We start from the raw sequence: 72089 nt of genomic DNA, 5'->3' as shown, positions 1-72089 counted from the left end.
TTCAGCATGTTAATATTTTTCATATTGTTTTTCACCATAAAGTACATTATTATAAATAGAAAATAGTATATATTTTTTTTGCAATAAAAAGTCAAGGGGATTTTGGAAATAAAAAATCAACCCCCGCCCTTCAAAAAAAAAAAGAAAAAAAAGTCGTAAATTTAAGAAAAGTCTTTATTGCAGGATAAAAAGCTGGGATTTTTTTCTTGTAAGTTATTTTTATTTTTATCAAGATAAGTGATAACTAAGGTGAAATTTTGAATACTATGGGGAAAAAAGCCTTACGTTTCTGGGGAAAAAAAGCCATCTTGCAAGAATAATAATAATAATTATTTTTTTACATAATGTTCAAGAATACTTTTTTTCCAGATGGTTTTGGAATAAAGGGTCAGACTCTTTTATGATAGAGAATAATGACCAAAAAGTTACTTGTTTTCTTTATTTTTTTTTTATGTACAACAGTAGACTTCCTTTTACATGTTACCGTTGTGTTTTTTAGATATGGAAAAGGATCGTTTGTCTTCTCTACGCTCATCAGTGGGGTCACCGCACGGTTCTCCACAGAGTTTGAGCTGCAGGAGGTACACTGAAAAGCAGAGGTGGCAAAAGTCACTCACACTCTGCACTTAAGTAGAAGTGCATATACTTCTGCATATACATACACACAAAAAGACTGCTAAAAGTAGTACAGTGAACTTCGCTATTTGCAGGGGCTAGGAACCGAGCTCTGCTGTGAATAACAATAATCTGTGAGCAATTGACGCCACCCAAACAAGGTTTATAATTTCCTATACATGCCACAAGAGGGCGGCAAAGCAATATTTTCATCAATAGGAAATTCCTCAACTCACACCAGCAGTTCACTGGCGTTAATGATCCCCTTTTGAGAAAGGAGGGAATAGAAATTACAGATACAGCAATGTCACCATGACCTATGAGTTTAGTTTGTTCCTTGATCCAGATTGTAACTCAATTTACTCGTATATCAAATGAATATTGAGCGTAGAAGACGGATTTAATGGTGGGCTCGTTGAAGCACGGAAAGCTTTGGGGGCGTCTGTCGGCTGCATCAGAGTGGTGGCCATAACCCTCACTTCAGAGGCAGCGTATCTGAAGCAAACTCGTAACTCAAATTTCAACTTGCACCAAAACCAAGAATCGACCAAGCGATGGCTCCTAATGAAAAAAAACTTGCAAGTCGGGGTGCTTGTAAGCCAAGGTACTACTATACGTTTTCAAATGTGGGAAGAAAAGTAAAAAGACATGAGAAAAATAAATACTCAAGTCAAAAAAAATCTATTTCAAGTATAGCAACAAAGTACTGAATTTGTACTTGGTTACTTACTTCCCACCGTTGTTAAAAACACAATAACCCAATTTTCCATTACTGAGCCTGCCAGGAAATGCAGGCTACTGACTTTTTCTTATTGTCCCTTCTTCTTCAACATAGCTGCGGCGATTCAAGGAAGACAACCTGGCGGTGGGCTTTGGCTCGGCTACCCTGGCGTTGGAGCAAGCCATGGAGAGGACCTCTGCCCAGATCAAATGGGTGACGGAGAACAAAGGCCGACTTCTGGACTGGTTCTCTGGGTATTCCATGTGAAAGGGGGTGGGGGGGAGGCAGGAATGATTCTTCTCACCTTTTTGGGCTATAATCATTGGAATGCCTAAGTGGACATCTGCAATCACCACGCCATGTTGTTATCCACCTTTTGTCTCAGCTGATGGTGCAGAATAAATACATAGGATAATGCCTTTGATGCAAAAAGTGTTATCAAAGAGCCTCATAACACTATTGTGCATCCTTAAAATGCTCTTTTTCCCCCCCCCTTCATGGGCTCATATTCGGATCGTGTGCTGCATTCAAGAAAAGTGGAGAAGCAGGAAAGTCATCACGAGGTAGTACGGTAGTACTTAAAAAAAAAAAAACATTCAAATACATTTCTGTACAATGATGATATAGTGATTCTATAGTATATATATTGTAGCACAAGTTGTGATCAATGGCAGTATAACCTATAAATACAGCTCAAGAATTTTACACTAACACATTTATTACATTTGTTAAATAAGTGCCTGCAAAAATAGAGAAAATATATAGAGAAACTGAACTATTAAGCCCATTATTTTGAGGTCTGGAATTTCCCAACTGTCACAATCACACCATTGCTTTTCATGGACCTTATTGATGTATGATTTATAGCAGGCGTGGTCAATTAAAAGTCCAGGTATATGTCTTTGAAGTCCTCGGGAACATCGTTATGTACATGATGCATTATAATTCACTCCCAGATAGAAAAAAAAAATTCAATAAAAAAATAAAAAAGATTATATAGTCGTTGCCAGCATGGTGGGTGACTGGTTAGCACATCTGTCTCACAGTTCTGGGGACCTGGGTTCAAATCCCGGCCCCGCCTGTGTGGAGTTTGCATGTTCTCCCCGTTCCCGGGTGGGTTTTCTCCTGGCAGTCCGGTTTCCTCCCACATCCCAAAAACATGTGTGGTGGGTTGATTGGAGACTCTAAAGTGGCCGTAGGTGTGAATTTGAGTGCGAATGCTTGTTTGTTTCTGTGTGCCCTGCGATTGGCTGACGACCGGTTCGGGGTGTACCCTGCCTCCTGCCTGAAGATAGCTAGTGAGGATAAGCGGTAAAGAAAATGGATGGATATATCGTAGTTCCACAATATTTCGTTGATTTTCACACTAATAAAACATTTCAAGCTTTAAAAGCTGATTCGTCGTTAATGATTGAAGGGTTTATATAAGGTCAACGAGATGTTATCTCCCAAACTGTGTTTTTTAAGATTTTTGATGCCTATTTTAACATAATTTTACATCAGAAACAAATGTAATGAGATGATGTGTGACAAAAATATACTGTCTGTACATGTTATATCAGGTTTTACATTTAAAATTCATTAAAATCAAATAAAAAAATCTGACAACTTGAACATTGCATACCAATGAATAAGGTTATAAGACTAGCGTGTCGGGTCCACTTTTTCAACATTTCTTTGGTGAAAATGAAAATTCTAGGTTTTTCAAAGACGTTAAATTGTCTTTGATGTTGACAAAAAAACATACATTAGGTGAGTTGAAGACTGAATTGTTGTTGATGTTTGCGAAAACACAAATGTTCGGTTCATTGAAAACTAAATTGAAGTCTACAAAGTACAGATTTGTTGAAGACTCGAAACTCTCTTTGAATTTTCTGAAAATGCAAACTAGGCTTGTTGAAGACTTTCTACATGTCTACAAAAACATGTTAGTTTCCATATGAACTTTAGAAAACAGTTTGCTATTTGCTAAAACTTGATAATTTAACGAAAGACTGAACCGTTTTTAGTGAAAATGAAAACATGCAAGCTTAGTCAAAGATGCCAAACTAGCCTTGACATGAACAAAAAGCCACGTTCGTGTCACTGAAGACTCAAAATAGTTTGTTCCCACAAACATGTTAGTTGAAGACCATAATAAAAGATAATGATATTCAGATATTTAGGAGAAGACATTCATTCACTTAATTGAAGATTAAATCGTTTAAGATGTTTTAAAAATTGCGTATATTAGCTTCATCAAAGACTTTAAATTGGCTCAGCTGTGTGCAAAAGTGTTTATTTTGGCATCAGTGAAGACTAAAAATTTGTTTTCAATGTTTACAAAAACTGGGCGGGGCGGCACGGTGAACGACTGGTGAGAGCATCTGCCTCACAGTTCTGAGGACCGGGGTTCAATCCCCGGCCCCGCCTGTGTGGTGTTTGCATGTTCTCCCCGTGCCTGCGTGGGTTTTCTCCGGGCACTCCGGTTTCCTCCCACATCCCAAAAACATGCATGAATTGGAGACTCTAAATTGCCCGTAGGTGTGACTGTGAGTGTGACTGGTTGTTTGTTATGTGTGCCCTGCGATTGGCTGGCAACCGGTTCAGGGTGTACCCCGCCTCCTGCCCGATGATAGCTGGGATAGGTTCCAGCACTCCCGCGACCCGTGAGGATAAGCGGTTAAGAAAATGGATGGATGGATGTATGGTTTACAAAAACCATCACTGATTGTGTCGTGGTGGATTCACCTGACTCTGGTGTGGGCAGCGTGGGTGCAGTTCCCACTCAGTGATGGTGTGAATGTGAATGCAAATGGTTGTCTGTGTCCATATGTGCCCTGTGACTGACTTGCGACCAGTTCAGGGTGTAGTCCGGATTTAACCCAGGTGGGATAGGCTTCAGCGCCCCGTGACCCTGAACAGGATAAGCGGTATTGCGAATGGGTAGATGGATGGATGTTCACAAAAACATGTTAGGTTCATGAAATACTTGAAATTGTCTTTGTTTACAAAAACACAGACATTAGGTTAGTTTGATATTTATGAACATGCGTAAAACCTCTAAATGGTCTTTCTTTTACTAGAACAGGTATGGTTCATGGAAAACCAAATTGTCTTTGTTTACAAAAATGTATGTTAGCTTCGAGACTCGTAATTGTCTTTGGTGATAATGAATACACATACAAAAGGAAAAATCCAAATAGTCTTTGATGTGTCCAAACGCACCCGCATTAGGTCAGTTAAGACGTCATTTTTCTGATGTTCGTAGAAAATTGGTAAGTTAGCTTCGTTAGCTCGTGGGTTTTCTCCGGATGCTCAGGTTTCCTCCCACATCCCATAAACATGCAGGGTAGGTTAATTGAAGACTGGAAATTGTCCCTAGTTGTGAATGTGAGTGTGAATGATTGCTTGTCTATATGTGCCCTGCCATTGGCTGGCGACCAGTTAAGGGTGTACCCTGCCTCTCGCCCAAAGATAGCTGGGATAGGCGCCAACACGCCTGCGACCCAAGTGAGGATAAGTGGTTCAGAAAATGAATGGATGGACATTCGTTTCATTGAAGGCTTTAAATTGTCTAAAGACGTTTATTATGAAAACACGTTAGGTTAGCTGAAGGCTTAAAATTGTTTCTGACATTTCCGAAAACACGGATTCGCTTCATCAAAGACTAAATTGACTTTGATGTTAACCAAAACACTTTTTATCTTATTCAAAGACACCAAATTGTCTCTTGCTGTGCAAAATCATATACATTCAGGTCAGTTGAAGACTAAATTTTTCATTAGTATCATTGAAGCCTCAAATTATCTTTGATGTTAACAAAACTGAAGAAGACTTTGAAGACTAAATTATTTACGATATTTACAAAAACAAGTTTGCTTCATCAAGGCTCTAAATTGGCGTCTTCAAAAACAATAATTTGTTATTGTAATTTGTTACATTCATAGAAAACTAAATTGTCAGATGCTTTATTGGAGTCCCTAATTCATCTCAAATTTGTACAAAAATACACTTTTGGTCAAGACTATGTAGTTTCTTATATTTACGAAAACTCCAATATTAGCTTCATTGATAACTCCATCAGGTCCATGCATTTTCCTTAGCGCTTATCCTCACTAGGGTCGCGGGCGTGTTGGAGCCTATCCCAGCTATCTTCGGGCGAGAGGCGGGGTACACCCTGAACCGGTTGCCAGCCGATCGCCCGTGCCTGCGTGGGTTTTCTCCAGGCACTCCGGTTTCCTCCCACATCCCAAAAACATGCACGGTAGGTTGATTGAAGACTCTAAAATTGCCCGTAAGTGTGAATGTGGGTGTGAATGGTTGTTTGTTTTTGTGTGCCCTGCGATTGGCTGGCAACCAGTTCAGGGTGTACCCCGCCTCCTGCCCGATGACAGCTGGGATAGGCTCCAGCACGCCCGCGACCCTAGTGAGGAGAAGCGTCTCAGAAAACGGATGGATGGATGGATAGTTTTGAAATCAGAAGACAAGGATAATAGTTTGTTCAAGTATTGTTGAAGTTACTGTAGAAGAAGGGTTTGGTAACAGAAAAATGCAATATCTCAACATTATTGTTTATTATTATGACAATTTGGAATTTGGGTACAGATTTGATCCAAAATCACAGTAGTTTATAACCGCGTTTATAACTCAGACGTTTAGTACAACTTTAGTACGACTTCAAAGGTCCCAATGTACAGTTCTGCTGCATGGAGCCAGTATTTGTTTGAGGAGAGGATTACAGTATGTTTGGGTTAGAAAAGTCAAACGAGTCAAGGCCTGGTGGACACACGGTAGGTTTTAGCCAGTCTGAGGTTTGCTGTAGTGGGCGGCACACTGCAGTCACTGTGGAGACTGTGGAACATACTATTGTACATACTAATTATTGGATACAGTACTAATTACAGTCGAAACAGGGGTGGATGTTAGGGGGCGGGATTCTCCTGCAGAGCTGCTGACGTCCTCAGTGCTCCGTGTGCGCAGTGCTGCTAACTGCTGGAAATGAATGGAATTCTCTTTTTTTGCATTGCAGATCAGGATCTGGGCACGTAAGAAGGCCCTCGAGGAGGGCCAGGGGGACTATGCCCTTGAGAAGACTGGACCCATTCTGGCTTTCTTTGAAGGCTACTACAACTCCTCCTGACCACTTAGCAAGTCTGATATACTGTATTGATTTGACTTTGATTGTAGTTAGTTGGGTTCAGTCCCCACTACTCAGTGACAGTGTGAATATGCAAGTGAATAGTTGTCGATCTCTACAGTATATGTGCCCTGCTGACTGACTGGCCAGGGCCCGTTTCTGGTATGGGCAGCCGCCCAGGGCGGCACTCCTCACCTCCCGCCCCGAACCGACGATTGCACAATTTCGGTGTGTTTCGGTGCAATCTACAGGAACCTGTGCAATGCCTCAAAATTGGGACCGGACCGGCACTGGGACTGGCGACCAGCTCGGGGTGTAATCTGGCTTTCACCGAAGTCACCTGAGATAGGATCCAGGTCCCTGAGACCCTAATCAGAAAAAGCAGTATCGAAAATGGATGGATAGTTAGTTAGTTAGTTAGTTTGTTTGTTTTGGTTTATTTTCTTTACTTTTATAAATATACAGTTGCCTTTCACATTTGTTTTTCCTTTCTTTATTTAAGTTTGTTTTATTCATGTTTGGTTTATTAAATTTGTTTTGTTTGTTTAAATAGTCACCCTTTTATTTTGTTTCTGTTTTGTTTATCAAATTTGCTTTTACTTTTGTAGTTAGTTCATATACTTGCATTCATATTTTATTTCTTTTTATTTCATTTTAGTTTGTTTCATTAAATTTTGTGAAATACATTTGCTTATGTGTCTAGAAATACAGTCTATCTTTTATTTTGTCATAATCTTTATTTGTTTTGTTTCATTTATTTGATTAGTTTTTACTTTTACATAAATACAGTTGCTCCTTATATTTTCTTTTTGTTTGTGTTATTTAAATTTGTTTTATTTGACTATAGTTTATGAAATTTGTTTTACATTTGTAGAGCTACAGTCACACTCTTATTAGTCTTTAGTATTTTAAAGTTTAGTATCTTAAATTTATTTTACACTAGAAATACAGTCGCGTTTGTATTTTTTTGTTTGTTTTATTTTGTTTTGTTTATTACTCTTGTATGAATACAGTTGCCCTTTATTTTTGAGTTTATATTTTTTATTTTCCTTTATTTCACTTGTATTTTTTTATGTCCTATTGTCTTTTTTTTAAAATGTATTGTAGTTCAGTTTAACACATTGAATTGAAATTTTTGCTCATTTTATTGAATTTTAGTTCAGTTTCTTTATTTGACCGGTGAGCAGACAAAAGTTGATTTTCGATGGATTTAACTGTCTATGCGGACAACCACATACAGTAGCTTTATCCAGAGCTTGCATTTATCTTCCCAATACAAGACGGCCTACATCACAGTTCACTACATAGTGTACTACTGCATGTCTTGATGACATATGGTTCTTATTAACTTTCCTGTTTTTCGACCAGATCACTCTACCCGGAGGAGCCATAGAGGACTGGGGTCTGATCACGTACGTACTCTTGTATAACCCTCCTGTGTCGTCTAATGGGGACAAGGAGCGGGTGGCCACCGTCATCTCTCAGGCCCTACATGCTATACGCACACACTGAATGTATCAAATAAGTCATCACAATCACCATCTCGAAAACAATATGGGTTTGCATGTCAAAACATTGGTGTTTGTCGTCAGTGGTTCGGCAATTTAGTGAGCGCACGCTGGTGCAATGACTTGTGGCTCAACGAAGGATTTGCCACCTATGTCTCCTACCTTGGAGCCAACAACGCAGAACCACTGTGGAAAAATGGTGAGTTTTCTCACCATTTCCTCTCGGTCGGGTACATTTATTTCATTTCATTCTTCTAGACTGTACAGCCCAAGAAATCACATGTGGTAACCTCACGTTTACTAGAAATGGTACGGTAGCATTTATTGTCAGTCCTCAATATATGTGAAACATACAGAGGGCAGAAATTAAATCCATCCATCCATCCATTTTCTGAGCCGCTTCTCCTCACTCGGGTCGCGGGCGTGTTGTTTGTTTGTATGCGTAGTAATTATAGAATATAGCAATAGTAAAATCAAAACTCAAATATAATAAATGATGAAATTAGAAATATGTAAAACAAGAAAAATACAAATAAAAATAAGAAATGTGTAAAAGAATTAGTTATGAGTGAATTTATCGTTTTTAATGTTAACAACTTATTTTATTCACTTGTATGACCATTAAAATGTCCCGTAAAACATTATTTATACACATTATAACCACCATGATGATAGTCTGACCCGAGACGAAATCATTTCCACGATTTCAGTGATTGTGTTGGGGCTTGGGCCTCTCCAGGAAACAACCCGGACATGGCTCCGGGTCCCAACGAGTGGCTGGTGGTCAACATCCACATGACGGGCTTCTTCTCTAAAATTGGGAGTGTCTCCTGGCCAAGCTCTGCTCCCAGCACCGGGCAGCAAGAACATTCCCGTCGCAGAACTCCATTCAGGGACTAAGAATTTTAATATAGAGTGGCTGAACTGGATGCGAGCAGATTTCACTGCATGTGCCACCTTTTCCTCTTATGGTGGTAAGTGTCTCCTCCTCTGCCTGTGTGTGGACGCATATACATTTTTAGTATACTGCCAAAAGATGCAGTAGTGTGTGGTTTGTATTTATATCAAAATATTTTCCTGGGTGGAATTCCCAGGATGGCGTTGTCAGGCAACTTCCTTGTCGAGTTAACGTGCTACCCGACACTTGTTTGCCACAGTAGCAGTCTGTCTTCACACAGCACGCCTTCTTGTCAAACGGCGCAAACGGACAGTTCAGTAACCAAGCCAGTTTTTCTTAGCCATATGAAATTTAGTAGGCATGAGTAGAAAAGTCTCAAAACCCCATGCCCAATAAGATACAGAAAGTCTGACATTTTGGTTTGAAGCAGCCAATTTAGGCTGATTTCTAGCAATTTCCATGGGTCCTTCAAAAGCAAACTTGTCCAAGAAATTTGGTCAGACTGCTTCCAAATTTGAACCACAAACTGTATACTAAACATAATGGACAACACTAAATTACCAATGATTTGTTTTTGTCATTAGGTGTGGATGGAGCATGGCGGCGTAGTTTGTCTCGCCATAATACATGAAAAAAATCATCAGCCCTTGAAACTAGTTTTATTTTGCAACATGAAATTTGCTAGACGTGTCCATCATCAGTAGACACACAAGAAAATCTCAAAACCCATGCCTGAAAAGGCAGGAAGTCAGCCATTTTGGTTTGAGGTGTCCATTTTAGCGTCCTGTTGGCCATTTCCAAGCAAACCTCCAAAGACTAACTCTTACATTTTTTTTTCAAATACAGCCCGCAGAACCCGTTTCACTTGGTAACGGTGAAAATTGTCTGGCATGTCTATCATGAGCGAAGCCACCAAAAAAGTCTCAAGAAGCCGAGCCTCAAAACGAATATAATTCGGCATTTTTAATTGAAAGGCCCACGTTAGACTCATGTTTGCCATTTCCAGGTGTCCTTTAAAGATTAACTTCTCAAGTTTTTCAAAACTCGTCCCCCAAAGTCAGTACCACCTCGCAACATGAAAATAAATGTATTCTTTATTTTAATTTTAGAATTTAGAATTTTTTATTTCAGAATCTGTTCAAGCTTAGGTTAGCGACCACTATCCCCAACTGTCTTCTATGGGTTTCAAGTTTTGCAGATCAGTGACAGTTGGTGATGCAGCGGCCATGTTGACTCAGTGGCTAGTGGAGGTGTCGTCCTCAGCTGTCACTTGCCCTCCAGCCCCCTCAGCGGGGGTCTTTCCTAAGGACTTTAGCACCACCGTGCTCCCTCTTTTGCAACCGTGTCCTCTGTTTGTTTTAGGAAGTCTGTAGAGTGGCAACATCTCATAAAACACGATGACAACAACAAACTTGGCGAAACTCTAGAATAACATAAAATGTAATGAAATAAAAGTGGGATATTATAATGATTATATTCATAAATATTATTTTCATCATCATTATTTTCCACAATATTTGACAGTTGAAGGTTTACAAATATGTCCAAAAACACAGCAGTTTTCTACTAAATAAAAAAAAAAATTGTACAAATATTTATAAAATATTTATAAAAAGTTTTTTTGAGTCCATATTTTTCATTTTCAATATTTAAATATTTCAAATTTCTACTGAATGTTCTAGCAAGATTCTAGCAAGAAACTAACAATAAACCTTATAAATATACAACCCCAATTCCAATTAAGTTGGGACGTTGTGTTAAAACATAAATAAAAACAGAATACAATGATTTGCAAATCATGTTCAACCTATTATTTGAATACACTACAAAGACAAGATACTTAATGTTCAAACTGATAAACTATTTTGTTTTGAGCAAATAATCATTAACTTTGAATTTTATGGCTACAACACGTTCCAAAAAAAGCTGGGACTGCTGGCAAAAAAGACTGAGAAAGTTGAGGAATGCTCATCAAACACCTGTTTGGAACATCTCACAGGTGAACAGGCTAATTGGGAACAGGTGGGTGCCATGTTTGAGTATAAAAGGAGCTTCCCTGAATTGCTCAGTCATTCACAAGCAAAGATGGGGCGATGTTCACCTCTTTGGGAACAAGTGTGTGCGCAAATAGTCGAATAGTTTAAGGACAATATTCCTCAACGTACAATTGCAAGGAATTTAGGGATTTCATCATCGACAGTCCATAATATTATCAAAAGGTTCAGAGAATCTGGAGAAATCACTGCATGTAAGCGGCAGGGCCGAAAACCAACATTGAATGCCCGTGACCTTCGATCCCTCAGGCGGAGTCAGCGTTTGGTCCGCATATCCGACAGTAAGTCGGACTCGTTCCCGGTGAGGGTTGGACTCCGCCAAGGCTGAAACTGAAATATCACACAGCCATAAGTAGTCAGACCCTTTGCTATGACACTCATATATTTAACTCGGGTGCTGTCCATTTCTTCTGATCATCCTTAAAATGGTTCTACACCTTCATTGGAGTCCAGCTGTGTTTGATTATACTGATTGGACTTGATTAGGAAATGGCCGTGACCTTCGATCCCTCAGGCGGCACTGCATTAAAAACCGACATCAATGTGTAAAGGATATCACCACATGGGCTCAAGAACACAATGTCAGTAAATACAGTTCGGCGCTACATCCGTAAGTGCAACTTGAAACTCTACTATGCAAAGCAAAAGCCATTTATCAACAACACCCAGAAACGGCGCCAGCTTCCCTGGGCCCGAGCTCATCTAAGGTGGACTGATGCAAAGTGGAAAAGTGTTCTGTGGTCCGATGAGTCCACATTTCAAATTGTTTTTGGAAATTGTTGACGTGGTGTCCTCCGGGCCAAAGAGGAAAAGAACCATCCGGATTGTTATGGACGCAACGTTCAAAAGCCAGCATCTGTGATGGTATGGGGCTGTGTTAGTGCCAATGGCATGGGTAACTTACACATCTGTGAAGGCACCATTAATGCTGAAAGGTACATACAGGTTTTGGAGAAACATATGCTGCCATCCAAGCAACGTCTTTTTCATGGACACCCCTGCTTATTTCAGCAAGACAATGCCAAACCACATTCTGCACGTGTTACAACAGCTTTGTAGTAAAAGTAGTGTGGGTACTAGACAGGCCTGCCTGCAGTTCAGACCTGTCTCCCATTGAAAATGTGTAGCGCATTATGAAGCGTAAAATATGACAACGGAGACCCCGGACTGTTAAACAACGAGTCTCCTTAGTTCCCAAACGTTTATTGAATGTTGCTACAAGAAAAGGTGATGTAACACAATGGTAAACATGACCCTGTCCCAGCTTTTTTGGAATGTGTTGCAGCCATAAAATTCTAAGTTAATGATTATTTGCTAAAAACAATCAAGTTTATCAGTTTGAACTTTTAAATATCTTGTCTTTGTAGTGTATTCCATTAAATATAGGTTGAACGTGATTTGCAAAACATTGTGTTCTGTTTTTATTTATGTTTAACACAACGTCCCAACTTCATTGGAATAGGGGTTGTATAATATAAGAACCTAATAATAAAATAAAATGATAGTATTTAGGGTTGTTTTTTTATTTTCATAATAACTAATGTGAAAAAAAATAAAGGCTTCAAAGTAAGCCCAAACATATTTCAGTATTCTACAAAACACGACAAAGTAAATGTGCATAAAATTCAAAATTTGGATTGCTCAATTTAATTGAAATTGTTTAAAGTTTGGCTTGTAATGATTTAAAAAACTGAGGGTTTGAAAGTCAGCCCCCAAATATGTAATATTTCAACTAAATTGAACTATATATATATACATATATATATATATATATATATATATATATGTATATATAGTTAAATTTTTTTTTTTTTTTTTTTTTTTTTTTTTTTTACAAAATAATGCTGAATTCCAGCTACAACCAGCTAATGAACAGAAATCAAATGTGATAACAGTGTTTTGGGTTCTGCCTTATTAATTTGATAATTATTTAACATTAAAAAAATTCAAGGACGGAAAGTTAGACTGAAAGACTAATCAGACTGTTCTGTTATGATAAATATTTATTCCCAATGCAAAAAAAAATCAATAAATATGCATTCCTATGTACAAAAAAACTATATTTTGTTGGAAAAAAACCCCCAAAAAAGTGAAGTTCATTGTTGCAATGAAAGTAGTCTCCTTGTTTCTCAGCATTGTCCTGAGAAGTTATGAAGCTGTTGCTGCAGCAACCAATACTGCTGAGCATCGAAGGACACGTCGCTTGGAAACTGAGAAGATAAGGCAAAAGATAAGTTAATTACATTCATTAACAGTGCATTGAGCTTTATGCAGGTTTAGGCATATTATTTGGACAATATTTAACAATAAAGAATGGTTGTTTTGAAAGTAAGGCCAAAAATCTGTCAGTTTTCATTTAAATCAAACGCATTATTTGTACAACATTTTACTAAATTCCTAAAATAAGTGCTTAATTTTAGCAACAACATAGTAATAAAGGAAAATAATATTATTGAGTAGAATTTGAGTTCATTATTTATTCTTTTAAACGTAGTAGGGTATAAAAGTTAGCCACAATATATATATATTTTTTAAATGGACTGCTTTTTTTTGTACGAAGCTCAACCAAAATCCTACTACTACAAAATATATATTGCTCATATTATTTTCATAAAATTTAGCAATGAAAAAACTTGATAGTAAGCCCAAATAAAAGAAAAAAATCTATTAAAAGCAATACCTGTTTGTGCAACATTCTACTAAATTCTAGTAATAATACCCAATACCATACCTACTAACCGTAAGTAATACTATTAAGGGTTAAGCTGTATTATTGTCATACAATTTAACATTTAAAAAAAATTTAGGATTGGAAGTAAGCCCAGAACATTTAAAAAAAAATTCTATTAAATATTCTGTATCAAAGGTGTTAAGGTCACCTGGGACAGGCTCCCGCACACCGCGACCCTAATAGTGACAAGTTCTATAGAAAATGGATGCATGGATGTAGTAGGCAAATAAAACAAAATGAAGTGAATTGAAATGAATTTTAAAAAATGCTGTTTTGGATTTTGGCATGTTTTTTAAAAATAAAATTTGACAATACAAAAACATTAAAGCTACAATTAAAGATACCAACAAAATCTGCTAAGGGTTTGGCCATTATTATTATTATTTTATTTAAGAGTGAAAGGCGTTTTAAATTTGAAAGTTAACAATGTCCCTTTTCTTGACTTGTGCATTGAGAAGGTGAACTTACTTGACAACCAGTTTGTGGGGCCAACATGTCGGCGGTGGTGGTCTGCTCACAGGATCCATCTTGGTGACCCAAGAACTGGCTGAGTGTCTGCGGTGGCTCTGCCTGCCCCGAGGGTCTCGTCCTCTGCTCCAGCGCCTCCTCGCTGAGCCCCAGCTGGGCCGACAGGAAGGAGATGTAGCGTACAGCCAGGCGCAGGGTCTCGATCTTGGTGAGGGTCTGGCCCGAGGGCGCCAGCGAGGGGGGCAGGTAGGACCTCAGGTGATGCAGAGCCTTGGTCAGGTCCCTCATCCTCAGCTTCTCACGCTCGCTGGCCGTCTGGCGCTTCTTGCCCGGGTACCTGGATCGGGTCTTCTTGATGGGAGCTGGAGAAGGACTGCTAAACAAGAAGCAGTCCAAGGCGTCCGCCAGGTTGGGCGAGAAGGAGTCCTCGGAGGAGGTGGGCGAAAGGCTAGCGCTGAAGTAGCCGGGATCCGATGCCACATCGTAGACCGGGCAGGATTTCTCCAGGAGACACTCCAGAGAGAAGGTGCCCTGGTTCTCGTGGAGCTGGAACCGAGCCTCCATGTCTGTTGTTTTCAAAGTGAAGCGATGAGCTGCTGCAGAAGGCAAAAGTCGAGGGAATTGTGAGGACAGACAGGAAAGGGTCGCTTCATATATGTGGTGGAAGGTGCGAGCTTGCACCTTTCGGGTACCCCCGAGACCCTGTGAGAGAGGACCTCGCACCTCGGCCGGCGGGGTCCCGTGGGAAAGATCCCAACTCCTGCGATGAGGTGCGAGCAAGCAGGGATCATAAAATCACACGCATTCACACCTCCAGATCGCAAGGCGCATGGGAAGGCCGCACTACATTGCAATTTTTCAACCAATTTTGTCGTCTGATTTGGGATTTGGTTGGGAATTTCTTTCACATTAACTTCTGAGTAAGATTTCTAAGTAAGCCGAAAGTAAGGAAGTAAGTTGTTGTCTAAAAATGTACTCAATTCGAGCAAGAGCTGACTGATAATGTAACATTTAAAGTCATTTCAATACAACTAAATTAACACATTTGTTGTACATATTTCTTTCTAAATTCCTACTACTAAAACAAAATGAAAATAAGTGTTTAGGGCTCTGGCGTATTATTATATGAAAGCTAACAATTACATAAAATGAAGCTTTCAAAGTAAGCCCCAAAATAGTTCAATTTTCAATGAAACTCCTCTTTTTTTGTCGACAATTTCTACTCAAATAAAAATAATCAGTTTAGTATTCAGGCATATTGTTTTCTTAAAGTGTCACCATGAAAAATTTATATTTTGAAAATAAGTCCAAAATATGTCCTCTTTCTTTCTTGTATAATTATATAAAATTCTACCACTAACCTCCTCATAAGATACAATAATGGAATTTAGGGTCTGTGTATATTATTTTCCCAATATTTAACAATGTAAAAATATACATTTTGAAAGTAATATTACAATTGGTCGTTTATGTACTGAATTCATCACTTTTTGTGGGGAATTTTTTAAATTATTACAAAAGTCTAGCATTAACTGAATAATACAATAAAATAATAACATTTTAAAGTTAGGGTATATTTTTGATATTTACCTCTGAGAAAATGTGAAGGTTTAAACTAAGCCAAATAAAATACTGTATTAGCTTTCTACTAAGGCAGCACTTCCGGGAAAAACTCAATAAGATGGCAGCCAGTGACCCGAGGGGCCTGAATGTCTCTTCAGGAACAAAACGGCCTTGAATGTATTTAGTAGACCAATTTTTTTTATCATCTATTCTTTGTCTCACAGGTTTTAATGAAACACACCAAGTAAAGCTAGATTTCAGTGTTGCAATGAAAATAGTAGTTTCCTTACTACATGGCAGAAGATCCACAGTATAAGAGGAATTAGAAGAAGAAGTGTGCCAAGACAGCTGGGAGGTGAGAGCACTTTGCACCTCGGGTCTTGTTTGGACAACCCGAGCAGACCAGAGAGCTCCTCTGCACTTCAAAGGACGAGAGCATGCGCCCAAGAAAAGCAAGGATGCACTGGAATCATCATTTAAGCACGAGAATAGACATCCAGATTGGGAATGATGATGTGGATTAGGGTTGGGGTGAGAAGTAAACTCATTTGATATATAAACCTTTACTGTAATGGAATTAGTCCTTGAGATGAGACATCGCATTTTAGAGGGGGTCCAATTTGGTTTAATTTGATTATGGAAAGAATTTAGCTTTTATCTGCTAAATACAAAACGTTCTTGTACAAAATTATACTCAATTCTAGTAAAAAAAAAAAAAAAAAAAGACAAAGGTTGATAAACAAGTGTAGGGTTTTATTTTAATAACTTTAATAATTAAATAAACAATATCGCAACACCCTTTTTGGACTAAATGTGGCACAGTTAAAGGTTTGGAAGTCCAAAATACGTCCATTTCCCATTAAATGCCGCACTTTCTTTGGCACACAATCTACTCGCAAGAACAAAGTAATAAATATCATAAAAGTGTTAGGAGGGTTCGGAGCCTATTTTTCTCTTACCAGTGAAATAATTGTATGCTTATATATTTCATTGTAAACGTAAAATAAAATATGTTAAGGGTTATCATTTTATAACATATCAATCTTTTTTTCTTCAACAAAATGCAGCAGTTTATTTTGTAAAAAATTGGATTTATGCATATTTCATATTTAACAATGAAAAACATTTAGAATTACGTTTTGTACTAAATGCAGCACTTTTGGGGACAAAATTATACTAAAATCTCACAAAACCAGGGATACAATAATAATAATAATAATGAGGAGAAGAACAACAATAACAATAGTAATGCTACTACTACTAACAATAGTAATCGTCTCAAGAATTGGCTTATTAAATAATATTTCATAAAATTTATGTTTTTTGTGTGTGTATGTATATACAATTCTAATCCTATCCTAATTACAAATATAATTGTATAAGCATTATATCAAGAAAAAGCTAAAATGTTTACTAGGACAGCTATTTTCAGTCGTTGACGAGCTGTCAGGCGTCAGGTGATCTGGTGTGGATTGGATTTCCACAAAGTGGCGCGTCGCTTTTGTCTCCTGCTTCGAGGTCAAGGTGTCACCTTGTTATTAGAGGCCTCATGCCATCTCTTCATACTTTAGAAAAACAAAAAAGAAGAATAACATGACAGAGGGCAGCAAAGGACCCCAGTCAGGTTTCCATTCGCTATGTCTTGTGGAGTTGTTTACTTGACCTCTTACAAAGATAGTAATGACTACACTGAATAAATTGAAGTGTGGCACTTTCAAATAATTGAAGTATAAAAAACTAGGCGGCACGGTGGACGACTGGTTAGAGCATCTGCCTCACAGTTCTGAGGACCCGGGTTCAATCCCCGTCCCCGCCTGTGTGGAGTTTGCATGTTCTCCCCGTGCCTGTGCGGGTTTTCTCCGGGCACCCCGGTTTCCTCCCACATCCCAAAAAACATGCATAAATTGGAGACTCTAAATTGCCCGTAGGTGTGCATGTGAGTGCGAATGGTTGTCTGTTTGTATGTGCCCTGCGATTGGCTGGCAACCAGTTCAGGGTGTACCCCGCCTCCTGCCCGATGATAGCTGGGATAGGCTCCAGCACGCCCGCGACCCTAGTGAGGAGAAGCGGCTCAGAAAATGGATGGATGGATGGATAAAAAACTACTTAAGTATAAAAAACACAGGAAATCAAAGTGTACTATTTATATAGTACACTTTGACTTCCTGTGTTTTATATATATACACAGGGTGATTGAAAAGTAACTCCCTTTTATCAAATACTTATAATTTATTCATATGTTGTAATATTTTTCTCATTTTTTATGTTCCATGATTAAAGGAGCAAGTCTATTCTACCAAACCAATGACTTTGGAAGAATTTGAAGGACGAATACAGAAAGTTATGTCTTCCATCCCACAAGAGTTCCGTGTGAAATCAGTTAATGCGGTTCCCAGGCACAACTGCTTATCCAAGGTCGGGTCGCGGGGGCAGTAGCTTTAGCAGGGACGCCCAGACTTCCCTCTCCCCACCCACTTCATCCAGCTCTTCCGTGGGGATCCCGAGGCGTTCCCAGGTCAGCCGAAAGACGTAGTCTCTGCAGCCAATCCTGTCCTGGGTCGTCCCCGGGGTCTCCTCCCGGTGGGACGTGCCCGGAACACCTCACTCTCGATGTGGAGGAGCAGCGGCTCTACTCTGAGATCTTCCCAGATGACCGAGCTTCTCACCCTATCTCTAAGGGAGAGCCCGCACACCCTGTGAAGGAAACTCGTTTTGGCTGCTTTTATCCGGTATCTTGTTGTTTCGGTCATGACCCACACCGTAGGTGAGGGTAGAAACATAGATCGACCAGTAAATTGAGAGCTTTGCCTTTCGGCTTAGCTCCTTCTTTACCACAACAGACCGATACAAAGTCCGCATCACTGCAGACGCTGCACTGATCCGCCTGTCGATCTACCGTTCCATTCTTCCCTCACTCATGAACAAGACCCCAAAATACTTGAACTCCTCGACTTGGGGCAGGATCTCATCCCCGACCCGGAGAGGGCACGCCACCCTTTCACGACTGATGACCATGGTCTCAGATGTGGAGGTGCTGATTCTCATCCCAGCCGCTTCATACTCTGCTGCGAACCGCTCCAGTGAGAGTTGGAGGTCACGGCTTGATGAAGCCAACCGAACCACATGATCTGCAAAAAGCAGAGATGCAATACGGAGGCCACCAAACCGGACCCCCTCTACGCCTCGGCTGCGCCTATAAATTCTGTCCATAAAAGTTATGAACAGAATCGCTAACAAAGGGCAGCCTTGGAGAAGGCTGCCCTTTGTGTCCCTCGGGGAGTCCTGTGGGAGGTGCTTCGGGAGTATGGGGTACCGAACCTCCTGATATGGGCTGTTCGGTCCCTGTACAACCAGAGTCAGAGTTTGGTCCGCATATCCGACAGTAAGTCGGACTCGTTCCCGGTGAGGGTTGGACTCCGCCAAGGCTGAAACTGAAATATCACACAGCCATAAGTAGTCAGACCCTTTGCTATGACACTCATATATTTAACTCGGGTGCTGTCCATTTCTTCTGATCATCCTTAAAATGCTTCTACACCTTCATTGGAGTCCAGCTGTGTTTGATTATACTGATTGGACTTGATTAGGACATGGCCGTGACCTTCGATCCCTCAGGCGGCACTGCATTAAAAACCGACATCAATGTGTAAAGGATATCACCACATGGGCTCAAGAACACAATGTCAGTAAATACAGTTCGGCGCTACATCCGTAAGTGCAACTTGAAACTCTACTATGCAAAGCAAAAGCCATTTATCAACAACACCCAGAAACGCCGCCGGCTTCTCTGGGCCCGAGCTCATCTAAGATGGACTGATGCCAAGTGGAAAAGTGTTCTGTGGTCCGACGAGTCCACATTTCAAATTGTTTTTGGAAATTGTGGATTTCGTGTCCTCCGGCCCAAAGAGGTAAAGAACCATCCAGACTACTATGGACGCAAAGTTCAAAAGCCAGCATCTGTGATGGTATGGGGCTGTGTTAGTTCCAATGGCATGGGTAACTTACACATCTGTGAAGGAACCATTAATGCTGAAAGGTACATACAGGTTTTGGAGAATCATATGCTGCCATCCAAGCAACGTCTTTTTCATGGACGCCCCTGCTTATTACAGTAAGACAATGCCAAACCACATTCTGCAGGTGTTACAACAGCGTGGCTTCGTACTAAAATAGTGCGCGTACTGGACTGGATTGCCTGCAGTCCAGACCTGTCTCCCATTGAAAATATGTGGCGCATTATGAAGCGTAAAATACGGTAACGGAGACCCCGGACTGTTGAAGAGCTGAAGCTGTACATCAAGCAAGAATGGGAAAGAATTCAACCGACAAAGCTTCAACAATTAGTGTCCTCAGTTCCCAAACGCTTATTGAATGTTGTTAAAAGAAAAGGTGATGTAACACAGTGGTAAACATGACCATGTCCCAGCTTTTTTGGAACGTGTTGCAGCCATCAAATTCTAAGTTAATGATTATTTGCTAAAAACAGTCAAGTTGATCAGTTTGAACATTAAATATCTTGTCTTTGTAGTGTATTCAATTAAATATAGGTTGAACATGATTTGAAAATCATTGTATTCTGTTTTTATTTATGTTTAACACAACGTCCCAACTTAATTGGAATTGGGGTTGTATTTCCTTCAGCACTATAATAGTTCCTCATGTCTTGGTTGTCTCCAAGCAGTAGGAGAGGACCAATGCATCTGGACTTTCCTGCAAATTTAATTTTAAATTATTTATAAATAATTACTTGAAACTGAAGCACTTTAAAAGTACTGAAATTACTTTCTCACTTGCACTTCATAAGTTAGGCATTTTAGACAATGTTTTAATGTGAAAAGTGTGATTTATTGAATGATTTTATGTATTTGCTGATATGACCTGTCTATGTTTTAAGTCACCTGTTAAGGGACTACGAATGTAAATTAGCTGTATGCTACCTTTAGCTCATTTACACAAGTATTGTGATGGTGTGCAATGTCCCTTTTAAATAAATGTTTAAAAAATATATATGTAATGTTTAAACCGATTAATGTATATATATACATATATATATATATATTCTCTCATTTTGAGTTTGATGCCTGCAACATGTTCCAAAAAAGCTGGCACGGGGGACAACAAAAGACTGGGAAAGTTGAGGAATGGTCAAAAGAACACCTGTTTGGAACATTCCACAGGTGGACAGGTTAATTGGAAAGAGGTAAGTGTCATGATTGGGTATAAATGGAGCCTAACCGAAAGGTTAGGATGGGGCGAGCGAGGTTCACCGCTTTGTTAACAACTGCATGAGCAAATAGTCCAACAGTTTAAGTTTTCTCAATGTAAAATTGCAATGAATTCAGGGATTTCATCATCTACGGTCCATAATACCGTAAAAAAAATCCAGAGAATTGAGAGAAATCTCCGCACATAAGCAGCAAGGCTGAAAACCAACATTGAATGCGCATGACCTTCGATCCCTCATGCGACACTGCATTAAAAACCATCATCGTAAAGGATATTGCCACAAAAACCATTGTCAGTTAACACAGTTGGTTGCTACATCTAAATAACAATAATAATAATAATAATAATAATAGTTTATCAGTTTGAACATTACATATCTTATCTTGGTCGTGCATTCAATCTAATATACTGTACGTTGAAAAGGATTTGCAAATCACTGTATTCTGTTTTTATTTTCATTTTAGACAACATCCCAACTTCATTGGAATTGGGGTTAATATGATTATTTATTGAAATAAAAAAGGTAAAAAACTAAAACAGTTTAAACAAATAAAAATAGATCAAACAAGGCAAGAAATAAAAATAAATATTAACCACAATAGTTAAATAATGAACTTTTAAGAAAATTATATGTTGTATACCGAACATATTCTTAATAAGAAATACTTGGGAAAATTTAAAGTCACTAAAAAGTGTTTACAAAAAGGCAATAAAATTACTTTTTTTTTTTTGGTCCATTCTTTAAAATCAAAACATAAAACAGGCAAGAATGTTTTTTTTGTAGAACGTCAGATCAAAACCAGGCAAAAAACAAAAACGTTTTGTAAAAAATAAATACAAATAAGTCAAGATAATATTAATACACGTTAAACATTACAGTGCTGGGAGATGTTTCTAATAGTTTGCCCTTCTGTAGCTTAATGAAGGGAAAATATTAGGAACTGCTCGCAGTATCAACTACAGGCACAACACTGTAACAAACATTACAATGAGTTCTCAGTGTATTGGATGTCATTTTACCTAATGAAGTGAAATGAGCTTCTGAGTGTCAGGATGTGCTTTGTGTGTTATAATCCACATTAGGAGCCAGTGTGTTTACTCGCATGTTCTAATGGAGCAATCAGCACAACCGCGTTAACCCTTTCATCCCTTCTCGGGCCTTATTAGCTGAAAGGGGCCGAGTGTTTGTGTTGTTAGCCTGCATATCAAATGAAGCTAATAAAGCTAAGCTAAACACCGCGGAGGTCTGCATGCATACTAAAGCGGAGAGCTTCAGTCTAGACCCACCGGTGCCAAGGAGTGCCTGATGTTTGCACAACTACATTAGCACCCAAACGCTAAATCAACTCTGCTACATTAGTCATACCGTACTTTAAATTTCTGCTTCTTTGGTTATCAGTGCACTTTTGTACCTCATTATTATTATATATTATGACATTATTTGGTTAAAAAAAAAAAAAAGCTACACACTTATTGAGTGTTTTTTTTTACAGTTGTACCCCTCCTGTGGTGACATCATATGAAAAATGGAAAAAAAAAAGAAAAAGCAAATAACACTGGTGGAGTTAAACTTTTCCTCCAGGTGTAAACTTCTGCTGTAATCTCACATGAAAAGAAACTGCAAAAAAGACAATGAAAAAGCAAATCACACTTGTGGAGTTATATATTTTTCCTCCTATTTTACACTTTTGTGGTTGCATTGTACGGAAGCGTATTGCATTCACTTGGATTAAAAAAAACCTTGTGTTTCTGAAACACAAGGTTTCTGCAGGTGTACCATTCTGAGGCGACATCGCATGAACAAAAATTAACAAAAAAAGCCAAAGGAAAAAGCTAATCACACTTGTGGAGTCACTGTACGCTTCCACCAAATGTACTCTTCTGTAAAGACATCACATGAAAAAAACAGTCACACAAAACGAAACAAAGAAAAGGCACATCACAGATGGGGTTAAATTCCTACAGATGTACCCTTGTAATGTCACATCGTGTGAAAAATATCCCCAAAAAATGAAGAAAAGTTGTACACTTCTGTGGTGACATCACATTTAAAAAAAAAAATCACAAAAGAAATTCTCAAGAAAAAGCAAATAACAATTGTGGAGTAATCTTTTTCTCACAGTTGTACCCTTTATGGTGAGCAAATGACTGATTTAACGTGGCGCTTATTCAACTTTTGGGGGCTTTTCTACTCGTGTGCTTTCATTGGAGGAGGGGGGGGCTTTTGTTTCTCCTTTTTTCTTTGTTTTTTTGTGATTTTTTTTTTTGGGGGGGGGGGGGGGGCTGCAGTCTGATGTCAATGCTGTTGGGTATAAGTGGAAGGGAAATGTGATCCCTAGAACCTGAAATAGAACGGATCCAATTTTTCCTTTGGCTTTTTCTTTGTTTTTTGTTTTATGTGATGCAACCAAAGAAGGGTTCAATTGGAAGAAAAGAGTAACTCCACATTCCCTTTAAAGGAAACCCAAAAAATCCCAAAAGAAGTTTGATATTAATTCCAATTGTATCCTTCTTCAGACACATACACACACACACACACTCACACTCAGACACACGCACACACACACGTACACAGAATTTGACCTGTAGTAAGTAGCGGACTCCCATTGCCAACCACTACACCAATCCAAATGAGAAAAAGTGTTATTCTTGATTTCAGCAAAAGCCTTGGTCGTGTGACATTTAGACGATCCTTGGCTAATGTCAGGCGAATAGCCAACATCTGGCTAACTTTCTCTAGCTTGATCCTTCCCGCAGGTTCCCCTACAGAAACCTTGTTAGGACTTTTACTTACTCTGGAGTAAAGAAGTGGGTAATTTGCACGCCTGCTTCCTTCCTTGGATGTGGTAGCCACCGTTTCTCAGGCTCCCTCTCCGGAATCGAACCCTGATTCCCCGTTACCCGTGGTGACCATGGTAAGCGCAGAAAGTACCATCGAAAGTGGATAGGGCAGACATCGGAATGATACGGCCGGCGATCGGCTCAGGGTTATCCAGAGTCGCCAAAGGGGCTCAGGCGGGCGGATTTTCCAAACATACTGTACTTGTATTGCTTTGCAGTAAAACAAAGTACCAACTTATCAATTTATTATGCTATGATTTTACTGGTCTGGAAGACTTGATATCAAATTAGGCAGCATGACTCCTGAACTGCAATGAATTTGAAAGCCCTGCTTTTGATGCGAATGGCTTGTTTGAATAAGAACTCGGGCTGAGGCTTGTGAAGCACAAAATGGTACACTACATGGCAACAACCAACAGATGGGACTGTTGATACATTCATTCATGAATTAGCCCAGGTATTCATATTTTTATTTATCTAGATTTTCTTTGCAGGATCTTGCTCTTTCATTTGCCCTTTTTTCTCTATTTTAAAATGTATTAATCTGTTTATTTATCTAGTTTTCTTTTTTAATTCTCTTTTTGTGTTTAACAAATGACAAACATTCACATTCAACATTCACACTCACTTCCACACCTAAGGAATCTTAGAATCTTCAATGAACCTAGTGTGTATGTCTTAGGAATGTGGGAGGAAGCTGGAGTACCCCGGGGAAAACCCACACAAGCACGCAGAGAACATGCAAACTCCACACAGGAAGGTTTGAACTGAGATTTGAACCCTGGGCCTTAGAACTGGGAGACATCCATCCATCCATCCATCCATCCATCCATTCTTAACAACGCTTATTCTGATTAGAGTCACGGGGCGTTGGAACCTAGCTGACCGGGCGAAAGGCGGACTATATATACGCTGAACTGGTCACCAGTCAGTAGGCAGACATTATTTTATTTTATTTTACACAATTGGGTCAACTGGAGCCTATACTGGCTGACTTTGGCCAAGAGGTGGGCTACACTTTTGACTGGTCACCAGCCAATCACAGGGAAGTCATATTTTTTATTAATTTAGATTTTGTTTATAGGATTTTGCTATTTCATTTGCCATTTTTTCTCTATTTTATTATGTAATAACCTTTTTATTTTTTTACTTTTTTGTATTTATTTATTTTTATTGTAAGCAGGATTTAGCTGTTTGTTTATTTTGTCAAATTTAATTCATCGGTGTATTTATTTATTTTCACCTATTTAGTTTTTTTATTTAGTTTTGTAGTCATTAATATTGTGCTAACAGGATTTTGTTTCGTTATTTTATTTTATTGTACTTCTGTATTTTGTCCTTAAATCATAACCCTCTAAACAAACTCAAAGCACACTCACTGGCATTTGATTAGGTACACCTGCATCTTATGACATCCAGTGCAAAAATCTATTTTTTTAAAAAAGATAATAATAACAATAGCGTCACAGACGTATTGTCATCAAACACTAGCTGTTTTCAATATTATGACTTAACAAAGTGAAGACACAACTCTTGGCATCATTTTGACAAATTTATTATAAATAGTGGTGTCCTAAAAAAACATACAAAAATAGCATGCTTCACATAATCATATTTACACATAAATACAAAATACATTTAAAATATTTTAAAAAATCAAATAAATTAGTCCATTCAGAGTGAGGCAGTAGTAGTCGTTGTTGGATGACGGCGGTGGCAGCCATGTTGTCAAACCCAGGAGTAGTCGTTGTTGTACTCAACCTGAATTAGATATTAGATATAATCATATTGTTTTTTATATCATAGACGATCATTGACAGGTGAACATGAAGAAGGTAGTTGCATGGATGAATGGACAGATAGCGAGATGGATGGATGGATGGGTGGATGGATGGGTAGCTAGCTAGCTGGCTAGATTGATAGCTAGATAGATAGATAGATAGATAGATAGATAGATAGATAGATAGATAGATAGATAGATAGATAGATAGATAGATAGATAGATAGATAGATAGATAGATAGATAGATAGATAGATAGATAGATAGATAGATAGATAGATTATTTGTCGGTAATTTATGTTGAAAAAAAATTACCTGAGAGGAAGAGGATGAGGAGCCTCCTGGTGGCAACATGTGAGGAAAACTACAGTTCCCAGAATGCAACGCTGCAGCCTGGCCTTGACACTGCTGTGTGTACATGTCGTGAGGGGCCTGCGGAGGGCTGGCGTAGTAATACGGTGAGGAGGATGAAGAGGAAGAAGAGGAGGAGGAGGAGGTATCGCCGAGTTGTGCCGACAGGAAGGAGATGTAGCGGATGGCGAGGCGTAGGGTCTCAATCTTGGTGAGGGTCTGTCCCGAGGGAGCCACCGAGGGCGGCAGGTAGGACCTCAGGTGGTGCAGAGCCTTGGTCAGGTCCCTCATCCTCAGCTTTTCTTTCTCACTGGCGCTCTCACGCTGCTTACTCCGGACCCTCACCGCCCTCCTGGGCTTTCCCTGCAAGGCCACGCCAAGTCGGGAAGTATATCCCGACTTGGCGGCTTTCGGAAGAAGAGGCGACGGGGACGAGTCCGGGGAGAGGGTCTCCGGCGAGGAGACTCCGGAGACGTCCGAGTCGGAGAACCATTGCTGGTAGTGCAGGCTGTACTCGAGCACGGAGGAAGAAGACATGTTGCTGGCCATGTTGGCGGAGAGAGAGTGCGGCTTCAAGTGTGTGTGCTGCTCTGTTCCCAAGCTGCTGCCTTTTTAAAGTCCAGGCCAGAACCCAGGAGGTGCCAAGTGACACCTCCGCACATTCTCCCCACACACACACACACACACACACACACACACACAAACACACACGGAGAGTGGCCGTGGCTGGGAAAAGCAGCAGCAGGAGCAGAGGTGTGAATTTTGACTCCTCCTCATAACACTAAACACTTTTTTCTCTTTCTTGGGTTGTGGTTCTGGTTAAGCCGAGATGAGTTTGGCACATGTCCCGATATTTTTGGACGGGATGCCGCTCTCGCACATTCACTTTTTGTGAAAAGTTGGGGTAAAAATCAAATGACGACTAGCAAGAAAGTAGGCTACTGCTAGTTCTAAGCTACTCCTTGCAAAAATGCTTTAAAGCGTGTTAGCTTTTTAAAAAAAAAAAACATTTTAAAAAAGTATTTTTTTTGTTTTTGTTTGAGTTCGCTAGTTAATTTTTTAGCAAAGTTGTGGGAAATGTAGTTACTTAGCCTGTGTTGCTAGCAAATCCTAGCTGACGTTAGGGTAAAAGCAGTTATGTTTTAATAGTAGGTACATTACAAAAACTACAAACCACCTGCATATCAAAATAGAAGATATTATTTGCATAGAGATTTTAAACATGAATAAAATGAGCCCTAGTTTGTAAGAATCATTTAAGGATGAAGGATTTGATGACACTTTTTGTCGCAAATTGGCCCAAATTGACTCGTCCAGAAATCAATGGGCTGAAACAATGGACAGAATCATGACAACATTTGTGACCAAAACCTTGATTCTTTGGTAGAAAAATGCCTGTATGTTTTTTATTAGTTGAGACAAAAATTTGATGTTTTTTTTCAGATTTTTCAATGGTGGCATCTGCTCGACCCTTTTCATTCCTGACCACGCTGAGAGCAAGCTAATCGACAGATGTCCATCAAACGTAACAGAAAACAAGAATATTAATAATTCATCATGTCGTGTCGAGATCCTGGGAACGTGCGATTTTACACAAAATTATAACCTCTTGTACATTCACTTTTTGAGAAAAGTGCCAGGGGATGGAATGATTAACAACAGTGGAGAGAGTGATGACAAAGTATCGTGGACACAAATGAAAATGCAACACTTTTTAATTTTTCATGAGCTGAACTCAAAGATCTCAGACTTTTTCTATATACACAGAAGGCCTATTTTTCTCAAATAATGTTCACAAATCTGCCTAAATCTATGTGAGTGAGCACTTCTCCTTTTCTGAGACAATCCATCCACCTCACAGGTGTGGCCTATCAAGATGCTGATTCGACAGCAGGATTATTGCACAGGTGTGCCTTAAGGCTGCCGCACACCGAGCCATGCGGGCGAACCCAACTGAACTCTCACGCAGTCTGCTGGGTTTGACAACTATTATCATGAGTGGCCAATCAGTCGGCCACTGGTTTTGCTGCGATTCCAAATTTGAATTGCAACATCACAAATTACAGCCAATCAAAATGCACATAAGATTTCACACGCGCCGAAATTACAATTCTGGGTTTTATACGGGTGAGACGCAGAACCATATAGAACAATATACTGTGTGTGCAGCATCAAAAGCCTATACAGCCTTGCTGTTCAGGGCGTCGATATTCTGTAGCAATTGCTCATTGTGCAGGGGTGACTCACCAACTGTCTTTTTTTTTTCTTTTCTTTTTTTTTTTTGCGATGGTCCGATGGTATTGCGCTGCATACGGCAGGCCTTAGGCTGCCCACAATAAAAGGCCACCATAAAATGTGTAGTTTTATCACCCCGCACATTCCTGCAGATATTGGAGTTTTTGAGGGTGCATGCAATTGGCAAGCTGACGTCAAGAATGTCCACCGGAGCTGTTGCCCATGAATTAAATATTCATTTTATCTACCATTAGCTGTCTCCAAAGGCATTTTCAGGGAATTTGGCAGTACATCCAACTGGCTTCACAACTGTAGAGTACATGTAACTACACCTCTGATGTTTCCTTTGCAGAAGTCTCTTAGCTATTCGCTACTCGGTGGTGTGTAAAAATGGCCGTGCACCAACTGGATAGTAAACGAAGCAGGACTCAAAATTGAATAGTTAGTCTTTAGTTTTTGTCATTCCTTGATTACTTCATTTTAAATATACATATTTTGCTGTGTCTCTGTATTATTTTAGGTAGCCCGCTAATCCCTCATTTATTGCAGTGGTTAGGTTCTGGACCAGCCCCACAATTGTTGAAATCTGCAAAGTAGCGACCACATATTTTTGGGATTATTTATAAATACAGTAGTTTAAAGCTTCATGAACCTCCCCAGGCTCTGTTTAGTCTTCCCCACACTCTTAATAACACCTTGTATGCTCAAAATCACAATTTAAACTCTTAAACATGCAGTAATGCAAAGTAGAACTGTGCATTATGCACATTTTATTCCTTTTAATACGAGTTTTAATGAATTTCACTTTTGTTTTTTTTGTTTTTACAGTTGTAATTATTTAGGCAAAGAAGCGTTTATTTGACCACAAAAAGATTACAGCATACACTCAAAATCCTGTGATATGATGAATTATGCGCAATGAAAAAAAAAATCTGCAAATCCTTAATAGGTGAAACGCGATATAGTGAGTTAACACTATATTTAATACTGAAATTACTTAATATATTGTCTTGCGGTTACTACACAATGGAAGTCTGTACTGATTAGCGTGTGATTTTGTCTAATGCATTTGGCCAAATCAAGAACATGGAAAATATTTGATGGTTCCACGCTAATTTTCCAATGGCTGTAATACATAAGCAGCATGTCAACTCTGTCTTCGTATTTATAACAAGTCACTACAAATACTGTATGCACTGCAAGCGTGTGGTGTTGGGGTTGAGGAAACCCACTCATGATTGCCTCTGCATACAGAATTGTGAACAAGAAACAGTGTTGATCAAATTTCCACTGTAAATTTTCTCTAAATTAATTCCATAACGTAAAGCATAAAGCGGACAGTGTTGTGATCGTATTCATTCATCGGAGATGATTGAGTTGTGACTCGCGTCAATGACGTGACCTCATTTTTAATTGCCGTCTCACTGAAATTTTGTCATAGTAGCGAACGTCTCAGTTTTCCACACATTTGTCCTTTTTCACTCCTCTGTTGTTCGCCTCGACTCCTCGATGGGATCTCTGGTGGGAGGAGTTACCATGTGATCGGAGGGGAGAGGATCAAGGACTGAGGAGGTTGCATGTGTTGCATTTTAGAGGCAAAATGTGTTTGTTGTTCTTTTACTTACTTTTTGAAAAATTTGTTCGCATTTTCTTAACCAGCACTGTTGCAAATTGCTATTGAAGTCTAAGCTATTATAATTAGTGTAATTAGGAAGACTCATCATTCGCATTCATGACACCACAACCATCACACATTAACTTAATACTTACTTTAATTGGTAAAATGTTTTTTTTTTCACAGCGGTTCATCTTTTCTTCTTATTCGACTTCAGCTCTTTCTAACCTTGATCCTGGCTCTTCATCTCCTCGTCTTCATCTCCTCCTTTTATTTCCCGACACTTCTTCATCATTTTACGGCATGACAAAGCCGTCAACTTTGACCTTTCAAACAAAAAGATGACAGTCATGATTAATCCATCCATTTACTGCCTTGGATCGACCACATACTGTGTATGGATAAACATTTTTACTATGTAAATGATGAGTGCGTAATGATGATAATGATGATGATGATGTAGTGAGCTGAGGTGCGAGGCCTTCACGCTGATGAGAAGAGATGAGGCCCAAGGTGTCACTTCACACCTCAGCTGTGAGAACCTCGTTCTGACCATCTCTTCGCCTCGTTTGGACAACACTCAACTGTACGGCTTTTTCACACTGAATCTGATGGTTTGCTTGCAGTATTGTTGATTATAGTCCATGTTTGAAACATTTCGGATAGGGGATTGCGCTGTCAGGAATCTCCTCAGATGTAATTGATTTTTGACAAACACAGATGGTTTCAGCTATTAGACCAAGCCCTAATAGCTACATGCAGTATAGACACAATACTATATGAGCATTAACAGCACCCAAAACTGTTTTCTAGACCAATCACAATATTATATCATATGTACAAAACTAACATTTCTACCAATTTCTTTCAAGGTTCTCTTTAAAAGACTATTTCCCCCATTGTAACACCCACACACACAAATGTATATATATATATATATATATTTTTTTTTTATTATTTTTGATTTCTTTTTTAATTTCATTTCAATAATTATATTTACTATAATCAATGATCAGTTTGGAAATATAGCTAAAATAAATTTGAGTTTATTTATTATTATACAACTCTTCCAATTCATTTATTACTCATTGTGAATTTTTTATGTTTCACTTTTTGTTACATTTTTAATATTTTTCTAATTTATTAGTAATGATATTTTAAAGATTTATTTGATAGTATATTTTTAGAATATATGTTTTTAATATACTAACAGTAGAGTTTGAAAGAATTCTAATGATTTAAAAAAGAAATCATAAATATTTTAACATTTTAAATACTTTTGATTTTTCCACAATTTCTCATAAAACAATTATATTTGTTACAATTAATTACCAATGTAAGGAAATGAAATTTCACATTATGCATGTCTTATTATTTAAATAAAAATTTCAAATTAGCTACAATATTTTGTCAATGTGTGTCATTCCTTTCCATTTTGTTATTTCAAGACAAAAATATTAAATTAAACCAACATGAACTATTAGTATTAAACAAAGTTATCAAAACAGTATACATATTTGTTTTTCTGTCTTCATATAAGAACCATATTTGATTCCTTAAGGCCGCTGAAGAGTAAAATGGCCGCACCAGGCAGCTGCTGTGTCAAGTGGAGGGCAGAGCGAACCGGGCTTGAACCCGTGCCGCGACCCGCCCGTGCACTGTGGCTGAGGTGATGCTGTGGGAGTGTGGCGGGCAGTTTGGCACCTCTCTCGGGGTCACCCACCCACAGCAGGCTCTGAGGTCGGGCCGCCCGCCACCTGTCTGGACCCTCTGGCCAAAGGATCCGGAATGATGGGAATTGGGGCTTTCAGAGAGGTTTAAAGGAGGTTGGATATAGATACCAATATCATTACAATGGCACTCAAGAGACCGCCACCAAGGCAAATCAATCTTCATTTGGATTAAACTCAATTTTGTTTTAAAGATTTGTGCATTATTCACTGGTTGGGAACATGGCTAAAAAGACTTTATTGAAGCATACTCATAACATGGAAAAGATTAAGACAAAAGGAATAAATACATTTAAATAAAAAGATAAAAACAAAATAAAAAAGAATAATCAAATAATCAAATTAAAAAAGCATAAATGTAAACATACAAAAAAATGAATACAACATTTTAAAAATATGAAAACAATAGTTTTAATGATTCATTCATTCATTCAGTCATCTTCCATTCCGCTTATACTCACTAGGGTCACAGGCGTACTGGAGCCTATCTCAGCTACCTTCAGGCGAAAGGTGGGGTACACCCTGAACTGGTCGCCAGCCAATCGCAGGGCACATAGAAACAAACAACCATTCGCACTCACATTCACACCTAGGGGCAATTTAGAGACTTCAATTAACCTACCATTCATGTTTTTGGGATGTGGGAGGAAACCGGAGTTGCCGGAGAAAACCCACGCAGGCACGGGGAGAACATGCAAACTCCACACAGGCGGGGCCGGGATTTGAACCCCAGTCCTCAGAACTGTGAGACAGATGTGCTAGCCAGTCGTCCACCGTGTCGCCAGCTAATGACTATTTTAAATAAATAAATACATCTCTGCAACATCTATGAATACATAGATAAAATGAAAAAGAAGAAATGTAAACAAATACAGTAAATGCAATTACATATATAAAATCTAAATAGCAAATAAAGTAGAGAAATTAAAAAAATAAAAGATAAAATTAAGAAGGGGGGAAATAAATCAATATTTCAATAAATGAATGTATTTACTATTTAAAAAGCTACACACACCCCACCCACCCCAAAAGATAAAGTTGTTTACATTCTGTTAAAAGAGTGTATGTGTGCACACGTGTGTGTGTGTGTGTGTGTGTGTGTGCGTGTGTGTGGTGTGGTTGAGGGGGTCACATTGGACACGTTAGGTGTGAAAGGAGGTTGGAGCTGGGAGCTTATCCAGAGGTGGACAGTAAATTTCATCAAATCGTGACAGAGTGACATGCACACTCGTGAGGGCAAGTGTGAAATATATGTCAATATAATGTATTTTGAACATATTAGTGGGTGAGTGGTGATAAACATGGTGGACCTATCATCATCATGTGTGTGTCAGAGTAAACATGTCCTCCTACTAGCATAAGCGCTAGGACACTGTTTTTGCACATAGAAGCTCAAGCAAACCCACCCTCTTGACACACAGCAGCCTCATACTACTCTTTCTCACCCAAAGTCATACATACAGTGTATGTTTACTACTTAGTAACAGTGTTAATATTATACAGAGTGAAGATGACCCTTGAAAACGGTTTCTCCCCATTAGAATGACTGGAAATAAAATGATCCGCTCTAGAGGCTAATGTTATTTTCATGTTATTTCCATATTATTACATACTGTTGAAGCTATAATAACTTATATAATGTTATTATATCCGCTCAACTTATGCTGTCATAACATGTTTAAAAGTGTAGGGTATTAATTGTGCAGCAGGGGCGTTGCTAGGTTTTGACGTTTTGGGAGTTGTGGAGACCAACATTTGTTTCGGAGGTGCTGAAGATTGGTAACAATAACATTTCTCCATAAACACTTACTACCAAATTTTGTTTTTTGGAGGGAGAGGGGTGGTCTTGACAAGTTTTTCAAAATAAACCAAGCGACACCACTGTTGTAAAGTTACATGTACCATAATTCATTGTCATTGAAGTGTAATAAGAAGTTAACAAACCCAAATAAATTAAAGTTCTAAACAGCAATGAATGGGGCTTGCACCCCTAATTCATGGCAAATCCTGATCATCAAGCTTTGGCTAAAATCTTTCGTAATTTAGCGTTGCCCATCTGTCTCGATTACGTACCTGATTTTAACTGGGGCTCATTTGGGGTAACTCCCAAGTAGGTATATGTGTGTGCGTGCGTGCGTGCGTGTGTGTGTGTGTCCACAGAGGTGGGTAGTAACGCACTACTTTTACCCCGTTGCATTCTCAAGTAGCTCTCAGGTGGCATTTTGGATAAATTGCACTTGTCAAAGTAGTATTTATACTGCATAGTTTTTACTTTTACTTGAGTATTTATGTTAAGAGGAAACGGTACTTTTACTCCGTTACAGTGATCCAAATGCCGCTCGCTACTTTTATTTATCAATTATTGCTTATTTATCAACTATTTCGTACGCGACATACAGTATCTGTTTAGACTATGACTTCCACTTCCGCATTGTGTGCTTTTTCGCTCCAATCCAGTTTAAGCGCGAGTGACGTTTAAGTCTAGTTCACCAATCAAATGACACAATGAAATCACATGGCCACAAACAACGTCTTCTATTGGGCTTCCTGCTCATAATTATTAACACTAGATAAGGCAGCATGGCTAATCAACATGCCAACGTGGCGAAAATGTTGGGAAGGTCGTCGTGGATTTTTCAATCTACTTCTACCTTGACAAAACACTTTGCGGTAAACAACAACAAAACAAACTGTTTTGTTGTTGTTTTGACCCTGCATATTAGCCCACAGACGTCACTGATAGTGTAGTAGTGCGTTCGCCTGATTTTGGTGCGGACAGAATGTGAGTGCAAATGGTTGTCCGTGTCTATATGTGGCCTGCGACTGTGTGGCGACCAGTTCAGGGTGTCGTCCGCCTTTCGCTCGAAGTCAGCCGGGATAGGCTCCAGCGCCCCGCGACCCTAACCAGGATAAGCGGTGTTGACAATATCAAAGATGAAATTTTAAGAAATATATAAAATCTAATTATTTATGTAAATAAAACTTAAAAAGTCAAATAAGGTGGCAACATCCTGCTAATAAAAATACATTACTGTAAATGCAAAAACTAAAGACACAAAAATACAAGTTAAATAAAATTTGAGAAAATAAAATGAATATAGAAGAGCAAATAAAGTGGCAAAATCCCACTACCCCAAAATTTAACAAATGCAAGATAAAATGAAAAAGATAAAAAACAAATACAATTTAATTTATTAAGTAATTTAATTACAAAAACAACTAAAGTAGCAAAAATCCTTCTAACATAAACATGATTGCTAAAAACAAAAATAAATGAGTGGATAAGTGATGAAAACAAGATTCATCAAGTAATAAACATTTTTGACTGAATAAAATGACATATGAAGTAATAAATTACTGCTAACAAGTCTAAAATAAAATACAAAAGATGAAAACAAAATACATTTTAAAAATAATTGTATTTTATTACAAAAAGAAAATAGCAACTAAAGTAGCAAAATCCTGCTCGCAAAAAAAAATAATGCAATGATAAAATAAAAATGGTAAAAACAAAATCAAAATATAATACAATAAAAAACACCTACTGTTTGCATTACTTTAAAAGCTTTGTTAGGCATTACATTATCAACAAAATTGTATGTTCAATGGTTTATAATTGTATGACGGGGAAAAGGGAGTTGGTTGTATAAGGAGGCATTTATTTATTTCTTAAGCAGACAATACAAATGGAACCTGAATGGGGCATGACGTCTATTATAGGGATGGCCACTACTGTAGTTGAGGAAATACGGTGTCTCGTTTCAAGTTTTTACCCAACAATAAATAGAAAGCAAAAAATCAAACCAACGTCTCTCATCTTTATTCAAGTCATGACAGAATTGAGATGTTACATTTAATCTACTACATTATTTACATGCATAGTAAATACTATTGTGTTGAAATAAAATTACACACGCACACATGCGCACACACGCACAATCATGGCAAAAAAAAGTCACACACTCCTCACAAATGTTGACACGTGTTGTCAGAACCACAGCAGGTTTGTGTAAGAATGCTCTTTGTCAGTCACAACGTTACAGTCAGAACAATGTTACAGTCAGAACATTATAACAAACAACAACAACAACATACTAATACACAATGTGGAGTAATCTCATTAAAAAAAAAAAAAAAAAACGTGACATCAGAAAAACAAACAAAATAGAACATTAAGACTAAAAGATACAACCTGACAACAAAACAGGGTAGACAATTCGGAAAAAGACCAGAGAACTTTAACTAAACTCTTAAATAGAAAATAAGCTATGCATGATATACAAATGAGACTCGTCGACACAGATCACAAGTGTGGGATAAACAGGAATTTTATGGACTTTCGCATCAGTTGTTTCTTTCTGGTGAAACAGTTTCCACCAAGCGGTAAATTTGGCGCATTAAATCCTCATCTAGTTTAGGATAGCCATAGCTGCATAAGCTACAGTAAGTGAATAGCGGAAGGTCGTAGCAGTGTAACACATATTTTTTATTTGTTCTGCAGGGGTTAGGGTCGGGCGGCACAGTGAACGACTGAAAGACTCTAAATTGCCCGTAGGTGTGATTGTCAGTGTGAATGGTTGTTTGTTTATATGTACCCTGCGATTGGCTGGCGACCAGTTCAGGGTGTACCCCGCCTCTCGCCCGAAGATAGCTGGGATAGGCTCCAGCACACCCGCGACCCTAGTGAGGATAAGCGGTACAGCAAATGGATGGATGGGTTAGGGTCGTTACCAGCCTTTACATCAAAATACATCGCCACTGTTGATCACCAAATTTTGTGATTTAGAAAATAATAATAATCTTGAAAATGTTTTTTGCATTTTTGTTAAACCATTTTTTCAGACTGACTCAATAACTTGTCTCTAATTATAATTAAATATACCAACAACCTCCCCAAAAATGCTTCTACAACAATAAGCAAATATCGCAACATTTTGTGATTTAAAAGAATTTTTTTTTTTTTTGTAAGTTTGTTTTTTGTTTCAATTGGAATTTTGGGTATGAATACAAACAAATTGCAGATAGGTAGTATTTGTTTTAAAGAGACGTATTAAAAGCTAGCTGTTAGAATGCCAAACATTGATTCATATTGTTATTAGCTCTTTTTGCTAAATGATTTTAGTCTAGTTTTTGTCGTACAAACACAAGATTCTTTTTTGTTGCTGCAATTTTATCCGAAACACAGGAAAATAAATTGTTTTTTGTTTATTAATGAAAATTAATTCACCGATTTTGCAGATACTATAATATATAATTGTATAAAAAACTCTGTAAATTTTGGTACATTTACTGTTTAATTTTTAGGATTTTACACCATTTTATTTATGCGTGTTTTAAAAATCCAATTCTTGTTGGATTTACCCAATAATTGATTTCTAATGCTATCTAGCAACAAAACCCCCATAATGTGTGTCCACATTTTGGGAGCTTTCAAAATGTTTTTTGAAACACAAAGAAAAATATTGTTTCGATAATATATGCTTTTATCTTAAGTCGACTTGACTATTGTAATGGTCTTCTGACTGGACTCCCCCAAAAGAGCATTAAACAGCTGCAGCTCATTCAGAATGCTGCAGCTTGGGTTCTGACCAGAACAAAGAGGTCAGAGCATATTACTCCAATTCTAAAATCTTTACGTTGGCTCCCAGTCAGCTTCAGAATAAATTTCAAAGTTCTGCTGCTGGTCTATAAATCACTAATTGGTTTAGGTCCTAAATAAATGAAAGAAATGCTAATGGAATAGGGCTATGAGATCGACAGACTCAGGTCAAACACTGCCGCACAGAGTCCAAACCAAACATGGTGAAGCAGCATTTAGCTGTTTTGCTGCACACAAATGGAATAAGATGCCAACAGAAGTGATGTCAGCGCCAAGTGTGAATGTTTTAAATCCAGATTAAAAACTCTTCTTTTTTCTCATTCGTTTTTGAGCATTTCCACTTTTAAATGATATTTCGTGCACTGTACGGCATTTTATTTGTACTTTTATTTTTTTCTATTTGTTTTAAATGTTTGTAAGATGTTTTTTCTTTGTTTTTAAAGGCTTTTAATCATGTAAAGCACACTGAGTTACCTTGTGTATGAAATGCGCTATACAAATAAATTTGCTTTGGTTTGCTATATAATAGTAAAGCTCCCAAAAATTATTTTGTTTTTAGATTTGTTGGACATCATACTGTAAGTTAAAAAGCTATTTGTTTGCATGACACTCAGTGATTTGGACACAGTAAGAGCAGATTTGCTGTTTTAATTTTTACTTTTCTAGCAAATAATATGTCTATGAAGTATTTGTCAGGTTAATCCATAAACATAAGTGTAAAGTGTTAGCTGCCAATGAATTCAATGTAGAAGAGGAAGGCCACACAGTAAACAACAACACAAGACATGTTGTTTGCTTCCCACACACTCTATGGGTACCTCAAACAAGCCATTTGATACCTGATATCTGGAAATGCAAGTGTACCGCTTGGTGGAAACATTTGGCTTTTGCCAGACAGGAAGAGAAACGAAAGCACAACATGGCGACAGGAAGTACATCACCTTTAAAGCACTGTTCAGGCTTTTTAACATGGACCGCAAAGGACATGACTATGTGACTGTAAATTGAAGATAGAGGAAAATACAAAGACAAAAACGATTTTCTAAATTTCACATTCGCACATGATCTGGGTGGGCCTGAGGATCGTAACGGGAACAGCTAGTGAAGGTCAACATAGGCAATGTAAAACATGAAGTTCTGGATCCACGGGGTTTGCCCCAAAGGACTGGTGGTCACCCGTGGTCAGACGGCCCATTGGTGGCAGTGTTGTTGGCGCAGTCAGTGACATTTGGCTCTGTTCAAGACAGGATCTTCTCACGTGTCTCGGGCAGTTTGAGTGCCAGCAGACCCCCGCAGACGAGCGCCGAGAAGGCCAAGAAGATGGGGATGATCTTGGTGATGCCCACGAACGCTGCAAAGATGAAGCTGGCGATGATGGCGGCCAACTTGCAGACGCCATTGAGGATGCCGAACGCTGTGCCCCTACAAAGTTACATCAAAGACAGCAACGTCTCATCACATCCTCCACAGACAGGAAGTGGTCCTTTTAAATGTGTCGGCTGGCATTACCAAGGAGTTTCTTGTTGCTTTCAGAGCAAAGAATGATGATGAAATAAATGTAACCTGAGTGTTTTAGTATAGAACTGAAGTCATGTCTGGAACTGAAGTCTACATGGAAGTCGGGCATATTAGCAAAGAAGCTAACTCCCGTTGAGGCTAGAAAAAATGTTGAAAGTGTTTCATTCTACTGCATTGTACTTCCAGCCTACCTGCATACGTACCAACCTACCTACAACTGAATCGACCTACATACAGTGGAACCTCTGTTCATGAACAATTTGGTTTGCAAACAAATCTTTCAGCGGCATGGTGGACGACTGGTTAGAGCGTCAGCCTCACAGTTCTGAGGACCCGGGTTCAATCCCCGGTCCCGCATGTGTGGAGTTTGCATGTTCTCCCCGTGCCTGCGTGGGTTTTCTCCAGGCACTCTGATTTCCTCCCACATCCCATATACATGCATTAATTGGTGACTCTAAATTGCCCATAGGTGTGACTGTGACTCCGAATGGTTGTTTGTTTGTATGTGCCCTGTGATTGGCTGGCAACCAGTTCAGGGTGTACCCCGCCTCCTGCCCGATGACTGCTGGGATAGGCTCCAGCACGGCCGCGACCCTAGCAAAGTGCCATTTCTTTAATGTTGTTGAATGAAAACATTTACAAAAATGTCAGGGGTTCACTTATTTTTGTGAGATACTATCCCTAAATATAGTATTTACCTACTGAATCTACCTACCCGCCCACCTGCCTACCTACAAGATGTACTTAAAGACCAAACCTACCTACCTAAATAATGTAAATGCCAATTTACCTACCTAATATGCCCATCTACTGTACCTAATCTCGTTACCGTCTACCTAATCTACCTACCCTTTCATCTATTTACCATTTACTAACCCTAACCAACCATACCTACCCTATTTGCCCGACCTACCTAGTAACTTAATTTATTTACCCACCTATCTACCCACTTACCTAATGTAACTAGATACCTAATCCACCTTCCGAACTAAACACACAACTATCTTCCTAAACATTTACCTACCTAATCTATCTTCCTACCTACTTACAGTACCTAAGTACCTACCCACCCACCTACCTACAGACTTACCCACCCACTCACCTACCTACCTTACCTAACTAACCTGACCGTACCTAGTCTACACTATCAACCTTGCCTAGTTTATCTAATCCACTCTGCCTAGATACCTACCTTGTAACAACCTACGTACCTATCTACCTACTTACCTACCTACCTACAGACACTCAGTGAGATTTTGGCATTGTTTTAGTAGCCAGCGGCTAACATTTGACTAACATTTGACTCTACCTTTTAGATGATGGGTACAGTTCCACCGAAATGACTTCCAGTCCATTCCAGGCTGCCACACTAGCGCCGTAGAAAAGACACTGCCAACATATGACTGCTCCTTGACTGAAGCTCAGCAGCAGTAGGAAAGTGCAGGCCGATGACGCCAGCATGGAACCCCCTGTAAAGACAAGCACGTTAAATAACGAATGGCCATTTTTGTCCTGTTTCCACTAAGTAGTACGGTTCGGTTCCGTTTGCTACGGTACACGTTTATTGCCATTTCCCTGAGCAAAAATTGCAGTAGTATGGTTTAGTATACGAGTGAAGAGTGTAATTACTGTGGTGAACCAAATTGAACTGTACACCTTAGTGGAAATATGGCTTTATACAAGCTACTGACCTATTATTCTGATTCGTCCGATCTTGTCCATGAAGAGTGCCGAGATGATGTTGCCTGGCAGCACAGCCAAGCTGCCCAGGAAGCTGACCAGATAGATGACTATGTCGTTCTCCTCCTGGAAGTTGAGGTGGCACCCTTTCTTAGGGTGCAGGAAGGTTGTGTTCTCCATGCGGCAGTCTTTGAACTTCTCTTGCCAAAGGTCTGGAGTGACAACATTCAAAAGTTGTCTATGACAACAAAATTTCATAATTGCCTATTATTATATAATTATATTATATTATTATTATTATTATTATATATTATTATATTATTATTTATAAAACTCTAAGTTAACCGTTATTCAAACAACTCTTTCAAATGGTAGACTCCCTCCTTGACTACTTGTATACATGTAACAATAAAGCAATATAAACATGTATAACAAATTACATCCAAAAATGTAAACATGAACACTACTTGTGTAAATGTTGGATTAAGTATGGGTCAATTGGTCATGCCTGGACCTCACTCTGAAGGCATGACCAATTGAACGACGCTTAATCCATTAACGGCTGAAACGACATGGGTCGACTGTTTTTATTAAATGACCAAACCACACATCTTCTACCACAGAAAAGGGCTATAAATCTTGAGGAACAAATTCTCCCAATGCATGGGTCATTCACTTGTGTTTATTTTAAGCGGCACAGTAGAGGGGTTCATTTATTCAGCTAGACTGATAGTCTAATGTGAAGCTGTTAATGTTAGTTTATTTATCCTCACTCATGCTTTGGTCAAAAGTACAAGATTCTACAATTATTGGCATTTTATTAATATCAAACTACATCAGCACAACATTCTCTTGTTTTTTATCCACTTTTCATAGTGACTTCAAGTAGCAAGCTGTTTGTATCTGTAAGGAATGGCCACTTGATTAGGGGTAGCGAGGAGTAGGATTGGGCATCGAGAATCGATTGGAACCGGGATTAACCATTTGATATGATAAAACTGTTGCAAATAACTATTTTTACAATGCCGTCTTTAACTTTTAGCTGAGAGATTAATTAATGATTATTAAGTCAATTGGGTTAGTTCCACACATTGCCTTTTAGTTCATAGGTTTGATATTGATACTGGTTATAAAGATCCCAGAGTCAAATGTTCATTTTAGTTAATTCTGCGAGCTGCTAAGAAAATGGATATTGATCATTTGGACACCCTTTATTTAAACCATGCAAACTTTTTTGACCCCCCTAAAAAAATCAGAATCGAGAGTCGTTTGGAACCGCAATTGAAATGAGGAACTGGAATCCGGACCGGAATCGCTCAAATTCAAACGATGCCCTACCATACCGAGGAGGACCACATCCTGGCCCTGACCCTGAGTGTGTACAAAACCGAAAAAACCCAACCCATAAGGGCATATTGTCCTTTGCAGAGGGTACCGAATTTGGTTTTACAGAGTACCGTCCCACCCCTTCTAAAAATGTAAAGTTAATGTTCATGCCAGCAGTGCCAATATTATCAGCAATTTTCCTGTTCTTCGCATGTTGTGGGTATCGACAGCAGAATTTGCAATTCATTGAACTTGTCTCCCTGAAATACCTCAGCCAGGTGAACTCGTGCAGCCACTCATCCCATTCCTCACAAAACAAATCGGTCCTTATTATCGTGATTTGTCTCCTCTGGTACACAAGGTTTGTTAGGGAGAAAGTAAGAACTGATCATGCTCTTCGCCATTACACATTGCTTACAAGGGTAATGTGAAACATGTAGATTTGTGCGATAACCCCAAGACCCACCTTTTTTCACACATTAGCCAATCACAGTGGTTATATGCCAGTTCAGTAGGTAGGCTGGTAAATAGATAGGTAGAGAGGCAGGTAGGTAAACAGGCAAGTAGTTAGATTGTAGACAGGTAGGTAGGTTAATTGATAGGTAAGTAGGTAGACAGACTAGGTTGGTGTGTTGATTTGGTAGATTGGAGGTAAACAGGTGTGTCAATAGAGATAGAATAGGTAGGTAGGTAGGTAGATTAGGGAGTTAGATTAGGTAGAAAGGTAGGTAGAAAGATACAATGTAGGTAGAGAGGTAAATAATCGGTAGGTAGGCAGGCAGGTAAATAGGTGAGAAGGTAGGGAGATTTAGCCACGTACCTGTGTTGTAGAAAACAGTGTTTTTAATTGTGCAGTTCTCAAAGAAGCTGTTGGTGGACTTGATGTCCTCAAAGTAGCAGTTCTCAAACAAAGAGTCTTCAAACTTGACGGACTTTATCTCGATGTTTGCGAACCTAAAAAGCAGTGCATGCACACACATACACACATGCTCACGCACACACACACACACACGCACACACACACACACACACGCACACACACACAGCAAGTTCAGTTCAATTCCTGCAGGTTAAGATCCTGGCCTTGGAATGGAGGCTGTGAACATACTTGTCATGGATGTACTCGCCCTCGCGGTGCACTTGGTTGACCAGGGAAAAGTTAAAGTGGAAACGCTCCACACGTTCCCGGTGGAAAATGCGCACTTTGGATTCGTACTCCTCGAACTGCATGTACTTAATCATGTCGGGGAACCACACTCCTAGCCCATGGTAGCTAACACACACACACATGCACAGACACACACACACACACAAAAGCATGCATTAACCCTATGATGCCAACATTAAACATTAAAAGTATTCTCAAACTTGTTGGATCCAGGGACCCCTTAGATGGGGAGAAATATTGTTCCAAGGACGTCTCACTATCCTAATGTTTTGATAAAAAAAAATTGTTTTATAGAGAAAAATAAGTCAATTTTACGAGATTAAAGTCGTATTTTTCCAAGATGAAGTCCTAATATGTTATTAAAGTCAAAGTTCAATGAGCTAAAAAAGTAATTTTTAAATAGAAAACATCGATGACAATGTTTAGAAAAGTCAAGTAACAATTTGGGAAAAGAGTTCATCCAGAGACGTAAAAGAAAAAAAATGACCAAAACTGCATACAACATTTGCAAAATGTTAAATAGAAAGGCATGAAGAAACAATTCATGTATAGTTGTGGGAAGCTTGCACTTAATTCCAGAATTTAGAAAATTTTCAAACACATTTGCAAGCTTTGCCTTTAAAAAAAGAAAAGGAAAAAAAAACAATTTTAATTATTTTAAATTGATTAAATTCAAGTTTTGAAAAATACATTCAGAAATTTCATTTTGAAATTCTGAAAATTCCAATGAGTTTAACTAAAACTACACACATATATATGTGTGTATATTTGTTTTTCATTAACATTTGTCTTTTCTAAACTAGTATTGTAATGTAAAAAAAAAAATGTAAAAATAAAATGTAAACAAGATTTTGAAGCTCGGGTCGGGACGAGCAATTAGTTTAGGTTGTTTTATTGGTGCGCTGGTGCGCCTACGTTGGTATGTACTTTTTTAAATGATACAATATAATTGATTACTAATTACTTTGCAGTCACCCAAGCTTTGGCTCATGTACCGCCAGACCCCAGTTTGAGAAATTCTGTGTTAAAGTACCTGAAGGCCAAACAGAACCAAACGATGACCAGAAAGAGGCCTTGCAGTCGCAGCTCGGACGCTGACAGTGACATCACGTTAGCCATCACCTGACAGACAAAATGGAAGTACAGTGTGAGGATAATAATGGACTTGGGAGGAGCATAGGTGGCTTGTTAGTAACCTGCTGCAGCATAGTCATGTGTCTGACGGTCCATCGCTGGAAGGCGGTGCCTGTGTCGCTCTGGATCTCGATGAACTCGTCCTCCTGCGCTTGTGGCGTTTTAATGTTGGTTACCTGTGTGGCAATGGGAAAATGTCAACATGGCACTATGAAGATTTGACCATACAATTGTAATACCAAAAACAAAATGATTAAGTTTTAAAATGTAAAAGTCTTTACATTTAAAACCCCATTTATGTATATATTTTTAATAATAAATCTCTTAAATGGAAAACCAAAAGTTAAAGGTTGTTTTATTTCATTTTGGAGAAATTCACTAAAAAATTTTATTCTGAAATGTTTGAGTTTAACCAAAACAGTAAAAAACTCTTACACTTGTTTTCATCATTTAACATTTGTTTAAAAACAAAACCATGACAATATTTCAAAAGTTCCTTTAACTTGCTACTAAGTTTCATTTAAATGAGATGAACCAAAACTGCATATAACACTTGTAGAACCTCCCCATTATTAAAAAATAAAATAGAAAGCTATGATTTTTAAAAATGTGTTGAAATTTGGGGAAATTACACTGAAAATTAATTCTGAACTGTTGAAAATTTAAATGAATTGTTTTTGCACTTGCTTTTTATCAACTTTTTTTTGTTTTATAAAAAGAAATCCGTAATGAGAAAATTTCTGAAATTGTTTTAGGAAAAATGACAATTAATGTAGAAAATTCAACTTCATTTTGGGGGATAATTTTTGTTTTTGTTGTGTTAAACCAAAACTGGATACAAAATAAATATTTTTGCTAAATTACTGCCCGTCCCATTGATTCTTCTTCTTTTCCTTTCAACTTGTCCCATTCGGGGTCGCTACAGCACTTCATCCTTTTCTATGTTCGATAGTCTAGATCAGTGATTCTCAACCAGTGTGCCGAGGCACATTAGTGTGCCGTGAGCGGTCGTCAGGTGTGCCGTGGAAAATTATAAAATTTTACATAATTGCTCGAAAAATTAGTTATTTACAAGAAATAATGTAATAATGCATGTTCATCTATTTATGCCAATGAAGCATAGTGACGGACAGGACTATTAGATGGGAGGAAGTACTTACAGTAATTAATGTATCCACTTTTTGTGAGATTTTTGTTTGTTGGTGTGCCGTGAGAGTTTTCAATTGTACAATATGTGCCTTGGCTCCATAAGGTTGGAAGCTATTTGATCACAAGTAACGTTAACAACAGTCAAATCGTGTTCTTATTTGTGGATTGGGGGGTGGACACTCGGTGAGGGCATGCAACAACTAACCAATAGGACAAGATGAGAGAGGACAGTAATGGGCAGGGTAGGACAGGATGTGGGAAATGAGCAAGGCAGGGCAACTGATTAGTGGTGCGGTGAGATGCTTTTATAGTGTCTCAACACCTGTAAGAACCTGTGAGTTGATATCTTCATACAACCTGTGTTATTAATATTGGTCCCAGCATAAGCAATTCAAGTCGATAGTGCATCTGCAACTTATTAATGAATGAACACCATATCACATGCATGTTAGTCAACTGGTGTATGAGGCATAATGAGGAAGGGTGGGCCCGGCCCCCTTCAGCCACAAGGAGGGGCCAAGCCAGCAAGCCCATCCAGGCAGGGGCCCACCAAGGGGGACGCCACCCAGTCCCCAGGACCCTGGGCGGTCCCCCAGCCCAACCGAACCGCCCCGACCAGTCCCAAAGGGAAGGACATGGATACCGGACCACCGCACCCACGCCCAATCCTCCCCCAACCCCCACCCAGCACGCCGAACCAGCACCACTGCCGCCACACCCCCACCACTGCCCCCCAGGAGAGCATGGTGGCCCAAGCCACCAACAGGGCCCTACGCAGGAGCCAGCTGTCACCTGAAAAAGGTCACAGCCCACCAAAAGCGAGCCCATGTTAAGTGCCCATCGCGAGAAATGACGGGTGAAGGTGCCAGGGGAGGGGAGGGGACCCAAGGGTGGGGGGGCTTTCATCCTAGCAGAGACTCTTCGTTTACATAACACACCTGACAACTTCCTCCACCCGTTCCAACCTGCTCGGACCCGTTTCTTCACTTCCTGACCACACTCACCATTGCTGTGGACTGTTGACCCCAAGTATTTCAAGTCCTCCACCCTCGCTATCACTTCTTGTTGCAGCCTCACACTTACCCCTCCACCACTCTCATTCATGCACATATATTGTCTTACTTCAGCTCGTCTTCATTCCTCTCCTTTCCAGTGCATGCCTCCACCTTTCTCACTGTTCTTCCACCTGCTCCCGCTTTCCCTGCAGATCACAATGTCATCTGCGAACATCATAGTCCACGGGGATTCCAGTCTAACCTCATCTCATCAGCCTGTGTCACCTCTTCTGGAAAAGCCGCACAACACTCTTCCTTCCTCAGCTTCCACCACATGGTTCTCTGCTCTGCCTTTGTCTTCTTAATCTTCCTCCCCACCACCACATCTTGCACACCAACATCCTATGCTGACTAGCCACTCTTTCGCCAACCACTACCTTACAGTCAGTAACATCCCTCAGATTACATCGTTTGCACAAGATATAATCCACCTGCGTGCGTCTGGAAGAAAGTGTTGACTTTTATTTGATTTTAATGACTTTTAAAATATATCAAATTGAAATTACTTGAACCAAAACAGTGTACAGCAGACTTATAATTGCTTTTCAATAAAATGCTGCATCCCTCCCACCACTATTAATTCAGAGTAAGAAATTTCAAACACCAGTTTGCAAATTGTACCTTTGATATAATGTTGATCCACGATGCCACATGCTTTGCTTATCATCATGAATTTGCTTTATTTCAGCAAGATAGCCTACTTTTTGAAGTGAGGAATTTCAAGCACTGACTAATGTTCTTATTAATAAACATTGACTCACAGTGAAGACTCTCTCTGGTTCGCCCTTGGCCTTCCAGTTGGTGTCATGAACATGACGCAGGACCATCCATGCCTCGTCATGTCGGGCGCTCTGAAATGAACCAAACTGTTACAAGTGTATCAATATTATTTTTGTAGCTATATGTATCTCTGCATGGTTACTGCATGCTATATTGTTTACATATACTTATTTTGTTTACTTATATTAGATACGAAAAGCAAGACCGTGTTTGGAATCATTCACTCGTTCCCTACTCCCTATATCACTATATAGTGGGCTATATACTGGCATATAAAACGTACAGCTGATTTGGCTACCATAATAAAGATTGAACAATTAAATATATTCTATAGCATTATATTATTTTAAGTTGAGTGTATTTTATAAATCTAATACAAACAAATAACTATGTCCATCCATTTTGTGATTATATGACTACTTATATTGAAGTTATTTTCGTGCTACACATGATTTTGTCTCGTGCCAAAAATCGAGCAATACGCTCATAACTGAAAATATTTTTTCTATATTGGCACAATGCATCTTGGAATATATTGCTTTTCTAGAGACCATCGATTGTTCTCAACTTTTCAAGATGCATTGTGGAATACGGTGAAAAACTCCTTACACATTTAAACAACACTACAAAATGGCGGACTCACTATATGCCCTATATTAGAGTGTTTATAGGGCAATATAATGCCCTATATTATTGGGGATTATATAGTGGATAGGTAGTGATTCCAAACACAGCGAAAGAGGGAGATCATGCATGCAAAATAGTGAGCTCCATTGCTTTGCAATGAAAGAAGTTAAAAATAAATGTAAAGCCAATTGAAAAAAACAATAAAAGCTAAATAAACCAAATAAAAGATAAATAAAAAGGGAAACCTAAAATAATAAAAAATGAAGTTAAAAATAAAAATGCAAAATAACATAAAATAAAAATAATGTCGAATAATCATCCATCCATTCTCTCCACCACTTGCCCTGTTCAGGTCATGGGGTGCTGGAGCCTATCCCATCTTATTTCAGGGGAAAAGCAGACTACACCCTGAATTGGTCACCAGACAGTCTCAGGGGGCATATAGAGACAGACACCCATTCAGACTCACATTCACACAGTTACTGAGTAGGAACTGAGCTCACACTGCCTGCACCAAAGTCAAGCAAGTGAACCACTACACCGTCAGTGTCTAATATTGAATGACAAAAAAGAAAAACAAAATTAAATAAAAGAAAAAAAAGGCTTCAGGTATTTAGCACCATTCACAAAACCCTGAAGGCATGCAGTATACGTACAGTATACTGTACCCTTCTTTGTACAGTATCTTTGCATCTTTGTTATCCTGGAACAATTTTTCAAAAACCACAAAATTCTCTGAGATTTATTAGCTCTGCACAGAATAATGACAATATCCGTCACCCATCATTTACGCTCTATTTTTGCACTCCACGTTGCAGCCAGGTACAGTATGTTGCGTAAGAGTGTAAGAGTGTCCACAGCAATGGTGAGTGTGTTCGGGGTCCGTCTGTCACACACAAAGCCAATAATACCACAGTATGTGGTTAAGCGGCTGACAATGTGCTGGAAGACACCCGCGGGTGCACAGTGTTTCGTTAGACAGCTTAGCAAGCCTTCGCTACCTTGGCATAGCGACGGTGTGTTGCTTTTGGACGGAGGGTGAGTCAACAGAAGGAACTGATGCGAGTTCAGCTAATATATAACATTAGAAGATAGGAGCTTAATGACCACATGTTTCTGACCTCCAGGAGGAATCGGGGACTTTCCGGCATGAAGACAACACCGACGAGAGCGCCCAGAGCCGGAAAGACACACACCAGGATAAAGATTCTCCAGCTGTGCATCTGGAATTCTGTGCCAATGGCAAAGCCCCAGCCTGGCAGCACATGGAAGACATTTTATAACAAGTTAGTGTTGACATGCAATTGCAAATTTGTCTGCGTTCTCCTTGTCCATTTTCCGCTGTGTGGTTTAGTACATTGCTGTTGTGGGTCTGTACACTGAACCCCGCTTATTCGCATTTCGCTAGTCACAAATTCACCTATAATGTTGCCTCGCTATTCGCGAGGAATAAGGGCCGAGCACCGCCGCAAATTATGGAAATCTGTGAGTAATTGTTGGCCCAACAAGGTTTATAATGGCCTATAGATGCCACAAAATGGTGGCAAAACACTCCGTGAGGCTCCTCGACTCAATATAACTCAATACAGTTCCTTGGCACTAGGATGTCACAAGATGCCAGCAAAACATCCATCCATCCATTTTCTGTAGCGCTTATGCTCACAAGGGTCGCGGGGGTGCTGGAGCCTATCCCAGCTATCTTCGGGCGAGAGGTGGGGTACACCCTGAACTGGTCGCCAGCCAATTGCAGGGCACATACAAACAAACAACCATTCGCACTCACATACACACCTACGGGCAATTTAGAGTTTTCAATTAACCTACCACGCATGTTTTTGGGACGTGGAAAGAAACCGGAGTACCCAGAGAAAACCCATGCAGGCACGGGGGGAACATGCATACTCCACACAGGCGGGGCTGGGATTTGAATCCTGGTCCTCAGAACTGTGAGGCAGATGTGCTAACCAGTCGCCCACGTGACGCTGGCAGCAAAGCAATAATTATCTATTATACAAGGCTTTGGTGTTTTTGAGTTGAAAATTATAGTTAACTTAAATATTTTGCATGCCACAATTTTACATGATTTCTGATTTCAAATTCAATTTGTTGTTAAAACTATACATCGTGTCAAACTCAAGGCCCAGGGGCCCGATGCGGCCCGCCACATCGTTTTATGTGGCACGCAAAAGCAAATCATGCTCGTCAACTTCTGTGATTTTTGCTAAAATCTGTAACCAAATTTAAAATTGTCAAAATAATAAACAACAATGTTGAGATAATGCATTTTTCTGTCACCAAACCCTTCTTCGACAGTAACTTAAACAATACTTGAACAAACTATTATCCTTGTCTTCTGATTTCAAAACTAGTTATCCCTCAATTTGTTGTGTAATGGTAATAATATATTTTGGTGATGATGAAACATTTATATGAATGAATGAATGAGTGGTTTCACTGTTCTAACGGCCCACTGAGGGAAATCATAACTACAAAGCGGCCTGAGATAAAAAAGAGTTTGACACCCCTGCTATACACAATCAATTTTAGGAACAATTGTATACATGTAATAATATGATAAGATGACTATGCACTGTATTTATATGTTTTTCACAGTCATACCAGCCCTCTTTCAGCCCCTGCAACAAAAACTAGTTTGACCCCAAATTGTCTTCAAAGTCAACAACACATACTGTGTTAGTTCACTGAAGAGTAGAAGACTATGTTTTCTTTGATGTTTCACGAAAACACAGACAGTGGGGTTTGTTAAAGTCGACGCGTGGAAGACTTAATGTTTACAAAAAACCTATGGATGTGTGTGCGTGCGTGTGTGCGTGCGTGCGTGTGTGCGTGCATGTGTGTGTGCGTGTGTGTATGTGTTTTACCATAGTGGGGGATGATCCCCCAGGCGGTGAAGGAGGCATAGAGGCCACCCAACATCCAGAACATGCAGAGCCAGCTCAGATGTTCGCCACGTTTGTCCATCTGCAGAAACTCGGTGAAGTAGGTGTACACGATGGGAATAGAGCCTCCGATTCTAGAAGAAATGTCACGGTAATTATAATCGACTTGCGTGTTGAAACAGAAGAGAATATCCTCCGGGATCAGTTGTAATATAGTGTACCCCCACCATATCGTCGTTCATCATTCGGACCCCCTCTATATTTTCAAGCAATTGTTTTTTAGGGGGTTTTATTGGATAGAGACACTGGCCTACAGACACATTTACAGTCTTCCCAGCTGACTATGGGCGAGAGGCGGGTATACCCTGAACTGGTCGCCAGCCTACTGCAGGGCACATATAAACAAAAAAATATTGACACTCACATTCACACCTACGGGCAATTTAGAGTCTTCAATCAACCTACCATGCATGTTTTTAGGATGTGGGACGAAAGCGGAGTACCTGGAGAAAACGCAGGGTTTGCAACATCCATCCATCCATCCATCCATCCATCCATCCATCTATCTATCTATCTATCTATCTATCTATCTATCTATCTATCTATCTATCTATCTATCTATCTATCTATCTATCTATCTATCTATCTATCTATCTATCTATCTATCTATCTATACACACACACACACACACACACACACACACAAACATATAGGCGTCAAAGTAACCGACTGGGTACCATATCTGCCTCACAGTCTGAGGACCAGGGTTCAAAGCCCTACCCCCCCCCTGCCTGTGTGGAGTTTGCAGGTTCTCCCTATTCCTGCGTGGGTTTTCTCCGAGTACTCCAGTTTCTACCCACATCCCCAAAACATGCGTGGTAGGTTGACTGAAGACTAAATTGCCCGTAGGTGTGAATGTGAGCGCAAATGGTTGTTTCTTGATACAGTGGCTGAAATAAGTATTGAACACGTCACCATTTTTCTCATTAAATATACTTCCAAAGGTGCTATTGACCTGGAAATTTCACCAGATGTTGGGAACAACCCAAGTAATCCATACAGATGAAGAAAGTAGAACAAATAAGATCAGAAATTAAGTTGTGCATAATAATTTGAAATGACACATGGAAAAAGTATTGAACACGCCAACTGGTATTTATTTACTACTTTGTACACAAGCCTTCGTTTGCAATGGCAGGTTCAAGATGCCTCCTGTATTTAGAAAGTAGTTGCATGCGTTGCTCTGGCGTGATTTTGGCCCATTCCTCCACATAAGCAGTCTTCAAATCTTAAAGGTTCTGTAGGCTTCTTTTATGGACCTTGAGTTTCAGTTCTTTCCATAGATTTTCAATTGGATTCCACTCAGGTGATTGGCTGGGGAATTCTAGTAGCTTTATTGTTTTCTTTGAAACCAATTGAGAGTTTCCTTGGCAGTATGTTCTGGATCATTATCCTGATGAAATATCCATCCTCGTTTCATTTTCATCATCCTCGTAGATGGCAGCAGATTTTTGTCAAGAATGTCTTGGTACATTAGCCCATTCATCCTTCCTTCAATAATGTGAAGTTTACCAGTACCATTTGATGAAAAGCAGCCCCACACCATCATGTTCCCATCTCGAGACTTCACTGCTGGTATGGTGTTTTAGGCTGATGTGCAGTGCCATTTCTCCTCCAAACGTGGTGTGCAGTATGGCATCCAAACAGTTAAATTTTGCCCTCATCCGACCACCACAATATTCTCCCAGTATTTAATTGGCTTGTCCAAATGTTGTTCAACAAACTTTAAACGACCTTTGACATGCTTTTTTTTTCAGCAATGAGGTCTTGCGTGGTGAGCGTGCATACAGGCCATGGCGGCGGAGTACATTACTCACTGTTTTGGTCCCAACATGGTCCTTGACTCTTGGACAACTCTTCCGATTATTCTTTGCACTCCTCTGTCAGAAATCTTGCAAGGAACACCTAATCGAGGCAAATTTATGGTGGTGTGATTGGCTTTCCACTTACGTATTATGGCCCCAACTGTACTCACTGGAATGTTCAGAAGCTTAGATATGCGCCTGTAACCAATGCCATCGTTATGTTTTGCAACAATTAGTTTGCGATCGGCGGCACGGTGGACGACTGGTTAGAGCGTCAGCCTCACAGTTCTGAGGACCCGGGTTCAATCCCCGGCCCCGCCTTTGTGGAGTTTGCATTTTCTCCCCGTGCCTGCGTGGGTTTTCTCCGGGCACTCCGGTTTCCTCCCACATCCCAAAAACATGCATTAATTGGAGACTCTAAATTGCCCGTAGGTGTGACTGTGAGTGCGAATGGTTGTTTGTTTGTATGTGCCCTGCGATTGGCTGGCAACCAGTTCAGGGTGTACCCCACCTCATTCCCGATGACAGCTGGGATAGGCTCCAGCACGCCCGCGACCCTAGTGAGGAGAAGCGGCTCAGAAAATGGATGGATGGATGGATAGTTTGCGATCATCTTGAGACAGCTCTCTGTTCTTATCCATCTTGAGATATGTCTTGACTCACACCTTGGCAATGAGACCTTTTTGTCGGCCATCAGTTAGCACTGAAACAGCTGATATTCATTTGCACTGACAAGAGACTGGATTGCTGTTTGATTATTGATATATTTGAGGTGTTGTCTTGGCTTTCCATGGCTTTTTGCACCTCCCTTTCTTCGCGTGTTCAATACTTTTTCCCTGTGTCATTTCACATTTTTACGCACAACTTAATTTCTGATCTTATTTGTTTTACCTGCTTTGTAAATATGGAATACTAGGGTTGTTCCCAACATCGGGTGAAATTTACAGGTCAATAGCACCTTTGGAAGTATATTTCGTGAGAAAAATGGTGACGTGTTAAACACTTATTTCAGCCGCTGTATATGAATATGAATGTAAACTACGTACAATGTGTATGCATCTCACCCGAAGCCAGAGCAGAACCTGAAGAAGAGGAAGAAGCCGTAGCTCTGAGCAAAGCACGACAAGAAGGAGAAGATTAGGTCGATGGACAGCACGTAGATTAGGCACTTCCTGCGCCCCATCTTGTCGCACAGACCGCCCCACACTAGTGCGCCCACCATCATGGCCACGTACACCAGCAAGCCTAAAGGACAAAGGTACACCATGCGCTACTCATTGTGACATATACAGTATACTGTATACTCACTGGCCACAATATGAGATACACCTACACTACAAGTTGATAAGATGAATGAATACAAACATTTTGCATTTCAGAAGACAATCATGCTTACTTTTGATTGACAGCATATTGAGAGCTGTGTCTATTACTTTGGTTACTTTATCAAGTTAAGAGTGGATAAATATTTCAAACGTTGCAAAATACACCCACAACAGAAAAAAAATTACTTTTTAAAAAATAACATGAATTTAATATTGATAACATAATGTAATAATAGAAAATAGCAATACAAAATGTATTATTCACTTAATTTATTTCTGTCCAGGAGTTCCATGACTTTAATAATTAAATTGAAGCAGGGAAGAATATGAATAATAAAATGTCATGTCAAAATGTAAAAAATGTAAGACATAGAAATAAATACTTACTGTATATAAATAAATGTAATTAAATAAAAAGTAAATAAAATTACGGACAAACTAATTTAATAAATTATTGTAACAATTATTTCAATATTTACTTTAAATTAATTCATTTTTAACATGAAATAAATGTATACATAAAAATAAGTTTAATTACTTGTTAAATAATTGAAGAAATGCAATTTCAAATTGAATTTAAACTAAATCTAAATTAAGTTCAGATTAAATCTTTAAAAGTTTAAATTAAATTTAAATAAATCTTATTTATTTTGTTACATTTTTATGTTCATGTTTGCTATTTTTTGTGTTGTTTAAATTATTCTAATATCGTTTTTTTTTTTTTTTGCTCCCTTTTAAGATACACTTGAATGCTTTGCAAGACAACGATGAATTTTAATTACATAATATAACATCACAATATAAATGAAAATACATTATAATAAATTATGTTGAATTTTATGTATTTGTATTGTATTTATTCATAATGAATTTTTAAAATTTATATTTCAATGTTGTTTTTATGTTATACTATTTCAGCCCATTTTATTTAAATATGTCCCTGACTGTGTTGCTCAAAAGTGAACATTATTAGCTTTGTACTCATTAGATTGTGTCGCTTTACCTTATATGGCTTGTGAGTGTCCAGCAATAGAAATACATCTCACGACCACCGAGAGGCACCCTTCCCACTTCTATGAGAATAATAGAAGTGCCCGTTTGATTTCTTTATATATGTTTTTAGAGACTGACTTCACGTTGATGCCAGCGATCAAGATGGATGAATATTCATGCAGCTGGAATAAGAAATAAAGGTCAGTGTCGTAAAACGTTGAAGTCGGCTCCTGGCAAATGCCATTAAGGATGTGTTAATGGCACTGCCTCGGTCAGCAGGTGTTCAAGTCCAGTTGAGCCATTTCTGTACAGCTTTGTACAACGACCCGCCGCGCTTTCCATTAGATGCAAACCATTATGAACTTCCTCCTTATGTCTCGAGGGGATTGAATAGACCTCCTAGTCATCCGTGCCTCCAAACCTGCTCTGTTTTACTATCCGGCCCTAAACACAGCATGACCATAAACGGCTTAACGGCACGTGGAGTCGTCGTCTGCACCTTCCCTGTGGATTAGTGGCCTGACGCTCTTAGCACGCCTCCTTCTATGTAACACATCATGCAAGTTCTCCCCCAAAGCAGAGGCATTAAGCAAAGAAGGAAGTGCCCTTAAATGACTGATCTTGCAGTCTTTTGTTTTATATTGAATACAGAGAAGTGATTCAATGTGAAAACAATTACACAATCCTTCCGGGGCTCTAAGTTGTTTCCTTGATGGTTTTGTGATCAAGACTGTATGGATTCTGCCTAGCAACGCAGAAAGCCCAAGATCGGGGGTGTGAAAGCTAACCAACCAATTAACTAACTAACCTACCATCCAATCAACCACCATTATCCCAACTGACCAACTAACTAGCCTACGAGCCAAGCAAACAATCTATGACCATATAACTACCAACCAGCCAATTACCGTAATAACATTTTGATGCTTGGTGGACTAACTAGCTGACCACCCAAACCAACCACCCACCTGACAGATAGACCGACAGACTGACCGACCAATTAAACAACTAACCATCTAACCAACCAATGGACTAACTCACTAACTGTGATCAAAACATAACCTCTAGCCTGACACTTTTGCGTTTTAACACATGTCGAACATAAGAATCCATTTGATGATAAAAGTCAAGTATTAAAACACGTTTCTACTTGGATTGTCCTTCCAATCCTTCTGGTTAAGAGCAAAGAAAAGGTCCAGTTCAGAAATGATTATGTGGTCCATTAAGAGGAAGAAGCAAATAATTTTTATTCTGAATCCCATCTGTGCCCCCATTCGAGGAACATGAGTGTGAATCAAAGTGGATCATTCTGTAGATCTGTTTCATATTCTCAGCGCCAACGGCCTGACGCTCCCCTCTGGCTCTGCACAAACAAGACGCCGCCATCTCATTTACGCCGGGGCCTTCCTCCCGCTCTACCCGTCAGAGGCTCGAAGCGTGTCTGACAGCATAGCGCCAGCCTCTGCCACTGCAGAAACATGTTCTGTATTTGACCGGAAAAAAAAAAAAAACGCGCACACACACACCCACACACGACAGGATGCAATCACCACCCGCTTCCTCATCCATCTCCCACACTACAGTATCCCTGAAGCTTGGTGTTAAGATGAAATGATGTACAGTCTAGGTCTGCAACAGGCAGCTGAAACTCGATGAGAGGCTTTCATTTGCTCTTGCAGGAGGAGGAACAGATGTTATTTCCCTGTGATTTCGACCTGTGCTGCATACTGATTCCAAGCCCCTCTTCCACTACCCTTCACAAGAGAAACAGTACTCTTCTGTCTCTTGTTAGAAAGCAACGGGGCTGAGCCCTGTTGCAAATGGTTTATAAGGTTTATAATTGTCTATATTATTAGTTTAAATCAATCAACTAAAATCACAAACCACTTGAAAATACATTTCCAGGTTTTAAACAAGTGAGACACAGAATGGTCGCCGCGGCCCGCCAAGCCAAGTAATTGGCATATACTGTATAAAGCATCAAATATTGTTTTTTACATCGATAATATATTCATAATCTTTAATGTGCCTGTGGATGAAAAAGCGAAGCTTGTGACCAAAATGGGGTACGTTCAAATGAATGGAGTCAGCCAGGCTCCTTTCAAATATCCACACTCTCGCTTTTATTCCCACCCACGTCCACTCTCTTTAGCAACCCACTTCTTCCTTAACTATTAATCTAGATTTTTATGGTTTAAGAAATCTAATAAAGTACAATATACTTTCTATACAGCATCAAATGCCTAAATAGGCTCGCTATTCAGGGCATCCATATATCAAATAGCTCAATGTGCAGGGGTGTGTCGGCAACTCTTATTTTTATGCAATAGACCCGTCCAATCGGGTTCAACCGCATTGCGCAGTGTGCGGCAGGCCTTAGCTTCTCAGTTGAGGTGTATCGCTTCAATATATTTCCTTCACATAAATTACTACCTTCCTATTAGTAATGGCTTTAGCGTCATCTTGTGGCATCTTAGGGTCTTGTAAAAAGAGCACAAAATGGGAAATATACGGAGGTTCGCTGTATTTTATTTAGAAAAAATGCATCGAAGTCTGCATGTATGTAGTCCTAGTAACTCGTAAAAATACAAATTTTCAAGCAATAATGAGACCGCCAGAGTTTGTTCGCTTGAACTTTTTAAAAGCCACTCAGCAGAGCAAAAATACGTATGGTAAAGTTTGTCTGATCATTTATTTTGCTTACTACGCATTTTAAACTAAACTCCTCCCCGACATTGTAATATAAAGATTTTAGTCAGTCGAGATTACTACAATTACTACTTCGCTATTAGCCTGCTTTCGCACCATCTTGTGGCATCTTAAAGCATTATTGTTGCACAGTCAAAACCTCAACCATGAATCCAAAAGTCGGCCGAAAACAGGTTGTGATCTTGGATCTCCATTTAAATTTAGCTTGTTTTAAACCTTAAGTGCCACTGTAGTCCTTCATATCAGGGAACACGTGTCCATTTATATTGACATGTTGTTTAGTTAGTTGGTTGGACAGACATACGAACGGATGGGTAGTCGCTCAGTCAGTTAATTTGTTACTCTTAAATTTGTAGGGATGGCGCAAGGGGTGGGGGTCTAACCTACCAACCAATTAACTAATGAAGCAACCCTCCTGATACTACCTTTCTTTCCTGGGTCAACCCCCCATTTATTGTCGTCTGATACATTTCACACAAAATACAAGCCGTGAATTACCAGCATTGATGGTCAGTGTGAAAGGGATTATTTATGCTCTCAAACTTCTTGGGATGTATTTTAACCTCTGATGGTTCTTGCTCCGCCACTTACCCAGCAAGCCCTTGTCTGAGTTGGATATACACATGTCTTTCTCAGCACTGGGCATGACAAAGCCCACCACGAAGCCATCCACACCGTCAGCCATCAGTGCCAGGCCCAGGACCACGAAGAGCATCCACTGGAAGCGACCATGTCCGCAGTCCTCCATGATGGTCTCATACTGCTCGGGCAGGTTGTCCTCATCGTAGTCTTCCTGTTGGGCGGCCAGCCGGGCCTTTCTCTTGGCCTCCTGGCGCGCCGCCCGCCGGGCCTCCTTGATCTCGTCCGGATGCGGCACGCCTTGGTACTCGCCCTCATACATCTGCTCATCCTCGTCAGCACCCTCGGTGGCGTCACTGGCGGCATCCTCATCCTGGGGCGGGTATTCCGTCTGGTAAGGGTATCCGTCCTGACCGCCGCCGTCGCCCCCTTGGCTGTACGTGTACTCGCCCGCTTCAGTCACCTGCTGGTTGATGTTGTTCTGATAGGGGTCATTCATAGTTTCTTCCGGACTTCCTGGTGCTGAGCTAGCAGGCTTGCAGGTTTCTGGTGCTCCGAGACGTCCTGGTCTGCTCCAAGTCCTCAGCGGCAGTGACGACACACTATGACCTTCGCAGGTTCAACCTAAAACATAATAAACATGTTGCCATCTTGATTACAATTTCAAAGGACCCCAAGAATGCAGTAAGTGAACAATAGTGGAATGCAATAATGCAAGATGTAAATACAGGGCCAGTATCGCTGATAACAAGAAACTCAAATATGACTGAGCGGCGCGCCACTGAGCAGCGCTCTAAACTTAACGAGTGGAATTCGCAAAGGTTGAATCAAGGCAACTGGATTGTTCTTGTTTGTTGAAGACATTGGGGAGTGTCCTGTGAATCTTAAATCAGACGTATGGACGTATTTTGATTTGCAGAAATAAAAAATTATCAATAAGAAAACATGAGGGTCATGCAATAAACTGTTTGCTGACCGCCACCGTCGACAAGTCGTGGAAAATAAGAAATATGAGAAGCCACACTCAACTAAAATCAAGCAAGCGAGGCCAAACATCAATTGGTGAGCATTTCAACCAGGTTTTCCTCATAATAGAATCATCGAGAGCTAAAAGGTTGGTAAACAACCTTGAGCCATGTTACACAATTCCATCACGGACATACTGTACTTCAGCAAAACGCTAACGCCAATACTATACTAAGAAACAAAGACCAAGGTAGTGAAAGAGAGCATTGAGCAGGCATACTGTAGTGTCTCACTCATGACAGATGGTAACTTGGTCATCGCAAGCGTCTCAGAGCAATGTAACCACTACGTCACACATCGTGACGAGTGACAAATATATTTAGAACATTTGAGCATTACATATTTTGTGTTCAATTACAATAAGATTTGTATTTTTTCTATGTTTTTATTTCTATGTGCAATTTAGAGTCTTCAATCAACCTACCATGCGTGTATTTGGGATGTGGGAGGAAACCGGAGTACCCGGAGAAAACCCACACGGGCACTCCACACAGGCGAGAGAGTTGTAAACCCAGGTCCTCCAAACTGTGAGGCAGATTTGGAAAGCATTTATTATTATTATTATTATTTTTTTTAAAATTATCTTTATTATTATTATTATCATCTGTTATAATGTTTATTGTTTGTCTGTTATATCCAGGGTTGGGAGGGTTTCTTAAAGATGTATTCTGATAGTTGCGAGTTACCTGTTAAAAAATGTATTCAGTAACACAATACAAGTACCACAATTGTAAAGTAATTGTAACTTGATTACTTTCAATTACTTTTGGATTATTCCAACACCAAATATGACAAATTCAATATCAATAAAATATATAGAGATATATATTTCTGTGTTCTGTAAATGTTTAATATCCCTGTTTTTTGAATGCGGGAGCAGGAGGAACACGGAGCACCAGGGATTCAAATCCAAAACCTCAGACCTGCCTTTGCAGGTAGCGGTAGTATCTTAACCCCTCCCCTCACATTCCCGCCTCCCACCTTATGATACAATGATGCGCTGCTAACTCTGGAAAAGGTTGGGGCTCAAAATCGGTCTCTTCCCGCATTAAAATCTCGCTTGGAGATAGGGTGAGAAGCCTGGTCATCCGGGAGGGGCTCAGAGTAGAACCGCTGCTGCGCCGCATTGAGAGGAGCCAGATTTGGTGGCTCGGGCATCTGATTAGGATGCCTCCTGGACGCCTCAGTGGTGAGGTGTTCCGGGTACGTCCCACAGGGAGGAGACCCCGGGGACGACCCAGGACATGCTGGAGAGACTACAACTCTCGGCTGGCCTGGGAACAGCTCGGGATCCCCTCCGATGAGCTGGACGAAGCGACTGGCGAAAGGGGAGTCTGGGCATCCCTGCTAAGACTACTGACCCCGCGATCTATATAAATTCTAAAAAGTTACTGAATCAGGTCACTGATGGTGTTGTGGTACACTCGGCCGACTTTGCTGCGGGCACCATGGGTTTAGTTCAGTGACTCAGTGACTCACTTAGTGACGGTGTGAATGTGAGTGCGAATGGTTGTCTGTGTCTGTATGTGCCCTGCGACTGACTGGCGACTAGTTTAGGGTGTAGTCCACCTTTCCCCCAAAGTCAGCTACGATAGGCTCCAGCGCCCTCTGACCCTGAACAGGATAAGCGGTCTTGAGAATGGATGAAGTTACTGAATCGATTTCGAAACACTGAATCATTTCAATCTCGTCCTTGAATCAAATTGGCAACCACGAATAATGATATGAATCGAATCTCTGCCAAAATGTATCGTTACACCCCTAGTAAAAACCCGTTAAGAACGACTAACACTTAACATTAATCGTTCTTTATGGGCGTGTACAGTATACAGGCAAATACGAACTCAGTGTTGCGCAACAGTATGAGTACAACATTCCGCAACATACTCAAAGTGTTATACGATAGTGTTCCATTTCTTGACATTAAAAAGTGTGTTTTAATAAGTTTAAATGTGTTTTACTAAGTTACTTACTCACGTAGACACAGTGAGAACAATAAAACTCCATGCAGCAAGGCCGGAGCCCAGATTTGAACCCACAACCTTTGATCTGTGAATTACTCGGTAACTTCTACAGATCCACAGTGGAAAGCATCCTGCCCAACTACATCCCTGTATGGTATGGGAACTATACCATAAAGGGCAGGAAGGCTCTCCGGCATGTCATTGAAACTGCACAACACATTTGTGGAGTAGCCTTCATAACACTACACCACATTTACGACAGTCGTGCCACCTCCACGCCATAGACTCCTTAACAAATGACAGCACAATCTGTGAACCACACTGTGGAATATTTTTCATTTGTAATCCTGTTTACTCGAATGCTTACACTTTGCAATCCCTCTGAAACCTGCAATACTTTAGTCGAATTTGTACATCTTTGCACATTATATAGGTATTTCTTTCTTTATCTTCAATATTAAATTTTTTTCTTTTTTCAAATATTTTTATTTTCTTCGTATAAGTGGAGGGAGACGAGCAAAGTCAGAATTTCATTGCTTGATGCTACCATTCTGTTTTCACTGTGCATACGACAATAAACATCAGAAAACATCAGATCAACAACAATCTTAAAGCTTGTATCTGCAATACAACTCACCTTCGCATTTCACCTTTGTCATTACAATTAAATGTAAATAATAAAAATATATAAATTAACTGAAATATAAAAACATCTATAGTAAAAAAACAAAATAAAAGTATTTTTATATATTGCTATTAAGAGCGGTTAACTTTGTTTTGCACTTTAAAAATGCATATGCAACGCAACTCATCCTCACATTTTACCTTCATCATTAAAATGCAGACTTATAATAAAATATATATACCTTAAATTAAAAGAATAAAATATCTATATTTAAAGTAAAAAACAAAATGTAACTTTTATTGTACGTTTTTCTACACTTTCGATTTCGCCTTGGTCATTAAGATTTTATTCAAATGACAATAATTAAATACAAATGTACTATATATAATACCTACAAATATATAAATAAAAAAGATACAATCATGATAAATGGTTGTATAATTTATTTGTGTTAAGATGAACAATGGTTAACTTTTAGTGCAAACTTGTCCAGTTCATGAGGGTTTCAGTATGGCAACTGTTTAACCCTGGTACGGATAATTTTTTCAAAAATAATTTTCCCATTGGGGAAAGTTTCCGCCACCATCGTGGAGTGATATTTTATTTAATTTAAGCCTAATTAAAGGCTTTTAAAATAGGCATTTATTTAGCAACTACAATAATAAAATGGCTACTGTTAATGTATTTTTATATGTTAGATACTAAAAACTCCACCGCAGTCTCTCTTAATATGTCAATATGTCAACTAAAATAATGTCGTTTTTTTTTGACCCATCGAAAAAAACACTATGACATCTCCAGAAGTGGTTTTACGTGTGAGTAAAATAATAGTTGACTATAATCTCATCTGACCTTAGCGAGTTAAAGGACAAACGTCGGTGGTGTCCACTCACCTGTCAAACTCATTTAACTGGTAATAATGACCTAAATGTCACTCAAACCGATGGAATTGTGCTGTAATGTCCATACCTTTAGTACTAAATGTGTAAGGGTGTATCCATCAGGATGCATAAGTGACATTTTAGTCCTGATCAAAGCAAAATGGAGGCTTAGTTGGGCCACAACCTGGACCTCAGCTTGTAGATTTTATTGTACTAGAATACAACAATACTGATTAATGAGCACTCCCTTTGTTAGATAGGTAAAATAAAGTTAATCATAAAGTTTTCTTACCAGACAGGGCCTTCCTTTAAACCACATCTGAGCAAAAGATAAAGGTCCAAGGGGCATTTTCAAACGTCCAAAACTGACATGTCAGTTTATCCTGAGACCATGATGCAGTCAAGCCTGAGGGATTAGGATTCAACCTCACGATATAATACCCCCCAGCCCATCCCCACCCTGCCTCACCCGGGATCATCCCCACAGGAGCCTGACCCCTTCCCTGCATGGATTAATGGTATGGTCCTCTCTGTGACACGCTGCCCAAACTGCTGAGATCTCTTATAAAAAGGTCTCTGGACACCAGTAGCTGGCTCATTATGATTCTCTCTGTGTGCACTTTTTGCATTGTCATCTATGTATCTGTAGTTAAAAACTAATGTAGAATTAAGTAGACCAGAGACCTCCACATAGGCAGAATTGTTTTCCGTACATGTCCATCTGACTCTGATCCTTCTATTTCACAGCAAGAACACTATATGTTTTTAATTATGTTCCAAAACCTAACCTTAACCCCTACTCTAAACCTAACCCTAATGATAATCTTAACCCCTGCACTAAACCTAACCTCAGCCCGATTGCTTGATTATTTTGACTACCTATCAGATTTCACCCATCAGACTTTCATTGGCCTTTCGAGGTGGAGCCTAAAACAGACAAGACCTGCCAGTCCTTACAAAATGTGATACACCATAACATTGTCTTATTAAAGTCAGAGCTAAACCCACCACAATATTTATTCTTACAATTTGTCGTCCCATAGTCAGCGACTATAGCTCATCCGATACGGGATTTCAGAATTCCTTGCTTAAAACAGTTTTTTAATTATAATTATAAAAATAATTTGTCTGTTTTAATACTGTATTGCTTTTATTCCTTCTATTTATGTTCTGTTTTAAAAAAAAATGTTTTTAGCCAGAAAGGGCTTCAAAAAAAGAGGAATAAAGAATGTTGACCTATGCCAGCTGCACATTTTTTTGTGCCTCGCCCTTTGACCTAACCCTAATGGTAACCCTTAACCTAACCAGTAATTTTAACCACAACCCTTAACCCCAATCTTAACTAACAACCACGGCCCTAAACCTAACCACTAATTCTAGCCTATGGTCCAAACACAAGACAAACCAAAACCCACCCTAACCACTAACACTACATCTATTCAGTTATTCATACAATGTCAACGCAAGAACATAATCAGTTTTGAATGACATCTGTCCTTTGATGAAACATGAACTTGTCTGACATCTGTAATGATAACAGTTCATGTCATTGGACGTACATCGATGAACCACCCCCTCTAGCAGGTGATTTGGTACAGTCTGCAATGGGACATCATTCCAGAGAGTAGAAGCACAAAGCTCCCAATAATCCCGAGGTCAGATAATTCCGGTGCAAAGAGGATTAGCTCCACCCCAGCAAAGCTATTGGCTAAATTTAGCCCGGCCACGTTTACTCGCCTTCATAAAGCCCCGCCCTCATCTCCCCTCCTCGCTTCCTGCGTGAGTTTGTCATGGCCCAAATTTATCATATTTCTAATCTCACATGTGGCTAATATGAATTGAACCCAATGCGTCACCATGACGGATGGATGGAAGTGGGATGCCTCACTTCAAAATGTCCTTCACTTGTCGTGCTGGAACACTGACTAGTGGAACACACTGGGATTATAATCTAAAGGGATGGGCTGAGGGTTCCTCGAATGGCAATAACATGAAATCCAAAAGACAAAATGGATTGGAATTACTTGAAACATAAAGGTGCATCTCAATAAATTAGATTCTGTAGAAAGGTTTAGGCAGAACAGTGGCCGACTGGTTAGATCTTCCTCACAGTTCTGAGGACCCGGTTCAAATCCAGCCTCGCCTGTGTGGCGTTTGCATGCTCTCCCCGTGCGTGCGTGGGTTTTCTCTGGGTGCTCCGGTTTCCTCCCACATTCCAAAAACATGAATGGTAGGTTAATTGAAGACTCTAAATTGCCCATAGGTGTGAATGTGACTACGAATGATTGTTTGTTTCTATGTGCGCTGTGATTGACTGGCAACCAATTCAGGGTGTACCCCGCCTCTCGCCCAAAGATAGCTGGGATAGGCGCCAGCACACCCGCGACCCTGCTTAGGGAAAGCGGTTCAGAAAATGGATGGATGAATAGAAAAGTTCATTTATTTCAGTAGTTCAGTTCAAAAAGTGAAACTCATATACACTATTATATAAATTCATGATACACATACGTGTATGAATATACTTTAGAGACGGTCAATTCTTACCTAATTTTTATTTTATATAACAACTTTTTTTTGATTGTTTCTTATGTACTTCGGTATTCTAATTTCTTGAGATGGTGAATTTTGGGTTTACGTTAGTTTACAATTCTAAAATTGTTAAATATTTCATGATGGAATGAATGTATATAATTCATGCATTTCGCTTTTAGAATAGAACTGCTAAAATTTACCACAATATCACAATTGTTTTAGATGCACCTGGGTATGCTTTGCATTTTTAGTGGGTGTTTTTATTTTTAGAATTTATTGTTTACTAAGTACTAAATAGTCAACACTTGGAGCTTTTGTTTTAAATGAAAAGTGCTTTATAAGTTAAATTCCTATTTTATAATTAATTATAAAACTTGATTTGTGTGCAGTATTTCCTTTCGGATAGCACCCCCTAAGGTTAAAATAACCTAGATGGTGGCAAAGTGCTACTTTTCTTTAAGGCAGGATATTGGCCTTTTTAAATAAAGCCCCTCCCCTCATGTTGACATAGTTTCTTCACATATGATGCCGCTAAAGTTATACTTTTATATGAGACAGGGTTTTGGCCCGAGCACAAAAACAACGAATAGGTGAGTTTTTGAGTGAAAAACTGAGGATAGGTTCCAAAATAAATTCCCACATAGCGAATCATGAATATGGAAACACTGTAATACAAATTGATAATAGCTAGCAGCCTGTGAGAATGCACATTAAGAGAAATGCTAGCAAGCTACTTCCTGATCACCTTTGTTTCATCACTTTTTACGAAGCAGAATTAATTGGGACATGATGTTAACGGTGACGATGTTCCCACAGTGGCTTTGTCTTCTAATTAAGCAATGGTAAACTACTGGACACTCATGAATGTAAGGAGGATGCGGTACAGGTGATTGGATGAAATTAAAGTTTCCCGGCACAAATTCGTCGTCTCCTATTGGACGGGGACATTAGGCCACCTGACGTGACGTGAGGATGGCACTCATGTTTGTTTAACAAGTCCCAAGCATGCACTCAGTGTGAGTACTGTTTATGGATTACACCATGCTTTGTCTTGTTGTTCACGCATGCGCACACAAACACGCACAACACACACAAACTCAGACGTTGACTTTGAGACTTTGAGTGACAGTGGTATTAGATCTATGCTTGGACTCCACAAGCTCAATAAACCCTCGTGTGACGTGGACACTGACCCCTTGTGGTTATGACATGAAGTGTCCATTAACCATTGATATGCCAATAAACAACTTATCCTCACTAGGGTCGTGGGCGTTCTGGAGCCGAGAAGAAGAAGAAGAAGCTGCGATTGGCTGGCGACCAGGTCAGGGTGTACCCCGCCTCTCGCCCGAAGATAGTGGGGTAGACTCCAGCACGCCCGCGACCCTAGTCAGGATAAGCGGTACAGAAAATGGATGGATGGATAAGAATAAGAAGAAGAACTATTCCAAATACAAAGCATCCAAATAAAGAAAAACAAGGACTCTATTTAAAACCCAAAAGTTTATTTAAAAAAATACATACAAAAGTACTTTTTCAACATTACAAGTATTTTATATTTCTATTGCTACCGTCATCATTATTGTAATACTATAAAAAAATAAAATAAAATACTGAAAAAATTAGTTTTTTAATACCAAAAAACATTTATTTTGTGTTTTAGACAAAAATAATAATAATAAACTAAATTTGTAGATCATAATCATCATGTGGTGTTGTATGCTCACTGGCAATAACATTAGGTACACTGCACTTGCAAAAATAAATTTTCAGATAAGTTTTTTTATTGTTGTGGTTGTAGTCAGCAGTAAGTCAATGAAGCCACTTCATCCTATAATGCCAAAGCACCACTTTGTCTCCCTGCCTCCTCCTGAATGTTTACTGAGTGTCTATTTGAGGGGGGTCCTTCTTGTAGCTCTTCCATCCAAAGCCTCTAAAGCGACAAAAGCCGCTTTTTTTTGGGCCACACAAAGGCAGCTGTGTACTTCTTTGTGTCGTGCTCCTTTGCCCGCCTCGCAGATGTTCTGTTAACCTGCCCCCAGTCCTCCACACCTCCACAAGACAGGAGTGACACTCCTGCCTTTTTCCACCTTCACCCTCTCCACTCTTACAAGAAATAGGCAGCTGATATTAGTAGAGTGGACCAGGATAGGTACTGGGCCGGACTGCGAATAGCGAAAAATATATATATTTTTAATGTTTTGTTTTTTTTTAACCCAAAAATTCTTGACTAATTTGGGATAAACCAGCAGTAGGTTTTCAGGGTTGCTTCCCCTTAAGAAAATAATAAAAAAAAAAAAAAGAAAATGGAAAACAATAATTTAAACATTTTTAAAAATGAAGAAAATAGATACAAATTTGGAAAAAAAAACTGGAAGAATAATTCCACAGATAGTTGAATCCGCAAGTGCTGAACCGCGAGTATGCGGGGGTCCACTGTATTATCAACCTGGAATGTGGCTTAATTACAAATGCAACACGTAGAAGTGCCAGCTGTTTTCCACTATATTTAGAATAAGGCAACAGATTGTAAAATTATCAGCAATGGAATATGGCTTGGCTACAAATAGAACAAACAGGAGTGCCACTCTTGCCATTTTCCACCTTCACATTTTGGGTTCTTACAAGAATGAATCAGGCGATAACCGTAAAATAGAATGTGGCTTAGCTACAAATGCAACATGCAGGAGGATAACTCACCATTTTCCACCTTCACCGTCTGTGCTCTGACTAGAATGAGGCGCTAATGACAGTATTATCAGCCTGAAAAATGGCTTGATTATGAATGCAAGATGCAAGCGTGCCACCGAAACATTTTCCACATTCACCTTCTGTGCTCATACAAGAATAAGCAGATGACAGAATTATTAGTTATTAATTATTAGTTAATTATTAATGTGACTAAATTGGCGGCACGGTGACCGACTGGTTAGAGCGTCTGCCTCACAGTTCTGAGGACCGGGGTTCAATCCCAGGCCACGCCTGTGTGGAGTTTGCATGTTCTCCCCATGCCTGAGTGGGTTTTCTCCAGGCGCTCCGGTTTCCTCCCACATCCCAAAAACATGCCTGCTAGGTTAATTGACAACTCTAAATTGCCTGTAGGTGTGAATGTGAGTGTGAATGGTTGTTTGTTTATGTGTGCCCTGCGATTGGCTGGCAACCAGTTCAGGGTGTACCCCACCTCCTGCCCGATGATAGCTGGGATAGGCTCCAGCACGCCCGCGACCCTAATGAGGAGAAGCGGCTCAGAAAATGGATGGATGGATGGATGTGACTAAATTGTGGCACAGAATAGTAAACGGAGCTTTTTCACCACCTCGGTGACCTCAACTCCAGAGATAGAATAACCCACCTCAGACGCCCCAGACTCTGCTTTCTCATGGGAAGGCGTGTTGGTGGAATTGAGGAGCTCTTCAAAGTATTCGGCCCACCGACTCACAACATGCCAAGTTTAGGTCAGCACCGCACCATCCCCACTATACACAGTGTTGACGGTGCACTGCTTCCCCCTCCTGAGACACCGGATGGTGGACCAGAATTTCTTCGAAGCCGTCCAGAACTCATTCTCCATGGCCTCACCGAACTCGTCCCACGCCCAGGTTTTTGCCTCAGTAACCACCAAAGCTGTGTTGCGCTTGGCCAGCCAGTACCAATCAGCTGCCTCCGGAGTCCCACAGGCCAAAAAGGCCCGATAGGACTCCTTCTTCAGCTTGACGGCATCCCTTACCAATGGTGTCCACCAACGGGTTCGGGGATTGCCACCACGACAGGCACCGACAACCTTCGGCCACAGCTCTGGTTGGCTGCCTCAACAATGGAGGGGCGGAACATGGTCCACTCGCCTCACCCGGGACATGGGCAAAGTTCTGTCGGAGTTGGGACTTGAAGCTCCTTCTGACAGGGGACTCTGCCAGACTTTCCCAATAGACCCTCACAATACGTTTGGGTCTGCCAGGTTGGCATCTACCCCCACCAACGGAGCGAACTCACCACTAGGTTGTTATCAGTTGACAGTTCCACCTCTCTTCACCCAAGTATCCAAGACATGAGGCCCCAAGTCTGATGATATGATACAAAGTGTGTGTGTATATATATATATATACACACACACACACACACACACACACACACACACACACACACACACACACACACACACACACACACACACACACACACACACACACACACACACACACACACACACACACACACACACACACACACACACACACACACACACACACACACACACACACACACACACACACACACACACACACACACACACACACACACACACACACACACACACACACACACACACACACACACACACACACACACACATATATATAGGCGGCACGGTGGCCGACTGGTTAGAGCGTCAGCCTCACAGTTCTGAGGACCCGGGTTCAATCCCTGCGGGGCCCCGCCTGTGTGGAGTTTGCATGTTCTCCCCGTGCTTGCGTGGGTTTTCTCCGGGCACTCCGGTTTCCTCCCACATCCCAAAAACATGCATTAATTGGAGACTCTAAATTGCCTGTAGGTGTGACTGTGCGTGCGAATGGTTGTTTGTTTGTATGTGCCCTGCGATTGCCTGGCAACCAGTTCAGGGTGTACCCCGCCTCCTGCCCGATGACAGCTGGGATAGGCTCCAGCACGCCCGCGACCCTAGTGAGGAGAAGCGGCTCAGAAAATGGATGGAAGGATATATATATATATATGCACATATATATATATATATACACACACACACACAGGTGTGTAGTGATTTTTTGTATTGGTCTTAAGTAATATTCACATTTTCTGAGATACTGAATTTGGGATTTTCATTAGTTGTGAGTTATCATCAAAATTAAAATAAATAAACATTTGAAATGTATCAGTCTATGTGTAATTAGTGAATATAATATACAAGTTTCACTTTTCTGAAATAAATCAACTTTTTCATGATATTCTAATTATATGACCTGTACAGTCTCTGATAAGATAATTTTTTTTGTTGCGGACACGGGCACCTCGATGTGTCTTACAAGCACGAGAAAGTTGCAAGAAATACAGCATAAGACATCACTACTGCACAGCTAAACATGCCAAGGCGTACGCAAAATACCAGAGAAATAAAAGACACAACCTGGAGCTGAACACGCTCAAGACTGTACAGATGGCATCCTTCGTTACAGCTGCCCCTCACACTGTCCAGCTGCCTTGTGTCAACTGTCAAGACCTTCAAGTTCATGGGAATTAGTCTCTCAGGACCTGAAGTGGGCGATCAACATCAACTCCGTCTTCAAAAAGGCCCAGCAGAGGATGTACTTCCTGCGGCTTCTGCGAAAGCACGGCCTACCATGGGAGCTGCCGAGGCAGTTCTACACAGCGGTCATCGAATCAGTCCTGTGTTCTTCCATCACGGTCTGGTTTGGTGCTGCTACAAAAAAGGACAAACTCCGACTGCAATGGACTATCAAAACTGCTGAAAAGATTGTCGGTACCCCCCTACCCACCCTTGAGGACTTGCACGCTGCCAGAACGAAGACTCTTACCAGCTCTTCCAGCTCCTTCCCTCCGGTAGGCGCTACCGATCAATACAAACTAGAACAAGCAGACATTTCAACAGCTTCTTCCATCTTGCAATCAACTTCTTAAATAGCTAACCTACAATCCCATTGCAACATGTTGCCAATTTTGTTTTGTCTTGAGTTTGTTGTTACATTTCTGTCGGGCCAATTATACATACTCGTGCACTCACTGTAGTAGTATCTGTTGTTGACCAATACTGGCCACTCATGCCAGAGTAACATCTGCACCACTTGCACACTGACTAAGGAGTATCTGCAACATTTGCACAATCAACATTGTCCCAGATTATCGCGCTACTTGTCACTTTAAACTGCATACACTCCTTGAAGTCTCGGCGCCCTTTGCACAATGGTCATTGCACTAGTTATTAGTTATTATATTATTACTATATTATTATATTATTATTAACTATAATAATAATATAGTTAATAATAATATATATACTATATTAGTTAATAATAATATATATACTATATTATTATTAACTAATGTAACTATATTATTAGTTACATTAGTTATTCAAACTACTACTCTAAGTGCTTGAGGACTCTCCAAAAAAAAATATAATTAAAAAAATAATAAAAAATTGTACTGGCATTACCAGATAACTAGCAACCCTTTATTGCTCAGTGACTGTTTTTCTCAATGTCTTTCTGTCTCAAAAGTGTTCTCTGTCAATTGGTCTTGTCAACTGTCTGTTGTCGTAGTAGAGCGCCTCCAACTCCCGGAGACAAATTCCTTGTGTGCATACTTGGCAAATAAAGATGATTCTGATTCTGACATTGAAGAATCATACATTTTTAATGATATTATATAATTAAAGTGAATTGGAGCTCACGGTGGCCAACTGCTTAGCACAGAATGCCGCCCTGGGCTGCTGCCTACGTCCCCCATCTCAGAAACCGCCATTAAGCTTTAGGTTTCTCAAAGGTTGGACTACATGGCATTCTGGTGTGGCGACTGTGGTGTTGAACCAGCAGAGGTCAGTGTTACACTCACAATTCAAATGTAATTCTTTCTCGAATAGGATGAAACAAATATAGTTTATCTTAAGAATTTAGTAGATGTATTCATATAGGTTCATCTTGCGCAGGGACATTTCAATCAATTTGAATATTGTAAAAAAGTCCTATTTTCCCCCAGTACTCATACATTGTATAGATTCATTAAAAACTTGAGAAAATACTTTTCGAAGGGCAAATTCCTGCTTATGTTTTTTTAGATTAAAAGTCGTTTTCATTGTTTCTTGATTGTTTGTTTCGTAATATTATAGTTTCTACATTTGGCTAATTTGGAGTTTTCGTTTAATGCAGGCTCAAATCATCAAAATTATACATATATTGAAAATAAAATCATGAAATATTTCACTCTGAGTGTGTGTGTATTGCAGCTCTATTATATGACTTTCCCTTTTTGAAATGAATTACGTAACTAAATTAAGCTTTTGACACTATTCTAACTAATTGAGATTTACCTGTCTGTGTTGATACGAAATGTTACAATATTGTGAAAACAACATCTTATTGTGACTTCACTAACTGGATGTTATCGCCTTTATTATGAAGAACCCTCACTGGATGCTATGTCACTTTCTTTTACTACCTTTTACCGATGCTGT

The 72089-nt window shown here is 39.7% G+C and overlaps 2 protein-coding genes across 4 annotated transcripts in view; one reads left to right on the top strand and one right to left on the bottom strand.

Moving 5' to 3' along the window:
- Window positions 1-2894, top strand: part of LOC133398220 (aminopeptidase N-like) — a 35522-nt gene extending 32628 nt beyond the window's left edge. For all 3 annotated transcript variants that reach the window (XM_061669856.1, XM_061669849.1, XM_061669837.1), the window contains 2 exons: window positions 500-581; window positions 1451-2894. In XM_061669856.1, the coding sequence (XP_061525840.1) occupies window positions 500-581; window positions 1451-1603 (235 nt within the window). In that variant the 3' untranslated portion in view covers window positions 1604-2894. The remainder of the gene's footprint in view (window positions 1-499; window positions 582-1450) is intronic.
- A 32365-nt stretch (window positions 2895-35259) lies between these two features.
- On the bottom strand, window positions 35260-62785 carry sv2ba (synaptic vesicle glycoprotein 2Ba). The gene is made up of 13 exons (XM_061669822.1): window positions 62652-62785; window positions 57876-58487; window positions 53322-53502; window positions 50374-50525; window positions 48613-48746; window positions 46846-46935; window positions 43943-44056; window positions 43780-43868; window positions 42687-42851; window positions 42399-42532; window positions 40264-40464; window positions 39882-40041; window positions 35260-38476 (listed from the first exon to the last, which is right to left on the bottom strand). Exons 2-13 carry the CDS (start codon window positions 58360-58362, stop codon window positions 38293-38295), a joined length of 2091 nt encoding a protein of 696 aa, XP_061525806.1. The 5' UTR covers window positions 58363-58487; window positions 62652-62785; the 3' UTR covers window positions 35260-38292.
- Window positions 62786-72089: the final 9304 nt, after the last annotated feature.

This window comes from Phycodurus eques, chromosome 2, assembly GCF_024500275.1.
Source record: "Phycodurus eques isolate BA_2022a chromosome 2, UOR_Pequ_1.1, whole genome shotgun sequence".
Taxonomy (NCBI): Eukaryota; Metazoa; Chordata; class Actinopteri; order Syngnathiformes; family Syngnathidae; genus Phycodurus; species Phycodurus eques.
Note: the sequence above shows the minus strand (reverse complement) of the source record. Positions and strands in the feature narration are given on the sequence as shown.

What these genes read in the sequence shown, in the direction of transcription:
- sv2ba (XM_061669822.1), bottom strand. Translation starts at nt 58,362, where the DNA reads ATGAATGACCCCTATCAGAACAACATCAACCAGCAGGTGACTGAAGCG. An exon ending in CTCAGACAAGGGCTTGCTGG is followed by an intron (nt 53,503 to 57,875) that starts GTAAGTGGCGGA and finishes TTTGTCCTTTAG; the next exon opens with GCTTGCTGGTGTACGTGGCC. An exon ending in CGGACGAATCAGAATAATAG is followed by an intron (nt 40,042 to 40,263) that starts GTCAGTAGCTTG and finishes TTGTCTTTACAG; the next exon opens with GGGGTTCCATGCTGGCGTCA.